The following is a 72,089-nucleotide window of genomic DNA, read 5'->3' as shown; positions in this document are numbered from 1 at the left end:
AGCTTAATCAGCTTTTGCCAAACTTAAGGCATCCAAACCCTTATAACTCAAAATGAAATAATGATACAGACAACAACCGTTTGGATTAAAGGTCATAGCATGTATTATTTCTGACCAAATAAGAATCTGAAAAAGGTGTTACAAAAGATGTTACAAAAGTAGTTCTAACCAAAATAAAGTATACACCAAATGATGGATGACTAAAATGCCCCTCCTGAAGATGCCAATTGTGTTATGAATGACTCACCTCTCCTTGCTTGGGCAACATACTTACTGCCTTTTTTAAAAAAGTGCCTAGGTCCCCTGGCATTACTTTGAAGGGATAAATGCCCCACAGCAATTTTTTGTGTCATATGTTACCAATGATTTGCAGTGCTATCATTCCACAGCTAGGTTCACTGAACTGCAGCCCACCACCCCAAAGCTAAAACAATCTCATCTATTCTAAAAACAAAAGGCCCAGACCCAAATTAGTCAAAATGACCCCATCCAGCCTGTATAATTAAGGAAGCTCCAACTTAATCATATGGTATCTAACCACTAAACACCTGGAACTTAAGATGAAACAGGACACTGGTATTTGATTTTTTTTCTGGCTTTATTCAGTGTGACATGAACCCTGGATCTATGCCAAACTAAGTGAGGTACTATATTTGACCATACAATGATACTTGGCTGGAGAACAGAAATATTTGCATTATTAATCTTCAAAATTAAGTTAACACCTTTTACCTGTCCTATGTCATTACCCCCAAGAAGAATAACTAGCCAATCAGGCTGACCCTAAGGAATTTCAGGAGAAATCAACAATTCCAGCAAAGCCACCTAATGGAGGTCCCTAATGTCCTTAAGACCCCCCAACAGCAAAACTATCCACTTGGCTAGAGCATGTTTTTCTGCCTAAAAAGTATAGAAGTGTCCAACAAACAACACCATTCTGGATGAAAAATATTGTGCTGTATACAAAAAATTAGTATCCTTATCCAAAACCAAACACAACAAGGTAAAAAGACCTAGAAAAATATAGTATAAGGGATAATATCCCTGTCTAGAAGAAAACTTAAAAAAACCTCCCATGGACCATGAGATATAAGCAAATTGTAACAATTGCCCCTCAGAGGAAAAAATAAAAAAATCAATCACACCCCCACTATTTGAATGCTTGTCATTAAAAAACTAGGATGTAAACAGTGTTTTGGAGTTACTGCTTGAAACAAAGGCAACATCTTACCATAACACTTATACGCTGATGACATCCATCTACAAACCGCCTGAATTGCAGAGAGAATAGAGAGAGCTCAGAAGATGCAGTTCAAGTCAATGTACTAATTTTACAGGAATAAGTGCTGTAGTCCTCAACCCCCAAGCCTATATTAACCAAACAATGCTTGAAAACTGCCACAAACTAAAATTTAGTAAGCAGGGAGGAATCTGCCTGAATCAGCCATTCACAGGCCAAAATACATGACCCTTTAAATTAACTCATCACACCTTGCCTAATAGATCCGTCTTTGATCTGTGAATTTTACAAAAAACCAGATCACCTTCAATTAAAATGTTTTGTGCCAGTAAACCTGATGTTGTCAAACCTTTACTAGCAACCACAAGCTCACTAACCAGAAAAACAATTCAGAAAAGGTGAGAGTCAAAATCTGATGATGCCACCTTCAAAACCACTGAAGACAGGTCTTTTAACAGCCACAAATCAAAGCTCTCCGCGAATCTTTGCTAGAATGTGACTCCATAGCCCAACCATTGAGAAACTTCGTAAAGTGAATGATTTGGTGGGATTGTAGAAAATTAAATCCCAGCCACATCAGACTTGGACCTCCCTCATTGGTAGGACCCACAAACAAAAGCTAACAAATTGGTCTAGAGATTCTCATTCATGCTAAACTGAAGTATAAACTCTCGGCATCGCCGGAGTCAACAAATTCTTTTCAAATTCTGTTCAAGACCTTCTTTGCCTGCCTGATAATCTGCCAGACATGAGACGGACAAATTAACCCCACTGGATTAGCATTATGAGCAGGGCATATAATATAGCAAAGTTGAAATGCGACAAGGCTTCTGCTAATGCATCATCAACCCCAGGCACATGCTTAACCATAAAACCAATGTTTGCATGCAAACATTTTAGCACTACAGTATGTGCCTTAAAAGCAGCAGAGCTTGAGGAGAAGATGAGTGCTGATTATTGATAGTGTGCACAATCTCCAAATTATAGCACCAGAATATAATATTTTTCTTAGACAACTTGTCAATCCATATTTCCACTACAACTATTAATGGAAAAATGCCAATAATAAGAGATTAGCTATGAAACCTGCTTGAGGTCATGCTATGAGCCATAGTGCAATGCACCAATCACCATCAAAATAAGTGCAAAAACAGTTAAACCTGCTGCATCCATAAACAGCTATAAAGATGCATTGGGTATAGGCTTGGGGGGTTAAATACTCTCTAAATTAAAATGAACTAAAAAAGGATGCACATACAGTATCTAAAGATCATTTGTGCTCTCCCTGGTCAAGCAGACATGGTGTTGGGGTTTAGTCACACCTGCAAGAACAACCAGCAAATTATCGCACCAGAATATAATATTCTGATTAGACAATTTGTCATTCCATAATTGCCCCGCCACCATTATTGGAAAAACTCCAATAACAAAAGATTGGCTGTGAAACCTGCTTTACACCATGCAATGGGCCATGATAAACAGCTATAAAGATGCATTGGATACTCGCTTGGGGGGCCAAATTCTCTCTAAATTTAAATGAACTAAAAATAAATAACACCCATATCTGAAGATCATTTTTGATATCGATGAACAAGCAGACATGGTGATGGGCTTTGGTCACCCCCGTTTTGGCTCGTTTCAATTTCCAGCAAAAAACAAAATGTAACCTTCTTCAAAACTTAGCATATCCAGGTTAAATCTAACAATTTCTGCACTTTATCCACTAGAAGACATCTTCACCCCTCTGCAGTGTTAATTTAAATACAGGAAATGAGACCTTCCAATTTGTCCTGCAGAATATGAACTCCTAAAATACTAAACAAGGATTGCACTGAAAATAGGATGTTCACATGAACATTACTATTCTATGGGCCTGTAAACAGAAAATTATCTAAATAATAATGCTATTCCACCATGAGTGTATGCCTGAGTACACCAATGTAAAAATGAACTAATTTTTTTCAAAATAATCACAACAAACAGCACAACCCATTGGCAAACATTTGCCAACATAAAACTTCCCATTTAATCCAAAACTCATGAATTTGAAAAGTTGATTCAATATCCAACTTTGCCAAAAATGCCTATACACTGAAGCTACGTATCAGAGGGAATCGGTATGATTTACCGCCGGAACCATGCCTGGCGGTTGCAATCCCTACAGCGGCATCCCGGCAGAGGAGGAAACCCCGATCGTCAAAGGTAAGTATATACTAACTTATTTCTACCCCCTGACCCTAACCCTCCCTTAGCGATGCCTAACCCTAACCTTCCCCCCAGTGCCTAACCCTAATCCCCCCTCTAAGTGCCTAAACCTAACCCTCCCTTCCCCGCAACCTAAACCTAAGTCCCCCAGGGGGAGTGCCTAACCCTAAGTCCCCCTGGGGAGCCTAAAGCTAACACCCCCTTCCCCTAGCCTAAACCTAATGTCCAAGGGGGGTGTCTAACCCTAAGTCCTCCCCTGGAACCCAAAACCTAACTCTTCGAATGGGATGCCAGGCATCGGGCTCCCAGCATATGTCTAATGACAGGCATCAGCATATCGACACCTGTCTTTAGACCCTTCCTGGGATATGACAGTCGGGAAGCCGGCTGTCGGGATTAGGTCCGCCGGCTTCCCGAATGCATACCGTATCAGAGCCAGGGCATCATCAAAAGACTGATAATGAACACTGCAAAACCAATCAGGAATGTCATCATTAACTGATGATCCATATGGGTAAGAATGATTTTGCATATTTCTATATTTACCAGATACTTTCTAAGGCACCACACCTAAAGGGAAAATGCACAAACCCAGAAGCAGAGCTGATGGAAAAAGGCCAAAACTAACTTCAGTTGCAACATTCTGTTTAATGATATCCGGAAACTCCTTTGCTGAACTAACATTCCTCCTGCTATAACATTTAAACCCTAATCGGTAAATGAAACCCTTCTGTCAAACCTTGTAACAAAAATTAGTCCCAACAACTTCTCTAATTCCTTCAAAACAATTAGTGAGAATTGGCTGAATCGGTGATCGTTCCTACATTACAATCCTTTGCTGGGAGTCTCCCCCACAGATATGACAGAAGTGTCAAAACAACACTCCGTGCCCTCAAACATCTGGAGTCATTATAAGCTAAATATTTACCTTTCGTAGGCAATCCCAAGATGGATCTAGCCAGGACATAGCACTTTGAATGTGTACCCTCCTGTAAAACCTTACCCTGCTAGGTGACCTCCAACCAAACTTCCCCACCCTTAAAACCAGTGGCATGATCATCTTACCAACCTGCTACATTGGAACTGATTGTCATACTCCCCCCAGTCCAAACCTTTGGATTTCATGAACATCTCATGCAGCAAATAAAAGTGAAATTACCATGATCCTCTGGGCGAGTATGTAAGTAGCATATTGAAAAAACTGACATGCCACTTATTCAATTATGATTGCTTTGAGAAGCACCCTCCACAATGCTGCCCGACTTCTTAGCTTATCCAACCCCTCCTTAGCCTCATCTGTGAGGACAAAAATTTAAACATATTTGCCCCTACTTATTTGCACAATAAACCATGTCTGCTTGCAAGCCAGGCACATCCGGCTCAGCCACCTCTGCCCTAACATTGCGCTTACTAGCCAATTACAAAAAACATAATTACTTTCTTAAGTTTAATCAGCTTTTTCTAATTTTAATAGTAATTCACTCTCTGTCAGTCCATTGTCTCATTCTTCTTTGAAAGCAGTACTATCATTTGCAGTATATAAAGGAGGTCACTTACTCTTCTGTACCCACTATCCTCTCTTACACAGTAATGTCTTACAGAGCACCTGCTTCCTCTGCAGCAGTTCTCTATTTCATGCTATGTCTAGGGTTTTTACCTCATCCCTTCAATAAAGGACAGATATATCACACAGATTCTGATGTTGGTTGACTTCACATCTCCATTTCACTTGGTTTTAAGCCACAGAATATATTTAGTTTACATGTGTCCCTTTATTAAAGGGATAATATGACACCCATACTCATGTCCTATGATTTGGCCACCTTTTCTCAGCTACTCTCTCTCTAATGGCTACACCTTTTTCCTATGCTGCACTCCTGCTCTTCTCTTTCCTTATTGATGACACACACATCTAGGATGGAATGCTCTGATGTCATTTCCTACTTTTTGATTCTGGAAAAGCATAGGACTACTCAGTCATTGGCTCCTCCCATCTCTCCCTCCATTCCCACTGCTTGGCAAGCCCATATGTGTAAGTGCTGTGGGCCTGATTCAGAGCTGAGCGCTCTGACCAGAGCGCTCGCTCTGAATCAGGGCCCTCCTACCTTTTTTTGGAGCGTACTCATGGACGCTCGCATAGCTGTGGGTTACCACCCACAGCTATAGCGAGCGTCCATGATGATGGTCGCGATGGTCAAGACCATCGCGATCATCGGGCTTGCGATGGAGACCCTGCGGTAGGGTCTCGCTGCCGCAAGCCCTGGAGTGATTTTGGCTCTATCAGAGCCAAAATCACTCCCACTGACATCACTAGTGATGTCAGTGGGGCTGGCTTGAGACGATAGGCGTTCCCATGGGAACGCCTCCATCTGGCAGGCACGCCCCCGGCACGCCCACCAAAGGGGGCGTGCTGTCAATCAACATCGACAGCACGCCCCCTTTGGTGCAAGACCCGGAGCGATGGTGAGCCCGTCGCTCGCCGGGTCTCGCGCATGCGCACGTCGGAGCTCCCTCCATCGTGCGCATGCGCAGTGGGGAACATCGACCCACTTGCGAGCGTCCTGCCGCTCGTGAGCAAGTCTGAATGACCCCCTGTGTCTGGGTATTACATGTATGTTTGAACTTTGTAATCTAATTTAGTTCATAAAATCAATATTTAATTATTTGGCACCTACTTATTTACTCTCCATCTAAAATTAATAAACAGATGAAAAGGACTTTTACATTAAATATGAGGAAATCAACATTTGCTCAGAAATTAATTTAGTCAATTTCAGATTTTGTTGAATGTTTTCTTTCTGTATAGCAATTGTCTCTTTGTGATTGTTTTTCCATATGCATACTTACTGTAATTGCTTAAATTGGATCCTGTTACTAATCTGCTATACATTTTCTATGTACATCTAAAATGTTTGTAGTTTTACAGTTACAATTTTCAAATTAAAGATTAGCAAATGCCTGCAGGTTTGATTGTTCCCCCGTCAGCTTTGATTATATGTCTTAATACTGTACTTACATTTGCTTCTCATGAAATGTCCCTGGGTGTAAATCTGAGAAAAGCATTGTTATTAGTCCGTTTAGACTGCAAGGCTCTAACAGTGCTGTTCAATAGCATTATATGTGTGCATAGAAAAAAAGTCCTCAAACTCCTGGATCACATCACAGCAGAACTGTTTCTTCCTTACTGAAATGCTATGTCATCTTGATAATGCCTTTCAATGCATTACAGTATAGCAATACTGCTCTGTATATAGCTATTTATTAAGCTGCAAAGTCAAATTATTGTATTAGTAGTGCTGCAACAACTGATGAGGCAAGAAAATGATTTTAAAAATTGCCCACCTCTTTGCTGGAACATGTTATGCATGGCAAAATAGAATAAAATTGCTCCTGCTTTTACAGCTACTTTTCATCTTCTTTTGATATGTCTAAATTATAATTAATATTGTTGACTGTGTTCTCTGCATAAAAGAGAAAACAGAGCATACATAAATCAGGGGCAAACACTTTTTTTGACACTGTTCTTTTTTAAATGTCAATCTCAGGGGTGCAGGCTATTTTTATTTAATACCCCCTAAAAAAAGAGTATAGAGAGCAATGATTATTATATGACTATCAGAACAAAACCCCAGGTCCAACCAAAGTTATTTAACATGGTTTCAACCAGTGTCATAGCCTCTCAGACCCCTTTCATACTGCACCTTGGTTCCAGGTTACTCCCGGGTCATCCCCATTCACACTGCACCTGTGTTTGCCCTGCATGCCACTTCCTTGAGGTGGGCCTCTGTATTCCAAAGCCAATCAGAAGCTTTTAAACTTTACCCGGATTGAATAACCCAGGTCTCTACTTTCAGACAGCATTGTATCTGGGTCGGTCCTGGGTTTGATACACAACCCGGGCTGACCCTTTCACACTAATACCCCTTTTCCACCTAAATTCCGGGTCTGACCCGGAGTTGGAACAAAGTTCCTATCTGGGTCAGACCCGGAATTTTGCTTGCGCCGACTCTGGATATTCCCGAGTCAGCGCCGCTCACACCGCAGTCGGGTCTGCATAGACCTGGCTTTAGCGGAGTGAAAGTGGTTGCTTGGAGATGACGTCATCTCCAAGCGCCACTGAAGCCGGACCAATCGGACAGCTAGCAGCGCACTCCAGGTCATCGTGACTCGGAGTGCGCTGTTCTCACAGCAGGGTTTCACACGCTACACCCTTGTTAAACCATGCTAGTTACCTGGGTTGGATTGCCGGGTCACTCGACCCGGCGATCCAACTCTCTCCCCTTTTACACCAGGGAGCTGCCCGGGTTAACCCTTCAAAAACCCGGGTTTTAGCTCCGGTGTAAAAGGTTTATAAGCCAGCACCTGAGTTGTCCCTGCAACATCCCGGGTTAGAAGTTTGCTGTCTAAGAGGTTTAAGTCAGTTTATGATCCACTATAGTAAGACAACCTGAGTTACTGTGGCTCAGAGTGGAAATTGTGAAGTGGTGAAGGAGTGCTAGTGTGATTAGTACAGGTGGGAATATAATGGGCTTTATTAAGGGAGTTTTTAAAGGCTGCTGGAGTGTTAACAAGCATGGTAGGGAATGTCATAGGTGGATGACAACATGGTTTTTTTTGTAAGGGTAAGAGGTGGTTATCAGAGAGGAGGTGAGGTGCAGGTTGGAGGCATGAGGGAAGTATATTTTGGTATTCTTTAGGGGCCTCCAGTGTGCTCATCAAAGATGTACTGTAGTAGATATTTAATGATATACTTAATTGAAAAGAGATGTGATAAAAACAAGGGAAATAGAAGTTATTTTTTTTTGGCATTCTATTTGCTTTTCTTACAATGCATTTTTTTATTAGTTATGTTAAATACAAGATCATAGCTACACAAATACATTAACAAAATGTTCACATTCTTTATAACATTGTAGAGACTGAATGGAAGAAAAGTACAAAGTGAAAGAGAAAAAGTAAGTAAATAACTAAGAAATGCATATATCAATGTTTTCCAGCATTATACATATGTTAAAACAGCTATGGAAAAATAACAAAAAACAATTACTAATCATGTTCTAAAAGATGGATATCAGAATTTAGTATAATGAAATATGATGGCCACTCGAGGGTTAAAACCTCAAAAATATTCAGAGAGTTTCTACATGTACAAACAATAATCTCATGTTTGATATTGCTATTGGTCAGTTTAATTTAATCCCCTACAGTTGGCCATCTGTTAGCCATTCATGATCTAGCAATTGATACCTTAGCTAGCATAAGAAAACTAGTAATGTCTATTGTGTTGATCTGTTAACCTTATAATCAAGTGAATCCCAAATATACATACATACATGAGCTAATATTTGTACCAGATATCAAGTTCTGTTAACAAAGTCAAAAAGTGGAGAATAAATATTTGTTCTGTATCTGCTGGTATTGCAACAAGATAGTAAACTTGCAGGAGCTACATTGCATCATATCCTAATTATCATCCTGAACAAAAGAAACTTCAACCACAGACATAAAGTGTGGCCATGCGCCTCCTAAAATATCAATAAAAAATACTTTGCCCTCCACCAATTCACCGGGACAATTGTCTTAATCAACAGTCAGCCTGAGTCCCTGCTAGGCCCCTTAAACAAGTACTAGCATGGGTAATTACCACCCACTCACCACTTTCTGCACCCCTGATTTTACCCTCATATGTTTCATAACACTAATGCCAGAGTTATTTAGCAATGAAAAGAATAAAACATAAATAAATGTATTTATCTCAGGGATTCCAACAATTTCTTCATGGGTGAGTACTGCAAGATTGCTAGCCCTTCTTCAAACTATGCAGTCACCAAGTGTTGTATCTGCAACTTTGCAGAAACATATACCTGGGAGTTACAAATTCTTCCTGAATCTGTTTAAAATACTTAAGTATACTGTCCTTGTATAATTGTCTTATCCTAGATACTTCAAATTGTAACCAAATTGCTTCCCCTCAACTAACAGCAAATCAATCAACTCATTGTGTTTTCATATTAGGTGTGTTTGCTTTCGATAGCCTCCTCTCACACCAATTTGTGCATTTGGTACCTGTAAAAAGAGAGGATCAGAATGTTGACTCAACATAATAGTACAGGTATAGACAAAAATGAGAAAGCGCTAAAGCTCCCACATCATATACACTTGATAAATCATTAGAATGCATTAGTGCAGTGGTGAATATATTAATCAGATTGCAAGTAACTCATTCATAACATAATAACATAATATGAAATCATCTAACACAACCTTTATATCATCATTCTTTGAATGATAACTGATAAACTTACTTTTCATATTTTGGGGTCTATTTACTAAGCAGTGTTAGGAGACCGAGTAAAAAGCAATAAGAAAGTGATAAGGTGCCAGCCAATAAGCTCCCAACTGTAATTTTTCAAACACAGTCTGTGAGATGACAGTTGGGAGCTGATTGGCTGGCACCTTATCACTTCCTTATCACTTTTCACTCTGTCTCCTAACAGTGCTTAGTAAATAGACCCCTTTATTTTCTAACAGCTAAGTTTCAGTTTATTATAACTAACAAAGATAATTTAGAAACCATAGTAAATACTTCAATCATACCAGTTTTTTAAGTAAACATGTTAACTACAGTAAGGGAAGATTTAACACAGTGGAATTTCCTTTGGGTTTCTTGGGCAAGTAGACAAAATCTAACAGCAATTAATATTTTATGTTAAATTTTATTATCATTTGAAATGTGTCTTATTTGCTAATTTTTTAAACTTGTTTGAAAAATGTATATAATCATCAAATGTTCCCTCAGTCAGTAATGCCATGTTTTCTATGTTGACAATCACGTACTATACCTCCCAACATTTTGAAGAAGGAAGGAGGACTATTGTGCATGCACCATGTATCATGGCCCTGTCATGTATCATTTTTAGGGCATGGCCATGTAATGCTCAGGGGTTCTCAGCACTTCCCCAAGGTGCTGTACTGCCCCCAGCCTCAGTTGGCATCCATTCACCACTGCTCTGTGGTTTCTAGCCAAACTTTTCTATCCCTGGGACACTGCAGCCCATGAGTGGGATTGAAGAACAGTGTCCAAAAAGCAGGGATAACCTGCCAAACTTGGGACAAGTGGTGGATCCTGGAAGGGGTCTTCAGGGTGATTGCCCCCTATAGCACAGATTATGTTATGCCTGGCAGAACTCATGATTGTCCCCCCAGATCCACAACTGATATGCAATCATAAGGGAATTAACCATGCCTATTGTATCTGTTCAGGCGATTGGTAGCATATCAAAATTAAGTTAGAATTTGCCTTGGATAGTTAAAAAACCCAGGTCTCAGATATTTACATCCCATTAGTCCAGTGTAATAAAAAAGTTATAAAAGTAAATGAAAGGAGCCATACATGAGTGGAGGAATCCAAAATGATCCCTCTTCACAACCCAGGGATCCTATATAATGGGGGAACAAACACCATCTGAAGACTGTGAATGTTCACACAGTCAAGCTACAAATATATTGTATTTTCAGAGCTTGATTAATATAGGTCCCCATACTAATGTATGGGGGCAGTGGGCAAGATCACGCCTGGATTAATGGCCACAATACATAATTTATATAAAAATGAAGGTGAAAATGTTAATTTTCACATGCTTTCCTACAAATTTAGTGATTATAAATAGACCCTTTAACACCAAAAATGTTTGCTCTAAGGTTGGTTAGGTATAATATTGCTTATAGGACTGAATATCTGGAAAATCTTGATGCCAGTTTAAAAGTTCAGGAGCTAGTCCAGCATCCCTGAACAAATAATTTGAAAACAGGTATAGACCACCACATACAGTATGTCCCTGAAATGCCTCTAAGATCTCCCCACATGCCCTCAGGCCATCACATATGCCCTTTCATTGTTCATCATACTCCACCACATGCCTGTCCCCTGATTAGCAGAGCTGTAACTAGACTTTATGGTGCCCTGGGTATCACACATTCATGGAAGGATAGTGGATGCTTGCCTGTACTTAGGATTGGCTAAGACCCAGTGCAGAGGCATGGAGTCTAATGTGTCAGTGGTATTCACTAGGGACACCTGAAAGGAAGTTTGGAGTTAGCTGCGCCCAAAAAGCAGGTTGCCACCCTCTGACTAGGTTTCCTAGTAAAGATGCTGTTGTGCTCTGGAGTGTAACTGGAAGTAGGAATGAGGTTCACAAACATAGTTGACAGCCGGGTCAGAACCAAACAGATGATACTGTACCAGGGATCAGATGGAATAGGTCATTAAAAATAGCCAATGCCAATATGGAATTACCAAATGCAGTGCCAGTGAAGAAACAGAATCAGGTCAGAAGCAAAGCCAAGGTCAGGAATGAGCAGTAGAGATCACAAGTGATAAGGAATGCTGGAGTATTGTTTGGGAACCTATTATCTGTCACTTTCTAGTGCCCAGAGACTCCCTCTTATAGAGGGAAGTTAAAATCTTCAGCCAAATATGATGTAACATTTAGCGCACATGCCCCTTTAAATTTCACACAGATCTGCATTCGCACCCCCAGGGGAGCTATGGCTGCCTGTAAACTGCTGCTGGATGCTGAGGAGGAAGATGGAGGACACAGCAGCAGGCACCACGAACTCTCCACCCGCTGCCCGGCTGCTGGCCAGCACTGCCACCCCCAGTAGGTATGTGCTGGTGTCTGATGTCCTGTGAAAATTACCACCTCCTCTAGGGATGGGCATCGAATACCCCACAAATGGTTTTCCAGGGAATTTCTGGTGGAATTTCCAAAGAAGATGAGGTGCATAAATATCCAAGGCCTTGACCCAACAGCATTCTTCAGGACCATATAATTTCCAGTCCACAAGGAATTTTACCATACCTCAAGAAATTCTACAGTCCAGAGTTTATTTCACCTAATACTCCTCTTGATGGTCCACTGGAAAAGCCAATAAAGGGTCACAATATGTTGAAAACCAATTGAGAACCAGCTGTTTCAGGAGGGATATATGAAAAACATTTGGTATTTTAAGCATGCCAGGCAGTTTCAGATGGTACACCAGATTGATCACTTGGAGGATCTGAAAGGGCCCAATGAACCTGGGAGCAACTTCATCATGGGCCCCTTAAGTTGCAGATATTTGGTTGACAACCAGACTGTCACCAAGACTTAGTAAAGGACCATTCTTCTTCTTCTTGTCTGCAACCAGTTTGTACCTAAAAGAGACCTTGCACAGATTCCTTTTTAATCTCAAAATATATTGAGGAAATGGTTCACTCTACCCCTGAGGACTGTAAGTGAATCTGACCAAAGAGCTGGTAACACAGGATGCAGGCCATACTGGATGAAGAATGGAGAGTGACCTGATGCCTCATGGAACAGCTTATTGTAGGAAAATTCAGTGCATGGAAACAAGGATACCCAAATATCTTGATTGGCTAAAACATACAATCAAATAACCTTCTCCAGATCCTGGTTTACATGCTCCATCTGACCAATGCTTTGAGGGTGATAAGCAGATGAGAAACTCATGTTAACTCCAAAGCTCTTACATAGTGACCTTCAAAATTTAAATGTAAATTGTACCCTGTGGTCCGAGACGATGTCTTTGGGGAACTCGTGCACATTGAAGATTTATCTTATGAATGCTTCATCCAGCTTCGGGACTGAGAGTAGACCATTTAAAGGAACAAATTGAGCACCATTGAAAAATCTGTCCAATACCAACCAAGTGGTATTGGAGCCTTGGCAGGATACTAATCTGTAACAAAGTCCATGGAGATAAATGACCAAAGACAATCAAGTACTAATAATGGACATAGACAACATGAAGGCAGGTGAGGTGTGACCTTGTCTTGAGCACAGTTAGTACAGGCTGCCACAAAGTCCTTGATATCTTGATGGTCAGTAGACCACCAATTTTCCCTGAGAATTAGCTCCAGGGTTCTTAGCAAATCCACATGACCGGTGAAGCATGAACAATGTGCCCAATGGAGTAACTTTGCATAGAGATTAGGTGCTACAAATGTCTTCCCAGGAGGAAGCTTGACTTTATTAGTTACCGCAATAAAACAATTAGATCCAGTATAGGCTTATCCTCCCAAACTTAATCCTCCTTGGTGGAACAGAATACCCTCAAGGTCTCAGTTTTGATATTTTACTACCTGGGTGGTAGGTGATTACCAGGAAGAAGTGATTGAAAAATAATGACCATTTGAACTGATGGTAATTCAAGCAGTGAGCTGTCTTAAGGTACCCCAACTCCAATTGTAGAGGAATCTATTTCCAAAGAGAAAGGCTGATCACAGTTAGGCTGTCTTAGAATGAGTCCTGAGATAAAACACTGCTGTAAGTGAGCAAATGCTTGTTCTGCCCCTGATGCCATACAGTACCTTGGTATATTGACCCTTTTTGGGGAGAGCAGTGATGGGAACTGCAACAGATGAATAGTTCCTGATGAGCTGCCAGTAGAAATTACAGAAGCCCAGGAAATGTTGTATTGCCTTTAAACCCCACTGGACAAGCCCAATTGGCAATGGAAAGTTTTTCCGGGTCCATCTGGAGGCTAGAACCCAAAATGATGTATCCCAGGAATGCCAGCATTTCTCTAACTTGCAAAAGAGCTGGATAGTCTGAAGTCGAGACAGTACCTCACATATGTGCTGGCAATGGCTCACTATATCTTTGGAGAACATCAGAATGTCATCCAGAAACACTACCATGTACTTGTATAACAGGTCTCGGAAGATGTTAGTCATGTACTTTTGGAAAACAGCAGGAGTATTCCTTAATCCAAAAGGCATGACCAAGTACATCACAAGTGTTGAAGGCCGCCTTCCTCTCATCCCTATCTTGGATCCTGATTATGTTGTAGGCCCTGCATAGGTCCAACCTGGAAAAAATATTTTCCCTTTTATGCGGTCAAAGAGTTCTGAGATCAGGGGAAGTGGGTAATGTTCCTTGATAGTGATGGCATTCAGGCCCTAGTAATCAATAGCAGTCTTAAAACTCCATCCTTCTTTTTAACAAAGAAGAGACCAGGTCCTGTGGGTGACTTGGATTCTCTACTTAACCCCTGATCAAGGTTCTTACTGATGTATTCAGACACAGCCAGGGTCTCAGGAAGTGAGAGAGGGAACACTCTTCTACGAGGCAGCATTTTCCCAGGTAGAAGGTCAATAGAGCAGTCCCACTCCCAATGCACGGGTAATGTCTCAGCAGCTTTCTTACTGAAAATGTCCCTAAAAGATCGATATGGAGCTAGCAGAGGGTCGTCTGGTGAAACAACCAAACTCTGATTGACTCAATAAAGAGGTCTGTTTGTGGACAAGCACCTCTGATGGCACTGTAACCCCCATTACAGGATTTGGGGTTTACTCCAATCTAGCATGGGAGGATGTTTGCATAACCATGGAAGACCAAGGATGATTGAACTTTTAGTTGATGGGAGTATATAAAAGGAATTTAATGCCTTATGAAGAATGCCCACTTGCATTGTGACTTATTCAATCCAAGAATGGATGGCAGCTGTAGGAAGTATATTTCAATATACTCCAATACTAAAAAGTGAAGATTGAAAAGGCACTCTAGGAATCCCTAACTCTTGTATCTTCTCAGCTTTAATGAATTTTCCATCAATGCCAGAATCCTAGAAGGCCTTAAGGGTTTCTCATGACTTCTCAAATTGCAGAGTCACTTCAATTGAGAACTGGTTAGAAACATTTTCTTTGGAGGTGTGCTGAAATGCACCTAATCTGACCCTTGATTAGTTAGACCCTCTCATTTCACAGGCCTTTTGGACAGCCAGTAAGGATGTGACCAGATTCACAACAGTACAGACACAACTTGATCTTGAAACTCCTTTCCATGGCAGGACGTGATTTCCCAATCTACATGGGCTGTTCAGGTGGATCAACTGGTGCCATGAATCGAAGAGTGAGCTTGAAGCTGAAACAATGAGATTGTTCCCTCTCTCATGCTTTGTATCTTTGGCAAAGGTCTACCTGGATGCCCAAAGATAATAGATCCTCCAGAAATGTTGGCAGCTCTCTGGATGACAGTACATCTTTAATTTGCTCTGAAAGTCCTTGTATAAATGCAGTAACGAGGGCATCATTATTCCACCACAACTTGGAGGCAAGAGTTCAGAACTGCACCAGTATTGTCCATAAGTCAGACTGCCTTGCTTCAGTTGCAGAATACATTATGCTGCGGAGGATATGCTTCCTGGTTTGTCAAAGATTTTAAAGAAAGCGGCTATGAAATCTGTACTGTTATTGACCAAAGGATAATATCTCTTCCGTAATAGGAAAGTCCATGCTATTGCCTTTCTGGACAGCAGTGAGATGACGTAAACTACCTACATCCTCTCAGAGGGGATATTTTCAGCCTGGACCTTGAAATTAATTGAGCCTGGTTCAGAAAGCCCCGACAGCCTTGGGATCCTCAACAAATTTTGCAGGGTTTGGGATTTGTAATGGTGCGAAAACACTTGGAGCTTGAATTGCCACCACAGGAGGTGGCTGGGTGACTGCACCAGGTAACAGGCATAATCCAAAGTAAGTCCTATTTATATTTACATAGTGTCACTTTATTTGGGGTGAGCATTTGGGTGTGGGGCCCCCTGAGCTGTTCTGGCTGGGCCTCTACAGGGCATCACCACTTAATACACAGTCACTTTTATATCACTTTTTAGGTTTGTTATTCATGTATTTTTCACATATATTTTTTACCATTACTACCTTTTCCAACACTTATTAGCTACCTTCACACACCTTTATACTTTATAACACTTTACTGGCACTCTTTTTATTGTTTGATGGCCTGGGGAGGTCTTTGGCTGAGCTGTCTTTTGGGGTGCCCTGCACCCCAGATGTGAACCCAAGAGTGTTAGGGACCTGCTCAATGAGGTGACCTGAATGCTGGAGGGCAGGCCCGTATCATTGGCCACTGATATGCTAACTACCTCTGAAATTATATATAATAACATAATACATTTAAATAGTGCATCTGCAATTTCTCTTCCTGTGTATATTACTTTAAAATATCAGCTTTATAGCAACTTTCATTACTATTAGGTTGTGCAGACTGCAGAGCCCCTCTCCATACTATACACGGGTACAGTCTAGTGCCCAGAGAATCCCTCTTATAGTGGGAATTTAAAATCTCACACCAAACATGACATCATATTTGGGGCACCTGCATCTTTAAATTTCACACAGTTTGGTATGTGCACCCTCAGGGAGATGTGGCCACCTGCACACTGCCACTGAATGCTGAGGAGTAAGATAAAGGACATAATAGTGGGCATAGGGGACTACCCGCCCACTGCCCTGCTGCTGACCAGTGCTGCGGGACCCTGTAGGTGTCTGCCAATACTGAGCCAGACAGAGCATTGGCGTCCTCCTTTTTTCAAATAGGGACATAAAACATGCTCCTGACAAATCTGATTTGTCCTGTATGATTATGAAGGGGTATTGATCCAGTTGTACCAATGTTATGCCAGTGTCACTACCAAAATACAGTGTGAATCCAATGGCTGCAGTGATGATACAAAAGAATTATTCAGTATAACTCATCAGCTCTAGAGGTAGGAGAGTGCTGGTGAAGCTGCACCTGCAGCAGGATTTGTCCATCAGAACAGCTGTGCACAAGTCTGGAGCTGGCAGCGTAGATCACTGAAAAAGGTATACAAAGAGTGCTGCTTGTAGTGTATATGTAGAAAATATCAGCATTGGGGCGATCTGTGTATATACCCTGTGCTGACAGCTGTACTCACCAACAGGGCTGCTCGAGGTGTGCTGGTAACACCTTGGTTGTATTCAGTGCTGCCATCATGAATTATGGGGCAGATAGCTGTGTTTGTTAAATAAAAGCGGTGTGACTAAAGATGACTAAAGATGGAGGGGGAGTTGGCCAGGGAAGAGATAGGAGTGACCAGGAGATGCCAGGGATAAAATAATAAAAAGCTGCAAGTGAGAATAAATACAAACAAAAAATTGACAGGCCCGAAAGACGCCCCCTGCCCTGCGGTGCCCTGTGATGGGATACATGTGGCACCACCCCAATTACAGCCCTGATAATTAGGGTTAACTTTAAGATTTTTGGGCTATGGGCAACATTTCCATTTCTAAAACCTCTCACTTTAGTAAATTTACCCCTGAGTATGCACTTGGGGCCTGAATCAGATGTGGACACTAATGCAATCACAACTGAGATCTATCATGGATTGCAATTCCTAAAACATGCTAATGACTCACCATCCAGTACTTAGAGATACCCACTGGAAATATCTCACATCCACTGATCACTCACAAAACTGGAAAAATCAGAAACAATAAACGCAGATCAGGCAGCCATCAGCCATCTGAGTAAGTCTAACATGCTAAAGACACTGTGTGTCACCAGACATGCAGAGAGCTCTCCTGCTGCAAGCAAGGGCACAGAGGCTAATTTATGCATACCCTAAAAATGGAATTAAAATGGTCCAACACACATTTTTCTATCCACACCCCCTCATTAACTACCCCAAATTCTGACTGCCTTTCACTCACTTTTCAAATGAATCCTCTGTGTGAGCATAATCACAAATCAGTCACTTTGTGTGTGCATTGTAAATTACATGCATTCGCAATGGCTAACAATAACTCAATCAGTTTACATATTGGCAAATATTGCCTCATCCCCCCAGGCGTTCCCCAAGGTTCCATTCTTGGACATTTCCTATTCTCCCTCTATACATCTTCTTTAGATGAACTCATCTGCTCTTTTGGCCTTCAATATCATCTCTATGCTGATGATATTCAGATCTACCTATCCTCCCCTGACCTCTCCCTCTTTCTTTTAACTTGTATCTCCAACTGTCTTTTTCTACCTGGATATCCCACTGATTTCTTAAACTTAACATGTCTAAGTCTGAGCTAATTATTTTCCCACCTCCCGCATAACCTCACTACCCACAATTTCATTATCTATTAATTGTATTCTATATCCTATCTATAACTATCCTCTAGACCCATTCAATGTCTTAGAGTTATCCTTAACTTCTCCCTCTCCTTCAAACCACACATTCAGTACCTCTCACGGTCCTGCTATTTCCATCTTAAAATTATTTCCAGGATCAGACCCTTTCTCACCTTGGATACTACTAAGAGTCTCATCCAGTTGTTGGTGATCTCCAGATTGGACTACTGTAACCTCTTCCTATCTAACCTCTCTGACTCCCACCTCTCTCCACTCCAATCTGTCCTCAATGCTGCTGATCTTCCTCTCCAAATGTTCTTCATCTGCCTCTTCTCTCCAACAAGCTCTACACTGGCTCCCCTTTCCAATTCAGAACCCAATTCAAGGTTCTAACACTCACTCTCAAGATCCACTACTTCATCAAAGTTTTCCAGCTCTCAGCCTAACCCACTGCTCCATGCTCTTTCCTCACTGTCTACCCCATCTGTGTCCACCCCTGTCTGTCTGCCCCTACCCTTTAGAATGTAAGCTCTCATGAGCAGGGCCTTCTCCCCTCATGTGCTTCTCCTTCCCTTACTCATACTATAGTCTACTCCTAACTCCCCACAAGGGCACTTAAAATTAGGTTGCTTATGCCCTGCTGCTTATTTGAATGTTATGATCACTAATGCAGCAATGACTATAAACCATGTCATTGTCCTGCATTGTTTTGTTCTGTAAGTCGCTGTTTTCTTGTGCGCTGTTTTATTTATGAACTTTGAAAGGTGCCGAGGAACCCTTGTGGCGCCATCTAAATAAACTATAGTAATAATAATAATTGTATCCATTTATGAGTCAGGACCTTGGTGTGCTATAAATGCATGCCCTTTTGGGTTTTCCATCTGTTTTGCAATCACACATAATCAGCTCAATTACCATTATAAATAGACATTTTTGATGCATGTTTAGTTTAAAAAAATTGTATTTTTAGATAAAAACCAACCGATTAACATAATGCCAACTTGAATGCAACAATTGTGTAAGTTATAAACATCTTAAGTAGTTTAAATATTAGATTAATAGACTTCAATAAGAAAAATATACAAAAACATATGTCAAACGTGTGTTTCTCAACATATCACCTTTTTATTATTGTTGCTTTTTGGCAAGGAAGTCAAGGAATTAAATGTCTAAATCAGCTCTGGCCATACCACCATGGTTCCTTCTACCATACCTGGGTGGAGTTGATTGGTCTGAGATATATGACGGACTACTGCTTGAACTGATGTGGAACTGGTATTAATGTGATCACTTATTTGCCCCTACAGCTAATACTGTAACATATAAAGTTGAAAGCATATTTGCTTGTGCTTCCTGGGCAGCCAAGATTCTACTATGAAAAGCTAATTGAACCTCTATTGCAGTGGCTAATCACTTAAGGCTTTTATTGGTAGTTCTATGTATTGTATATATTGCCATATAAACATTTATATGGAATAGGTGTATGTAATAAACTTGTACTGTATACGGTGTGTGTGTTCTGTCTTTAGTTAACTATTTATTTTACAGTGGGGGTACGGGTGCCGGCTGCCTGCTGGCAATTGTAGTCCACAAGTGCCAATGGGCAGGCATGCTGGCACCTGTAGTTGCACTTTACAGTACAATTGTTTAATACTTTTTAACACTTTATTACCCCCGTACCCAACACTACAGGGGTGTGGGGAAGAGCCTCGGACTTCAGACCAAGCCTGGGGTTTGGGAGAGGGGGACCTCTTTTTTTGGGGGGACTCTTTTGACTCCCCCTTCTATATGTAAAACCAGCACTGGCCCTGCAGCCATGTGCTGATTCTTAAATTATGGTGGAACCCTACTCGTTTTGTTCCCCATCATTTTAGGGACCAGGACTGGCTGACCAGTCCGGGGCTGGTTAGCCTTTTGGGGTGGGACCCCATGTCAATTTTTCCAGAAAAATTTACCCTAAAAACACATGTATCATTAGTAAACATACACAAATCACACTGATTTGTGTATGTTGGATGGCAACTCGCAGATCAGGAGGTGGTGCATTTAAAACTTCTATCGAGTCCCTGACTTACTGTAGCTGTAAAATGGCTGAATATAGCATAACGAATAATGGTAAATTCCCGATTTAGACAGAAATTAATGAAAAGTACTTCTGATATGAGCTGATGGTGAATTCATTTCTATTGAAAAAAATGGCTGAATTTACATATTAAATCACCCAATTTCAACCCCAAAAGGTGAACAAATCATCCGACTTTAATTATAGTAAATTCCCGAATTGCAAAAAAGTATTGTTTTTTTTTACCCGAGATAATCTCGGATCAACATGAATCTTAGTAAATTTACCCACATTACTTTTTGTGGATCACATGGTAAGACACATGTAATTAATTAAGAAAACCGAACTTTAGACTCACCATTCTGTGATATTTTATTGCCTCTATTACTCTGTGTGCCGGGAGTGCTTTTACTGGCTGCTCATATTGAAGATACTCTATGACTAAGTATCAGCATCAGTTCTAGAGGCAGCCTCACATTCTTCTAATATCACCATCTCTTCCTACAGATATGCCCAGCTATATCCTTGCCACTGGTGTGGAAAATCGAGGCACTCATAGTGCGAGATAAGCGCCTGCAAGCGAATATGTATACTTCATATGCGACCGAGCCTTCATAGGAATGCATGGTGCGATCACAGTGTGCGCCATAGCATACCGTAGCATATGCATGTGCAGGGAATCGCCTGGTGCAATGTGTGTGCACATTTGTGGCATGATCAGCCACAATGTAACTGGGCGCATTGTACTATGGGCCTCTAAACATTGTAATGGGCCAACACTATTCACAGCACCACTGAGGGTCAGAGCTGGTGTTTTCATCTTAAAATGCTAATCACAAAGGCAACATTTTCACTAAGGAAAATCTAATGATGATTTTCATATTTAGTCAGAAATTGCCAAGAACTGACAAATCACCTACTGTGTCTCCAAACTGCCAACTAGTGACTCACTCCATCCTTTGACAATAATGTGGTGCATTGGTGTATATAAGGAGTTTGTGCAGTAAAATAGCATGTTTTTGGTCGATTTCTGTTGGATTAACATCTTCATTTGACAGTGGCTACTATTGTTAGCAAGCAAATCAATGGAGCTTCTAGCCTTCAAAAATTGATGGACAGTAAATAGTGTTTTCTAACACTAAACCACAGACGATTTTCATAAATTTACAATTGTCGCAAATTGAAGTAGATTTATCACCAGGTCTTTTTAAAGATGTGGGGAAAGATCTGCCTACATTATTATTACATCCTGGGTAATATAAGGTTTTTAGGTACATGTCAGCCCTTCCAAATGCTGTGCACCATCATGGTGCTGGAGAGGTTTCATCCTTAGAAACAAACTCTGGGCTGTAGAGGATTCCCATGTCCTAGCACTGGCAAGGGAGCATATAGTCACCATGTGACACTCACTCATGTAAGCTGGTGTTATCTGGCAAATGTGGAGCACCTGTCATCTGGTACAAGGGGGGAATCCATCGCAGTCTGAAACTTAGATAGCAGGGGGATGTTAGAGCAGAAAGAGCTTATCTGTTATTGCAGGGCAGGAGAGTCTAAATGATGAAATAGCTGATAGTCTACGGTCAACCCCATCTGCTGTCAGTGGTGGAGATATGGTCAGGGTGGATAGGTATAAATCAATGTGTTCCCCATTATCCCATTAAGTGTGTTCCTTCATCTATGAAATATACAGGTTTTCTAGCTGAAACAATATTTTCACTCTGCAGCCACAGAGAGAATGATCACAGTTCAGACACCTGGCAGTATTTTGCAGGCAGAAGGGAAGAGCCAGAATTATTGAAAGTGGCAGACATGCTTTCATCCTCATGTACAAGAACTCCAGTAAACAGAATGGTCATATCCAGAGGAGGGCTTTGTTACTGGAATTTTTTTTTTTTGAAGATCACTTTTATTTTGCTGAGTATCTGGCTTGTTAAAATCTTCAGTAGTTTCCAGGTCTAAAATCTTTGTCGCCATGGTGACCTGGTAACTGGCATTTGATGAGCCCTGAATAATAATAATAATAATAATAATAATAATAGTAATAATAATTGGAAATAAATTCTAAAACATATTTTGATTAGGCAATTGAAAAAGCTACAGTACCATAATATGCCATAATATTATATGCCATAATACGCCATAATAATATAATATATGTTGTTATGTGTATATAAGGTGCAGAACAATAAGGGGCAAAAAGAACGTGAGAGATGAACGCAGCAGTGGCATTGATACAGTTATTAGGCAGAAACAGAGTGATACAATGCTATTGACGAGAGTGACCGTGGTTAGCGGCACCAGTATAATGATACTTTGTATATAGAAAAACGGTGTGGCATAACACTGGTCATTAAAGTAAGCACAATTTATGCTGTATGATATTGATGCTTATATATGAATTAACCATAGAAAAGACTGAATTCATGTAGGAGCAATGTAAAAAGGCTCCTTATTAAGATCCATATGTAATTAAATGCATTATGCTGACTATACAAGACAATGACTAGATGTTGCATGAACAGGTGGACAGATCTGAACTATTAACTAGCCTGGCATATACTGTACAGGCAGAGGATCTGAATTAGTACTATTTGCTGTGAATATTGAACACACAGACAACATGCATAATACATTGTGAATGTTTAAATCCTCAATGTGAATTTCTAATACATTTCTGTATATGGGATAAGTGATCTGAACCATTAAGAATTGCTGGAAGGACAGATGTTTTTCAGATCTTGTCTTCAGTTTACATGGTAAAATTCAGTAGGATACAATTGTAACAATTGTATTACAACATTCTAAGATAAGATAAAATGAAATAAGATAAGTATGAACTGTTGTAATATCCTGCCTCTGTAGTTTAAGCTGATTCTGTGGTAACAGTTGGATGCACATATTGATGTTTTGTAATCCTTGAACAATTAAAGGGAATTTGTGTGCTTCAATTACAGGGTATAAAGTTATATATCTATTTTATTGTTTTAACTAATACTAATAACTGTTATCTACTGAAAGCTCTCTTGTGCACGCATAAAATATTAATTTAAACAACATTCATCATAGTAATATAACAATAATAAGTGGGACACAGAGACTGATTACAACCTTGAATTGTCATTACTATTCTATAATTTTATTTAGCTGATTTTAACTAATGTCATTATAAATTGGGTAATAATAATAATTAATAAAAGCTAAAATTATTGAATATTCTGTATCTATGCAACATGCACGTACATTCCATTTTAAGTACTACTTTTCTATGGTTTTGGATTTGTTGCTTTATCAGGCCTGGGGGAACACTCCAATAAATTTCATATATATATATATATATATATATATACATATATATATATATATATAAAATATACATTGAAAGTGATAGGTACTGTAAACTTGAAGATACCAGGGTTTGTTGCATAAATAAATACTAGAATTTTAATTTAGTGTGACCTTCCCTATTTTGTTTTGTGACTTTTATAACCATATCAAGTTAAAGGCATTGAAGGAAATAGTCTCTCAAATCTGTAATTCAGACAAAATTTTAATATCCCATTTATTGAGTGGACTTTAAGATCATCTGAAGCTAATATCTCTTCACTCCAACACAGCAAGAACACTTTAAGGGTTATGGGTACCATGGATTGCATCGACTCTACATAAGGTCTCTATGGAATAGATTTTCAAAAAGCAAGGGATGGGACACCAAGCTGAGAGGTGAAAAAATTATGTTGAACATTAATTATTTTGTACAGTATTTTACCGAAATACTGGTTCAGATCAAACATACAGTACTGTATGGTAAGGCTTCATAGTCTACTTCAGGATACACTAGATGCCAATTCTAAAAATAAAAAAGATCATCTTAATTGTGCTTCTAGCATAGTTTCCATTGCTGATTGGAATGAGGTAATAAATAATGTACATTTTGATCATTAAAAGGCTGATGCTGGCTGCACTATAAGTCCTCAGTCAGTTAATGTTTATAAATATTGTACTGGAGCATGACAAACTGCAAGGATAGTGGGTTTGCATGCCCTTTGTCTACCATTTGGCTGGACCTACCTTGACAAAGGCATACTCCATATTTATACCTGTTTAGGGTCATGAATCTTAAAGAAAAGAACAAAAGCAATGGTACAACAATCTTTATATTACATAGAACATATGTAAAACTTTAAACAGTAACCCATCTATACACAGAGTTAAACAATAATACCAGATACAGTATTACACAACAATTGTAATCTCCACTTACTAACCATTATTGTGTAACCTTAGCAGTGCAGGTTTTCTGTGATGCAACTCCCATTGTGTCTTGCCAGAGTGATCTGGTATTAAGCTGTCTTCACAGTACGAGATGGGTGTGAGATGTATTGCAGATGATGTTTTGCAGATGCAAGCAACTTGATGTTGCTTGTCTACACCTATGCCTTAGTTCTTACAGGCCTTAAAATAAGTGGACAGAAATACAGTGTTACAACCTACAACAACCCAACAGTTGATATAATTATTTATACCTATTGTCAATCAGCATTTCAATTTTCTTTTAAAACATAAGGACTCTGGGGAGCTTAAAAGGTTTATAAAAGTACAGTGTTTAGTATTACTACAGTGCAATAGGTGAGGTGTATGAATAAATAATTTAACACCAGCCATGACTATTGCTATTGCGGCCAGTCATCACTGCTAGAACCATTAGAAATTGGGAAAAGGTACAGTAGGATGCATCTTAAAGCACATACTTATCAGAATAATTAGCTTTAGAATTGATCCCTTTTAAGTTTCTGCACAATTTCTGAAGTTGACTGTTTTGCAGAACGATGACATCTAATCACTCAATTTTCAAACAAAGCTGTACCTGCTATATGCACCACACAAAAAACCCTATAACGCTACATTTAATTATCTGCTGCTGTGGAGACTGTAGATGACTTATTTAAACTAAGCTGGGATCATCAGAATTAGTATTTCCAAAATCTGAGTTAATCACAAATTTTGAGCTGAAATCTGAATATCTTCTATTTTTATGTATAGCTAAGATCAATTTCTAATTCTGAATAAGAATAGAGTCTGCCAGACTGGGGGCTGTGCTTTAGGTAATTGGTAGAAAACAGGCCACATCTTTTTTATGCAAAACAACTAATTTTTTGAATACAAGAGATGTTAAACAAGTGGGCCTTTAAATAGCAGCAAAAGCCATATAAGGAACATTCAAGCCAGTTGAGCAAGAGTAGGGCTGTCATCTTTTAAAATATTATAATAGACTTTGAAACTGATAAAACCACCAATGAAAACCAAGATGGTAAAATGGTGATAATCAGTGACGGCTCCAGAAGTAGGGCTGCAGTATAGTTCAAAATTCAAATAGGGGAGCCAAACCAACTGCCAGTGAGTCTCGGCCTATATTTGGAAGGGCAGTTGGTGTGTTTCCCCTATTAGAATTTTGGACTGTGATGCAGCCCCACCTCTGGAGCCGCCACTGGCGATAACAGTATTGAATATAAAGCCTTAATAATGATTAGCATAACTATATCCTTCCTCACGATCAGAAATAGATTTGCAAGACCATGATTTATCATAGGTTCACATCATTAAAAATGAGCTTTTATTAATAATAAATATAAAAATTCAAATGAAAAAAGGGAGCAAACAAATGTCATGAAAAAATTATATATATATATATATATATATATATATATATATATATATATATATATATATTAGGGGTGTGCACCCGCCACTTTTCGTGTTTTGTGTTTTGGTTTTGGATCTGGATCTTTCTTCGTGTTTTGGATCTGGATTGGTTTTGCCAAAACCACCCTTCCGTGTTTTGGGTTCTGGGTTTTGTGTTTTGGATCTGTATTATTTTAAAAAAAAGCATAATAACAGCTAAAATCACAGAATTTGTGGGTTTTTCTGCTCCTATGCTATTATTAACCTCAATAACCTTCATTTCCACTCATTTCCAGTCTATTCTGAACACTTCACACCTCACAATATTGTTTTTATGGCCAAAAGGTTGCACCGAGGTAGCTGGATGACTATGCTAAGCAACACGAGTGGGCAGCACAAACACGTGGCCTATCTAGGAGTGACACTGCAGTGGCAGACAGGATGGCTGTTTGAAAAACTAGGCCCCAAACAGTACATAATGCAAAGAAAAAAAAGAGGTGCAAGATGGAATTTTCCTTGGGCCCTCCCACCCACCCTTATGTTGTATAAATTAGACATGCACACTTAACAAACCAATCATTTCAGCACCAGGGTCTGCCACACGACTGTGGCTGAAATGATTGGTTCGTTTGGGCCCCCACAAAACAAGCTGGCAATTAATGTGTCCCTGCACAACCTGGTTCTACGGAGGCAAGATGTCGTCCTCATCCTCCTCATCCACTGATTCCTTGGATAAAACAGGAAAAAGGGATTTAGGTGTCCCTGGACTGCTTATGGTCTTAGCCAAAGTTTCTGAACTTGACAGTAACTTGTTATGAACGCGTTGCAGCTGCCGTATAAGGGAGGATGTTCCAAGGTGGTTAACATCCACTATCACTACTTATTTCACCTTTACATATGGGACATATGGCAATACAGTTGTTGTCTGGATTTGGATAGAAATATTGCCAGACCAAAGAGGTGGAATGTTTGGTCTTCTGCCCAGGCATGACCGTGATGGGCGTTTTCATCCCACGGACAACAACTGTCTCCCCCGAAGCCTGATTTAAACAAACCACATCACCTTGAGAATCCTCCTCACCAACTTCCTCCTCAGCGCCAGCTACACCAGTATCCTCATACTGTTGTACTTCAACAGTGACATCTTCAATTTGCATATCAGTAAGTGGACTGTGGGTGATCCTTTCAGCAATTGCAGGGGGCGTGCAAATGGTGGAAAGAGCCACCTCTTCCCGTCCAGTGCTGGGAAGGTCAGGCATCGCAACCGCCACCACACTTGGACTCTCCTAGGGGATTTGTGATATCTTCTTAGAACACACAGTTCTTTGCTGTGCTTTTGCCAGCTTAACTTGTTTGATTTTTTTAGAGGGAGGAGGGCTTCATCATTATGTGAAGCTGAACCACTAGTCAGGAACATAGGGAAAGACCTTAGACATTCCTTGCCACTCCGTGTCGTAAATGGCATATTGGCAAGTTTACGTTTCTCTTCAGATGATTTAAATGTTTTTTTTCAAGGTCATTTTCCTGAACTTTGTCATTTGGGATTGTATATGCCCTCTAGTATGACATTGGGCATCGGCCTTGGCAGACGACGTTGATGGCATGTTATCGTCTATGTCATGACTAGTGACAGCAGCTTCAGCACTAGGAGGAAGTGGTTCTTGATCTTTCCCTATTTTATTTTTATCGGAGAAAGTTTGGTCCTCCATTTATGTTATATATATATATATATATATATATATATATATATATACGTGCAGCTAAGGCGCACACAAACACAGAAAATATTTTTTTATTTTTGTTGGAGACTAGTGCACATTGTGAGTTACACCACCCTTTAAGAAATGAGCCAGCCGGCCCTTTACTTATGGGACACAGGCGCACGCTTGGCGCTGCTCCTTTGTTGATGCACGTGCAGCTACAGCCCACACAATTCACAAACACAGAAAATATTTTTTTATTTTGCTTGGAGTGCCCTTTGGGGGTTACAGCACCATTTAACAGACAAGCCAGCTGGCCTTTTACTTATGGGACACAGGCGCATGCTTGGCGCTTTTCCTTTGTTGATGCACGTGCAGCCACAGTGCACACAATTCACAAACACAGAAAAAAATTTTTTATTTTGTTTGGAGTGCCCTTTGGGGGTAACAGTACCCTTTAGCGGTCAATCCAGTCGGCCCTTTATTTATGGGACACAGGCGCATGCTTGGCGCTGCTCCTTTGTTGATGCACGTGCAGCTACAGCCTATACAATTCACAAACACAGAAAATATTTTTTTATTTTGTTTGGAGTGCCCTTTGGGGGTTACAGCACCCTTTAATGGACAAATCAGCCAGCCTTTTACGTATGGGACACAGGCGCACGCTTGGCGCTGCTCGTTTGTTGATGCACGTGCTGCCACAGTGCACACAATTCACAAGCACAGAAAAAATATATATTTTTTTGCACTTGGGGGGAGCACCCCTGATGGACAGAGCACCCCCTGGACAACACTACAGCACCCCTTTAGGACTGGGACACTGCACAGGACTTTGGAGTGGACACAGCCCCTATGGACAACTGACTGCACAACACAGTCCAGCCAGCCCCTATGGACTTTAAAAGAGTGGACACAACCCCTATGGACAACAGCAACACAGTGCAGCACAGCACAGCACAACAGTACACTGCACTACACTACACTACACTACACAGCCCAGCCAGCCCTATCTCCCACCCTCCCTCTTCACTGTCCACAGCCGAGTGAGAAAATGGCGCAGACGCGGGTACCTTATATAGGATCCAAAACCCGCAAGACCCGGAAGGCGGGATGATGACGTTTTGCCTCGATTTCAGATCTGAGTCAGGCTGGAAAAGTCGAGCCTGACTCGGATCGGTCTCGGATCGAGGAGGCTCGTGGGGGTTCGGATTGCAGAAATCCGAACCCGCTCACTCCTAATATATATATATATATATATATATATATATATATATATATATATGTACATATATATATAATATTCAAAAATATGTAGAACTACAATTTTGTAGTATAAATCTCCTAATAGAACTTACCTATGTATTTAAGCCACTTGTTTTTCCAAATATATTAATAGATAACAATAACAATTACATATAGCTGTACAATTGCCGCATGTGATATTTACACAAATGGATGATTTAACAGAAAACCACCAAGGTGCTACATGCAAAGAAATTCCTCAATTTGACAAAATTGACATTAGTGGTGAGTATTTATACAAACCTTAATGTGATGCCAATACTGTGTCAGAATATGAATTAAGACATACTTTAGATGTCCTACCAGTATATATGGCAGTTGCAGCATCCACATGGGCCATTCAGAAGTTGCAGTACATAGTACCACTCTGATGCAACAAAAACTGTTTCACGATTCTTTATAACACACATAAAAGGTGTCCGTGCGATTAAATGTAAAGAGAATCATCAAAATTGATTTCTCAAAACAAAATAATTCAGAATGCTAAACACTAAAGAAATATATGAAAATAAATATAAAATAAATAATGTATCCAAACATATGTTTGTAGTGAAATCAAGAATAACAATAAACAATTGGGATAAATATTCCAGGTAAATCTTATAATTCGATCTCCTATATTGATGTAAGACACAAATATAGATCAATGTCGAAAATATTACATGTATTGACAGAATTTGTCATTGATTCATATATAAGTCACTGCATAAATGTTCTGTAATTAAATGCAGCAACACCACAGACTTGATAAATCTATCTCTTAATTGAAAAAAAAAGTTTGAGGCATCCCTAATTATGCAGACATTTCAGTTTTTATGTCCCTTATAAGTATAGCTGAAGATGAAAAAGATAGTGGCTGTGTACTTAACAGTACAGGGATCTACTGTTGTCAGTCTTACTATTATATAGGACTGGGAATGAGATTCCCTGTCCTGTGGCACAGTGAAAGAACAAAATATTCTTTCTCTGCTGTCAGTGTGGGCAGTGTAGTCACCCTGATACCTCAGCATTGCAGGGTGAAACTACATAGGCGGCAACTGATGAGAATCTAGTGAAGAGAGAAAGTCATATATACCTGTCAGCAGAGAGCGGGGAGAAGTTCTGCTGTTTGGATTAAGTCTGTGGTGAATGTAATCCCTGTGCACACAGAGACTCCAGTGGAGACGTGGCCTGACATGTGTTTCGCCTGGAGGCTTTTTTAAGGAGGCTCGATAAGCACACTATAAACACTAAGAATTCTAGTGATCAAAAGTCTATAATAAACTGCTATAATTAACATGGTTTTAAAAGTAAGGTTTCTTAGTACATGTTTGGCCAAAGATGTTTGCCCACCTACCACGTCATGGTGGACCTTATACAGGTGGGTCCCTAACATTCCTAATACTGACACACTGATTAATTTATCTAGGACTTACCTTTTGTAGGACCCATTAGATGTGTGTACTGCAATGCAAGGACCTATACCAACTAAAATCACCTGGGGCAGGTAGGAGGAGTGGTAGCCCAAGAGAAGGGGTCTCAACTTCAATTGTAACTTAAATACACACACATGAAAAAGGAGGGGCTGGGCTGCACATCCTAATGTTAAACATGATAATAGGTGCTACCATGCTGAGACCTGTAGTTCTACAGCAGAAAAGAAAGGGGGGAGAAGCAGGTGCACAATATAAGCACTAATAATTGTAGTGATCAAAAAGTCTATATTAAACTGCAAATATTAACATGGTTTTAAAAGTAAGGTTTCTTAGTACATGTTTAGCCAAAGATGTTTGCCCACCTACCACATCACGGTGAACCTTATACAGGTGGGTCCCTAACATTCCTAATACTGACACACTAATTAATTTATCTAGGACTTACCTTTCATAGGGCCCATTAGATGGGTGTACTGCAATGCAAGGACCCATACTGTACCAATTACAATCATCTGGGGCAGGTAGGAGTGCTAGCCCAAAAGCATACACACATCTAATGGGACCTATGAAAGTTAAGTCCTAAATAAAATAATTAGTGTGTCAGTGTTAGGAATGTTAGGAACCACCTGTGTAAGGTTCACTCTGATGTGGTAGGTGGGCAAACATCTTTGGCCAAACATGTACTAGGAAAGCTTACTTCTAAAACCATGTTAATTGTTGCAGTTTATTATAGACTTTTTGATCACTAGAATTCTTAGTGCTTATAGTGTGCACCTGCTTCTCCCCCCTTTCTTTCTGCTGTAGAACTATAGGTCTCAGTATGGTAGCACCTATTATCATTTAATATTAGGATGTGCAGCCAAGCCCCTCCTTTTTCTTATCATAGGTTGAAAATATTACTTCCAATCACTGTTTAACATTTGCAAATTAGCATTAACAAATACTAAACCCTCATTTGCTTTGATAAATGTAGGGCTATATACTTTACATCTGTCAATGTTTTAATAAAAATTCTTTAAAGCATCTCTGCTTAAAATAAATGTCACATTTTGACAGTCCCTTTTAAACTCCATCAATACTGCATTCAGCATCTCAATTGATTAATTCACTCGGTATAATAGCTGACATTTTCACACAATTACGTATTGGCTAATGCCATCTGACATTTGCCAGATGTACAATACTAAGGTATTTAGTCTGATAATCATTTCACAGACTAGACCTTAAAGTCATTCAATTTATCAAAAAATAAATATATTCATTAGACCTCAGTAATGGTATGAATCAACATCTAATTCTAAATGTACGTGTGTGCATATATAGCAATTATTTATTAGCCTATTAATTTGTTTTCACATTAGAACACTATTAATTAGCAAAAGTCTGAACTGTAAAGTTAATTTAATTAACTATATATGATGCCTTATTATAAATACAATTAAATGTTCATGCATTTTGCAAAACTGGAAAACATAATTGAAGGAGGGGTAAGTGAGCAAATTTATAAGGAGATTTTATGTTGTGCATTATTGTATATTTTTTTGTGTATACTCCCATTCAGCAGAAGCACCTACACTTTTATGTGAGGGGATTACCCATAAACTGCCATCTGAACAGCAGTCCGGCCCTTGTTCTCTTCAGCACTTGCCAGCCAGGTGCATTGCACATGTCATGTATCTGTCATGGCCCACAACCTGCGCCTGTGCAGAAATGGGGGGGGGGTTTGGATTTTACTGGGGAGGCTGCAGCTCCTAGATAAAATCTGCCACTGCTGCCATTGCCTCTTACTTTCATACAGGAAACTTCCAGAGTACTTAGCAAAAGGACACACCTTAGGTCTCTGAACTTTTGCCAATATGCCTCAATGGTGAGATTAATACACCAAAACAGTGTGTTATTAATAGCCTTAAAATAATGATCCTGTTTAGGGAGAAGATCAAAATTATTTTAAAGATTTTACTTTAAATCAAGTGGATAAATACCACACCCATTGGCTGCTAGGCAGCTGGTGCTCTCGACTGAGTCTGGTGATATTAACATTTATGACTTCTAGAGAGTTAAGCTGGGTACAGACCTAAAGATTTTCTGTCCAACTATCCAACTAGTTGATTGGTTGGAATTAAAATCGGGTAAGGTATGAAAGCTAATGACAATCAGCAATTTGCTCCCAAACGCCGGAAAATGGACAAAAACTGTTGTTTGAACAAATTGTTTAGATCAAACATTTAACAAACTTGTCTGAACGACCATTTTCATCTGTTTTCTGGCATTTAGGAGCAAATTGCTGATCATCAGTTACTCCCATACGTTACCAGATTTTCATTCCAACCAATCAACTACTTGGATGGTTGGACAGAAAATCTTTAGGTGTGCACCTAACTTTAGGCAAGCACTAACTGTTAACTTCTTTCAGCCTCATGATCTGCTGTTTTTATTTCTTCCTGTCGTTCTGCTTGGATTGTTGTAAACTGTAGCTCTGCTTGGTGATAGTGCTGTGACAGCTGTACTTTTGCAAATGGAATGGAAATATATTAAAGCAGTTTGCAAACACATGTTCATAGCAGTATCCATAGTTGTGCTTTTAAAATCCACAGAAAACACCAGTCCTGCAACTTTTACAATTTCCACTGCTCCATTGCAATCTTTGCTCTTGCCAGTGGATGAAGGGTTTTTTGTATTCTCATTGCATAGCAAGTTCATCCTTTATTTGGTGCTTATATGCAGAAGCTGCCATCTTCATACATGTTTGCAAACCTTGTACAAAATAGAGAGATAGAGAAAAAAACATTGGATGGGGAATAAATATATGTTTGCATTGTTTGTCTTAGAATATATAACGGTTTGAGGTCTCTCTTTGGTGAAATATTCAGTATTCCCTTTAGAATCACACAAACTTCTCCACTTAGAAAATAAAAATTTCCCTGATGCTGCCTCCAGTTTGTCACAATTTCACCCACTTGAGAATGAGTGATGGTCAGCTGTGAAAGATTTAACCAAAATAAAAACAATTGGTTTGTCTAAAGATTATACCTTCCCCACACTCATTACAATATTTTTTTCCCTAGAATACCACATAAAGCCACACAAATATACTGGCAGTAGAATAGTTATGAGTATACATTTGTATTTCAGTTCTGCCCCAACTAAGATTCAGTTCTAGAGCTGACACTCTGGAGAAGTCTTTTAATTACTCTCTGACATCAGTTACACTCAGACAAACAAGCCCAACTTAATTGAATTAAAGTTGTTGCCATTCCAACAACCTGGATTGAATATAGAGTTGCAATAACAAAATGATGTGACTTGTGAATACTTTAAGAACAAAATGACAGAGAGGTATATTTATAAAGCACTGGATTTTTAAAACTATCAATTGTCAATGTTTCTGGTTGGGAAATTTAAAATAGCAATAGTATTATTGCTGTTTTAAATTCTGTGGCAAGTACTGTCAACAATTAGTGGTTCTGTAAAGCAGCAGCTTAATAATAAACCCCATAATGTTATTAAATTGAATTTAAAATTACTTAGAAAATGCTTTTTATGTAAAAAAAATAAGATTACAAAAACAGGAATAAAAGCAGAAATGGACATACTTTAGCAGAATCACTATTATCTGCTGGCTAAGGAAGGCTTCTAAGATCTAGACCACAGGTTCTCAAACTCGGTCCTCAGGACCCCAAACAGTGCATGTTTTGCAGGTCTCCTCACAGAATCAAAAATGAAATAATTAGCTTCACCTGTGGATCTTTTAAAATGTGTCATTGAGTAATGACTACACCTGTACTCAGCTAGGTGACCTGGAAAACGTGAACAGTTTGGGGTCCTGAGGTCCGAGTTTGAGAGCCACTGATCTAGACAATTTTTCCTTAAAAAAAGATTTAGCCCCCACAATTTTCATTACTTTTTCAAGTAGTATCTCTGTAGTATTTCCTGTTCACTCATCTCACTTTTCTCTCTCCCTCACTAATAGAATTGATTGTGACATAAAGGGTGACATAATGTTAAATATTACTAATTGTTATTGGTTATTTAGTGATCATTTGGGTTTTGTACCATGATACAGCCCATAAACTTAAACTTGCCCTCTAATTTCAAGTTCGGCATTGGGGTACATATGCATTCTCTGATAGAAGCACTGGTAAAGTGCTGGTTGGCATATGTGTGTGTCCCAGATTCTGGACATATATGTTTTGAAACCCCGAGGAAATGTCTATGCTTGTTGTTGGAATATTGAGCTTTTAGTAAAAGCAGGATAAAGGGTCCTGGTTAGTGTGGATGTGAGAAGAGAAGGGAGGGCTCCATCCAAAGGGCCATTTCAGGTGTTTGGGCCTTTCAGGCCGATAGCAGGTTGATTAGAAATTGCACCTGGAAGAGGCTCATATTAGCTGTGTCATGGCACACCAGGGCTGGGGAGGGCAAGCAGGCAGACATGTTCAGAAACACTGTTATACTTATCATAAGTACTGTTCATATGTCTATGTTTGTGGTGAGGGCGAAAGACCTGCCATTTTGGATAGAGGGAATCTGTTGCCTAGTTAGTGCCCAGATATTTAATTTTATTATTTGTTTTTATAATGCACAATAAAAACTAACTATGGCTAGCTTGCATGAAAACTTGGACTGGTGTGCTAATTCCCAGCTGATGTGTGCTAGGAGGGGTCCATCTTCCCCAGGAGAGGGACCTCCTACCCCAATCCTATTACAATACCTAGACTAATTTTCAATCATTGTCTTAAAAATATGTTACTAACAAATTACAAATTAACTTTTAATGTATGCCTACAAAATATCAACATATTGAGGTACCTTTTTATCATGTACTCTATAGGATGTCCAGTTACATAGAGGTTCCCTTAACTAGGACCTCCAACTATAATCTATAGATCCACCACAAAAATTGTCAGTAGAAGTCCACACATGTTATTAAATTACTATTGATGTTTTCAGGTGTTTTATTTGATTTGACGGATGACCATTGTCATTGCTTTGGTTGTCTTCTTGTATTATGCACAATAACATGGATGATCTGTAAGTCTAGTTAATAAAGGTCCAGCATGGAATATTTGCTGGGAAGTAATGAGTTTGAAGGGAGAAGGAGAATCTGCATCTGTGGAGACTTTCAAAGGGAAAATAAGAGATGTTAACACAAGACCTTTAAATGTTTTTAGGAATATATATATATATATATAAACCAGTGTATCAATATATTCCACTATGTATAAAGTTGTGCTGAATACTGGTGGTGCTCCCCTGAATTATTATATCAACTCAATGATTTTTGGGGAAGAGAAAAGAAAGATTATTTTTGGGGGCACTCTTATTGGATTATTAATAATATTAAAAATAATAATAATTAATCCAATAAAAATGCCCCCCAAAAAGAGGCATTATTTTCTCTTCCCCAAAAATCATTGAGACTTTCAAAGGGGACATTATTTTTAAAATGATATACATTCTTCGTTAACGGAAAAAAAAAATAATAATGTTATATATTTTTAATTTAAAAATAACATAACTGAACATTTTTCATGAGTGGCAACAATCACTCTATTAAATATGAATTTACAGCCTGTACACAAACATAATATCTCCTGAATTTTAATTTACAGTAGGAGAGCTGTAAAAATGTTTTGTCATTTCCACTACTTTTATTTAACGCCTAATGTAGCCTGACAGGAGAATACATTGTACAAAGTCACAGAGACCTGTATTAAGTGCATGATAATACCTTAGGTGCCTCTAAAAATTAAGTTTTAAATGTCAATATTTTTAATTGAGTCTTGATGTACCATTAAAGTTGTACTAGGTCATACATTTTTAAGTTAAGTTCTCATAAATTGCAGAGTGTATAAGATGCATTATATATATATATATATATACATATATATCAATCCACTGTTCAATGCTCCAATAGGGGCTCAAGCAGATATGAGGCCAGCACTCTTTCTCCAAAACATGTTTTGGAGAAAGAGTGCTGGCCTCATCTCTGCTTGTGCCCATATTGGAGCATTGAACAGTGGATTGATATGGATATTAATGGATTGGCCTTGCACCTACATTTGGATATTGTAGTGTAGTGCGATTTTCTCTCATATATATATATATATATATATATATATTTGCCATATATATATATATATATATATATATATACAAGTCCAGATCACCGGCACTCACGGGTTCCACAATGTCCTGGGCCGGGTGCCCTCCACAGTCAGTCGCTGCCAAACAGGATGAGCTGAACATAATCTCCACAAGGCGGCACTCCGTGTAAAAAATGACCAAATGTGACAAGATGCTGTCTGCAACGTTTCAGTGCCTTTTATGAGCGCTTTTTTCAAGCATAAAATACATACAAACATGTTACACTTACCAAACATATATAGAGCAGTTAGATACCATGCTGCACTGCGACATCACTTCCTGGCTCCAACCCGGAAGTCCACAGAGCCAGTAGTGATGTCACATCCTCCCATTCAACGGTTACCATGGTAATCACCATGGTTACCAAATAACACAAATACAATGTGACCAAAAACACATGACATATAGTGTGAGAGAGTGTGAACTCTCATTATTAAGTAAAGGGCTTTCCTTTGTACCCACAGTCCTATTTGATAAAATCCAGTGGAAAAAGGAACTATACATGTTAAACAGGAGTATTAAAATCAAAGAACATTTTGTTAACAGTTCTATTCAGGAATCAGATATACCTCCACAGCTTGCAAAACTACAGGAAAGATCTGCATTTGATCCCATTAATACCAATGCGTCTTTAAAGACATTTTCTTGACTTTTAGACCAATCAGTATGCGATAATCCTAAGGTTTCACAACCTAAGTTTAGTAATTTAAATAAAGTTGAGCAATTAGCTCTAAAACAGTTATCGAAGTATGATGATGTTGTGTTCTACCAAGCGGATAAAGGAGGTGCGATTGTGGTCCTAAATTTGTGTGATTATAAAAAAGAGGCATTTAGACAACTAAGTGATGTTAGTACCTATAGGAAGCTACCGCAAGATCCTGCATGCGATTTTAAGAAAGAAATTGATAGCTTACTGGCATTATCTTGTACGCAAGGCTTTATTTCTTCATCCATTAAGAAAGCCTTAGAGGTGAAGTTTCCGATTAGGCCCCTTTTTTATTTGATCCCCAAATTACATAAGGACCCGGTAAAGCCACCGGGCCATCCTATCATAGCTGCCCGTGGCTCATTATATCAGACCATTTCAACCTATTTAGACGCCCTCCTTCAACCATGTGTACAGGCTAGACCGACCTATCTAAAAGATACCAACCATTTATTGTCATCTTTGAAGTCCTTGCCTAATTTGCTGATCGATTGTGTTTTATGTTCAGTGGATGTTTGTAATCTATATACGTGTATTCCCCATGCACTGGGCTTAAGAGCTACTGAAATGTTGATTACTAACAATCCATTGTACAAAGGACCCCCTGTAGATTTGTTTTTACAGATGCTGGAGTTAGTTTTGACCCGCAACTATTTTATGTTCGATGGGCAGTATTTTGTACAGGTCTCTGGCTGTGCGATGGGGTCCAATGTGGCCCCATCGTATGCGATCGCCTTTATGTTTACTGTCAAACAGGATATATTCTTCACAAATCCTTATGTTGCTAACAATATCATAGCTTATTTTCGCTATATCGATGATTTATTCATTGTGTGGCGAGGGTCCCAACAGGCGTTTGTGGCTTTAATTGAACAACACAACAGTTCAACCAGTCCGGTTAAATTCACATATTCTACTGATTTGTACAAGGTCAATTTTTTGGACGTCACCATAACTAAAAGAGATGGACGTTTAGTGCCCTCATTGTTTTCTAAGCCCACCGACAGGAATAATATTTTGTTGGCGAGTAGTGCTCATCCTGTCCCACTGAAAAACGCGTTGCCTTTTTCACAATTCTTGAGAGCTTTAAGAATATCATCTGACAGGGCTGAAGCACTGCAACAGTTAGATACCATGTATGATAAATTCATTCAAAGAGGATACCATAAAAGTAATTTAGATCATGCAAAAGAAAAGGCATTAGCTGTTCCTATGGATAAATTGCTGATTCGAGACAATAGTAAGAAGGATCGCAGTGTCGATAGACACCTGTGGATCAATAAATACAATCATGCCAGTACTGTTATTAACAAACAAGCAAAATCTTTATGGCCTATATTAACATCAGATAACGATCTTAAAACGTTATACAACAAAAAATTAATGTCTTGTTATCGGAGAGGTAAGAATCTGAGGGACCATTTGGTGCGAAACGATGTGTCTTTATTGGGTAAATCTCAGCTATATAGATCCTTTATGGGTGTCCCGAAAGTAGGCTGTTATAGATGTCCCAATTGTATTACGTGTCGCTCCCTTCAAACAGGATCGTTTTTTTTCCATCCATATTTGGGCACTAAGTATAATATAAGACATCATTTGACATGTTCAACTAAATTTATAGTTTATGTCATAACGTGCCCTTGCTCTAAGATGTATGTGGGCAAGACCGAGTGTACTATAAAGGAGAGAATGGCCCAACATCGATCTGCTATTCGGGCAGCTCTTGCTTCAGGTTCCAGTGAGCAGCCAGTGGCAAGACACTTCGCCATGGCGTCACATAATCTTTCAACACTTCGCTATAAAATCATTGACCACGTTCCCCCTCTCGTTAGAGGTGGGGACCGTGGGCACAAATTACTTCAGTGTGAGTCTCAATGGATTATGAGGTTAGACACACTTTCCCCCCGAGGCTTAAATGAAACTCTGGGGCTCCAGTGTTTTGTTTGATTATTACATTTTTTATTTTGCAGGTTGGTTGTTATGCATATGTTTATATTCTGATTACGCTTGGTTATTTGTAAGTAATGTAGGTGTCAACTCCTTGCGATTTATGTAATATTCATGTATCTGTCTGATATGTTATGACCATTATAGCGTTTAGCACGTTGTAGTGTGTGCAGTATAGTGATTGAGACATTTTATGGTCGTGCATAATAGATTTGTGCTTATTTGAGTTGAAATTTGTATGTTCAGTTATTTATCTGTTCACGATGTTCGTAATAGCTAATACTCATATTATATTGTCCACAGCCGTATTATTACATTCTATCTGTTCGCTACACATTGTGTTTATTACGCTGATTAGTTTGATCTAGAGGCCAGTGAGCACGATAGACTGTTTTTAATTATATGTCATGTGTTTTTGGTCACATTGTATTTGTGTTATTTGGTAACCATGGTGATTACCATGGTAACCGTTGAATGGGAGGATGTGACATCACTACTGGCTCTGTGGACTTCCGGGTTGGAGCCAGGAAGTGATGTCGCGGTGCAGCATGGTATCTAACTGCTCTATATATGTTTGGTAAGTGTAACATGTTTGTATGTATTTTATGCTTGAAAAAAGCGCTCATAAAAGGTGCTGAAACGTTGCAGACAGCATCTTGTCACATTTGGTCATTTTTTACATGGAGTGCCGCCTTGTGGAGATTTTATATATATATATATATATATATATATATGGCAAATTAATAGTTACATCTTCACTAGTAGCATATATTTAATTAAGTCTTATGATAGCTGCATTGTGTGGGGCTTAATGGGGGACAATTAAATCCTACACCCAGTGCATCTATTATGCTATTGTAATACTGGTTGAGTCTCCCATATCCAAAATGTTTGGGACCAGGGGTATTTTGGATATCGGAATATTCCGTACTTTGGAATATTTACATACCATAATGAAATTTCATGGGAATGGAACCCAAGTCTAAACACATAATACATGAATGGTTTATATAAACCTTATACACACAGCCTGCAGGTAATTTTATACAATATTTTCAATAATTTTGGTGCTAAAACAAAGTTTGTGTACATACAGTACATGAAATTAATTTAGGTTTCATATATACCTTATACACACAGCCTGCAGGTCATTTAATACAATATTTTTAATAATTTTGTGCCTTAAACAAAGTTTGTGTACATTGAACCATCAAAAAGCAAAGGTTTCACTATCTCAGTCATGCTAAAAAAATTCTGTATATCGGAATATTCCATATTTTGGAATATTTCTATATGGAAGAATCAACCTGTAACTGCAATAAGAACCCAGCAAAATTGTGATTTTTTTTTTCTGCTTACAAATTAGGATTCACTTTGAGTCAACATAAACAAAACTAATCTTGTTAACTTTCCACTATATGATATCCCAACCTCCCATTGTTCTCACAGTTGATGATGTCACTCTCTCCCCTTTTTCCCATGCATTCTGAATAGTGATAATAATTTATTCCACCATTAACTTCTCCCCCCACATCTAGCACCTTGTTCAATCCTATCACCATCATCTTTGTAGAATTGTCAAGGTTTACCTTTTACTCTCTCTTGAATTTACCCTCAACTATTCTCTTATCATCCCCTTCAATCACTTACTGCAATCTCTTCCTTTTTCAAGCATCCTTGTCAATTGTCTGTCCCATACCCTTCCCCCTTCCTGAAGTCTGTCATGACTGTGTCACCGTGACTAACTATCCTTTACCACAGTCCTATTCTGTGGATATAAAGCTCTCCACTCTCCATTTAATCCATAATACAATTCAAACATCTTACCATCAACTATAAAGCTTCCTACAATACCTCCCCTTCCTAAATCTCTGACCTTGTCATGAAATGCTCCTGTATTCACCCAATTATTTCTTTTGTTGACTTTTCCTCAACATCTCATCTATCACCACTCACACTGTTACTGCCAGGTCTTTAACTGGATTGCTCCTAGCATTTGGAACTCCATACCATATGTCACCAGACTCTCCCCTACCCTTAAATATTTCACTATAAACACTGTATACTCTGTTATATATGTGCTACAACCTTATGTAACAAGGCTATATTCAATTGGGATCCATACTTTTCTAACCAGTTCCAGCAGTGCATAGTTGATAAAGAAGTTGTACAATGTGGTGAAAATTGGATTAATTTTCCCTCACATTTCTATAAAAGTTCAGCTTCTTTGCTGTTATGGATCCTAGGGCAATGTCTCACTTTCTGCATTCTTTGCATTCTGTAGAAATGTCAGAGTCTAGAAAATTGCTTATGTAACTGGGGAGCTTTCCTGAGAGTTCCTCTTTGCTGGTGTTGCTGTTGATATTTATGTTATAGTACATATATTAATGGTGTTAAAGGAGTGCTTGCTGTTATCTAATAATTTAAGATATCTTTATATGTATGCCCCAAGATGCCATGACATCTGTGAAGATTTTTCTGAAAGGGAATTTTGGTCCAAATTACATAAATAATATATATATTAAAAATAGGGACAAAAACTCTCTTAACCAGATTTAGAAAATTAAAGATCAACATGTTCATTAGTCAAATGAATTTGTTGCCAATACTGACTAATTTCAGGAGCTGTCATGTCAGCAGCTTTATTATATGCGATATGATTTGTTGCTAGAACCCCTTATAATCGTTGTCTAGTTTAATGTTCATGTATATACATGTAATTGTAATGACTTCCTTGTGAAAACCAGTTTTTCAATTCAATCTGAATTTCAACAAGTTTAAGGGACAAAGATTCCCTATGGCTATCCATTACCCCATAGAATTCAGAAATATCCTTCAATGTAAGGGAGTTATCTTAATAACCCCAGTCCCATACAATGGGCCTGATTAAGATTTGGGAATAGAGTAAGATAGAGCAAGTACAGTAACTATGTACCAGGACAAACCATGTTGCACTGCAAGGGGTGCAAATACATAAATGTTTTGTATGTGGGGTAAATTGTGGCTGCTTTTGCATGTAGCCCACAATTGCTAGACAGCTTTATGTTTACACTGTAATTTTGAATTAAGTTTGGACACAACCCTCCCAAATCTAAATATCTCTGCAGTTCAACATGGTATTACCATGATGCACAGTTACTTGCTCTTTCTTTATATAGTTCCAAATCTAAATCAGGCCCAATGATCTTTCAATATCTGTAATTAACTTATTAGTTTGAAATGTATCGAGGGATCTAAGAATGTGAAAAAGATACAGGGGGAGCTGTATCAAACCCTGTAGAGAGATAAAATGCAGAGAGATAAAGTGCAAATCAATCAGATCCAAACTGTCATTTTACAGGCTGTGTTTAAAAAATTACAGTTTGGCACTCATTGGTTGGCATTTTATCTCCCTCTACTTTATCTCCAAATGTTGATACATCGACAGTACCATATGTTGTTTTTATCCATAGTTAAACTTAGTTTTGAGATGTCTTGGTTGCATGGTGTATTTTCGATTAGTTACAATCAAGGCTTAGGGACAGTATTAGAGGTGCCAGTAGTCGCTGCTGCAGCTGAATCTTTTTGTAGTTCTCCAGTGGCAATAACATGCACATTTTAGTTTCTGTCTTCCCCTTGTGCACTAGTGTGCACCTGACTGTTCAAGCACTGAAATCTTCACTTTCAGTGGCACCATATGGTGCAACACCACTAGTGATTCAAGACACTCCACCATCAGCACATCATCATGTGCACCATCAACACTTGCACCTGCCTATGGCAGGTGCAGGGTCTCCATCTAAACCCCTTCTAATAATGGACTCTATGTTTGTGGCTCTGCGTCTGAGAACTCTGCTTCTTTCACTGCGCTGCACTCCCACAACACACCACCTCCCAGTCACCAGCCAGGAACACCCATGGTTTCCCCTTGCCTATGTTGTTACCAGTGGTAATGGCTGCAACAGTGCATTTTTGCATATGCACAGGCATCACAGGGATTTTCTGGACTTTTTGCACATGCGCAGTAGCAAATAATTGCTGAAATATGTGAATATCGTTATTATGTGCAATTAGTGTCCACCTCTAAATCAGGACCTTAGTCTTGTGTTTAGCTTGATTTACAGACAACTATTTACACCAATTTGGCAAGACCAATTATCTTATAATGTGTTTGCATTTTGTTTCTTTCAATACACAACAGAAGGTTTGGTGCTTTTGGTAGGGCATTTGGTATAATCATGTGCTCATTGAAGTTACAGTAGCTCACTGCTATTTAAGCACTAAATTCTCAAGGCTTTCTTCCTCTAGTACACTAAAAATGAAAGTGCATATGTTTGGGTGCTTTTTATAATGTATCCAGTTAACTGAACTCCCTATACTAAACATTTTAGACAACCAAAACAAAAAATACATTTTACTACATGAAATACCCACAATGAAATTGTTATCCGTTCTTGCCCATGTATATGCATTTGTAGGTCTGCTATAGTCATTCTGAAACAAAAAATCATAAAAAGCATTCCAAAAATGTTTCTATTACATGCAAGTAATGTATGAACTTTCATGATGATAAATGTGTATATTCAACCTACTTTTTAATTTTTATATCCAAAGAAAAAAATTACTAGTGATTCCATATTTTAATGTTGCATATGTGGAAGAAATTAGTGGTAGTGATATTAGTGGCATAGTAGTACCAAAATAATAAATAGAAACATTGGACATTGAGTGGACATTGGTTTGCAATTTATCTAACTGTAACATTGTATTTTAGTTGTATGATTATTATCTGACCATTAAAAGTGGAAGAGTTTTCCCAAAACAAAACTAAAAATGTAATTTACTAGGTAGGAAAATAGGAAATGATCTGTGGCTGTAAATTTCTTAATGCTCTTTTTTCTGTAATACTGTATATATTGTTGTAACCTCTGAAGTAGATAGCGATGCTCATGATAGGTTTATAGAAGCTGTTATAATTTCATGCATACTCAAATCAGCCTCACTAACAATGGGTATGTACTGTATTATACTGTGCATTCTCAACATAGCACTACAAAGATTTAAACTTGTCATCACATAACATGGTGCTAAGTTTGACTGTTCCATTATTTAACGTGACCAAACAAGGAGAAAGCTGGTAATTCTGGTATAGATAATAATGCCCATCAAATCAACATTACTACATTAGCACACATATCAAGGACATTTATCAATGTAGGAAAAAAGAAAACTGAATACTGTCTTAAAAGAAAAAAATTGAGCAGCAACATTATTAAATATTGACAGCCATCATCTATTAAAGCCACAATAAATTAATATAAAGCTTTACTAACAAATATATTTGGGATAGTTATCAATATTATATTAACGATAAATGCCCAGGCATTCCATAATACCGTACTATACAGTAATCCTTCACAATACAAATATTTTATATGAGTGTTACCAATAACATTCTGTCTGCCCATAACTTTTAATTTATATTATTAATTTGTATATTATTCTAATTTTAAATATTATTATTATAAGCAGTAGCTATAGTAGTAGTTGTATTATTATTATTATTATTATTATTATTATTATTATTATTAATAATTATTATAATACAAAATATAATTGTGTATTGTTATCTTTTTTATATTCTGCTGCAAGGTGTTTGCACTAGCATACATAGATTAAACTATACAATTATACTGTACAAAATAAATATAAAATTATAAAAAAGTGTAATATTACTGTACTTCATCTTTAAAAATGTATTTACTTCTTTCTGATAGTTTAACGTGATTGCAATGGGATGTCACATCTTCTGCAGGCACTGTTGTCACAACTACAGCCTGCCTCTACTGTACTGCAGTTCTGAGAACAATATTATCAAGAGACTGTACCTATCATGCTTCCAGCACTCCATTCAGTATTTCCTAAAGACTGTATCCATACGTGTTTCTTAATACTCAACCATACATATACTGCAATTATTGGTCAGGATGAGAAAAAACTTAATCAAGGCCTCAAGTTTCAACTATATTCCTACTTACAAAGCTAACAGCAATGGTCCTGATCCAAATCTACAAAACCAAAGTGATGTGACACTTTTTATTGGGCGACTATCAGAAATTTGAGTGCTCATCTTCATCAGGAAACCCCATGGTTTGGAGAGACAGTATGTCTATTGGAGTAGGGTGACTGGTATCCATTCCCTACTTTGCTGGTAGAGTGCACATTGGTGGAGTTGGTGGAATCATAAAGGATACATAATCTCTCCTAACCACTAACATATCCTCTTGACAACCCAGAAAGAAAGCTTGTGGTGAGCATTTATTATTTGCTGATTTTGTACATAGTTTTATTTACTATTTTACATTGTTTTGCTTGATGGGTAATAAATATATTGTTTTGTATTTTATGTTGTACTATATGTACCTGTATTGTCTGTGAAGCTAAAGGGCAGGGTATTTAAGTATGAGATACAGTTCTAGAACCCATTATTTAACAGTTCCTTGGTACCTGGTTAGGAACCCAGCAGTTGGTGTTCCACAGAGGCCACCATACAGTATACCGAATGTGTGTATATCTCTGTAATAGCAGTGTTTGCTCTGGTCTTCACAGAAAGGTGGTTTTACTTGTCAAATGTAATCATACCAAATCAGATTATGCGTTTCATCTGCTGATTGCAGGCATTCTTAAATAGGAGAAACATAAAGTGTAGTAATGAGCATACAAAAAGCATAATACAAGGATAAACAGTTGGCTAAAGATTCTATCAGAAGTTGGAGCCTCCAACTAGAAAAGACTGGGTTTCAAAGACTTTTGTAAACAGAATACAGTATTGAGATTCATTCATATTTCAGCAACTATTTCCTGATACACCTGATTGTGAATCTGGCTTGTTCTGCTTACAAAATTTGCCACTCTCTCTCTGCTATTATTTGAGAAATCTTAATTTGTTTTGCTGACTCAGTGACTCAATGTTTTATCAAGAGTGCCAGGATATAGTATATGCAGTGTAAGATATGGTCAAAGGTACTCCAAGTTGTGATTCAATCACCAAAGTGTTTTTTCGGTAGCATATGAACTATACAGCAACATTTTTTGTAGCCACGTGCCTTTCTCAAGCTATGAGAATAAGTAGTCACAATGGGTATAAATAGGATTCAATTAATTATGATGTAATTCATTTAACAAATTAATCGTCAATTCTGAAAAAAATAAAGAAATAAATAAGACAGACAGTACAGTATAGCAGACACAATATATTGTAAATGCATAAAGGAAGACAACATTTTAAGTATAATATTAAAATTGCAGGTATTAAGCAACAAAAGCATGGCATAGACATAGACTAAAAGCCCATAAATAGTTAACTGAGTGACCATCCAGAAAAGTAATGCAGTGTGTAAGAGAGTAAATGTGAGTAGACAGTGTACTGTAAGTAAAGTATCCTTAGGTATTGAGGGATCAAGACATCACCAGCCAAACATTAAAGATCCAGATATAAAAGTAAAAAAATATTTCACATCATGAATAAAAAAAAAATAGAATAAGTGCTTACCTACAGTAAATGGAGGGTAAGCACTCTGGGATGCCTCTGCACCTGATGCTGTGTGCTGATGAAAGGAAAAGTCCTAGCTGTTTGTCTACTGGGTCCTATTGTAAATAAAGACACTGGCATCTCTATAGTGTCAGAGTGGTGTTTATGTAACATAAATCTCTAGCAAAAAAGCTGAGGCAGTTCAGGTAATGTTTTATCTTGTAGGATGGTTTAAGTTTAGGGTGTCCAATATATTCTCCGGTGATTATGAAATTGCAGGTGGTGCACTTCATAAACTTATAACAGCCACATTTTTAATGGTTGGTATCTTCAAAGGAAATGTTCCTTCCACTGTATCCCATATTGGGTGGACAAACACATATTTAATGTTTGTACCCGTCTTGTAGCTGAGGAGCAGTTTTGTAGTGAAGTGATTTGTCAGTACTAGTAGGTGGCCACAGACTTTTTACAGATTTATTGAAAACTCCTGACTTGTGGTTAAATTTTGTAATGTTGTGAAAAAATGACTCATGCTAAGTACCCTGGCTTGCTTTTTGTAATAAATGTTCATGGATGTTGAAATGAAGCTTTTACTGTAGCCTCTAGCAATGATATCTCGCCCATTGATGTTAGGTCATGTTTGACTTGATCTTTATCAGAAGTAATATGCTGGATCCAGAGAAATTGGGATTTTAGTAATCCTTGTTTTAATCATTGTGAATGAAAGCTTGATACATGAAGGCAACTGTTGTTGTCGGTATTTTTTTGTGTATTGTGAAGCACTGTTCTTTGAGTCTCTGATGGATATGTTGATGTTGAGATAATGGATGATGTGATGGTTGTAGTTTAAAGTCAATTTAACTTGGCACTGGTTGTAATTAATGGAACTGACTAGATTTTCAAGTTTTAGAGCCATCTTTGTCCAAATCTGGAAAATATAATTGATATATCTTTTATAGAATATATTGCTGGAACCATAATGGTAAGAGAACAGATGTTAATTTTTAAGATATCCATGTAAGCCAGTGCCTTGGCTGCTGCCATCGCAGTACCAGTCTGCTGCAGGTTACTCTCCTTCAAACACAAAACAGTTTTTACTTTTACCAACTCCAACTATGTTAGTAAAAAGATGTCATTTCGGAATCCATCCCTTTTTTGATGGTGGATTCAATTAGGGTTTTGTGTTCAGATACTGAATTGTGGTCAAATTTGGTATACAGTATGTTGTAGTACAGCTCAATTAGGCCAGGATTTTGGTACAATAATTAAAGTAGTATTAAAGGATGATTGCTCCTCCTTTATCTGTCTCATGAAAAAAAACCTTTAATCTTGAAAAGATGTAGTAGAGACAGTATTCATTGTGGGGTAAGATGTTTTGAAACTTGGTGGAGGCATTAGTGACCTCTTCATTAAGCCTGTGCAGGAATGTCTTTATTGATGCTTTGTTGTAGTAAGATGTTAGTTTGGAAGGTAAGACTTCCTCACAGGTGGATTGTGTTTTTATAGAAAAGTAGCTTAAATGTAAACTACAGACCATTCACAGAGTGGGGTCAACAACTGTTAAGGCACATGATGGATAAAACTCACCAACGCTCTGCTGATTCCATAGCTGAAGAGTTCCAAACTTCCACTGGCATTAATGTAAGCACAAAAAATGTGCAGCTGGAGCTTAATGGAATGAGTTTTCATGGCCGATCAGCTGTATGCAAGCCTCACATCAGCAATTCCAATGTCAAGTGTCAGATGGAGAGGTGTAAAGCACACTGACACTGGACTGTGGGGCAGTGGAAATGTGTTCTATGGAGTGACAAATCATGTCTATCTGTTTGGCAGTCAGATGGGCGAGTCTGGGTTTGGAAGATGCCAGGAGAACATTACCTACCTGACTGTATTGTGCCAACTGTGAAGTTTGTGGAGGAGGGATAATGGTATGGGGCTGTTTTTCAGGGTTTGGGCTAGGCACCTTATCTCCAGTGAAGGGCAATCTTAATACTTTAGCATGCCAAGACATTTTGGACAATGCTGTGCTTCCAAATGTGTGGCAACATCTTGGGGAAAGCCTTATTCTATTCCAACATGACTGTGCCCCAGTGCACAAAGCAAGGACTAAAGATTCCAAATACTTAAATTAAGTTTGAGGAAAAATAAGCATCCCTGTTTTGTTATGGGTTTTGCTGGATTCCGTAAATGGGGGTTAAGGGTTTAGAGGGCGTAGCTAGGATCTGTCAGTTAGAAATATAGGCCTATGATAGCACAGCAGTGGGCAAGGCCTCCCCCATTTCATATAAAAAGCCAAGTTTGAGAAGCCATTTTCCTCTTGGCAGTTTGATTTCAAGCCTGGCTTAGTACCACATCATTTGAATACACTCCTTCCTGTATACATTCCTCTTTTGTAAATGTTTTCTTTATCTCTGTTTTCCAATTACCCCTTTTCTTTTCAGTGTTTCTCTCCCTCCCTATCCTTTCTCCTAGCAGCATTTTTTCCCTCCCTATCCCTTCTCCTAGCAGCATTTCTTTCCCTCCCTATCCCATCTCATACCAGTGTCCTTCTCCATCCCCTATCCCTTCTCCATCCCTATCCTTTCTCCTAGCAGCATTTCTCTCCCTCCCTATCCCCTCTCATACCAGTGTTTCTCTCCCTCCCTATCCTTTCTCCTAGCAGCATTTTTTCCCTCCCTATCCCTTCTCCTAGCAGCATTTCTTTCCCTCCCTATCCCTTCTAATACCAGTGTTTCTCTCCATCCCTATCCTTTCTCCTAGCAGAATTTTTTCCCTCCCTATTCCTTCTCCTACCAGCATTTATTTCCCTCCCTATCCCTTCTAATACCAGTGTTTCTCTCCATCCCTATCCTTTCTCCTAGCAGCATTTCTCTCCCTCCCTAACCTTTTATTCACCAGTATTCCCCCCTCCCGCTGCCCAATTCCACCACTTTTCATTATTCCTGCTCTTCCACTGTTGCTTCCGGCCCAGTTATGCCCCATCCTCGCCGATCAGCTCCCCCCCCACTGCTTGTTTGAGGCATCTAGACCTCTCTCAACTTCAGCCCCAACTTTAACCAGGCATGGCTCGCGGCACCGCAATGAAATGCCTGGGGCATTTAGTGCATGCGCCGGTGGTTCCAGCACTAGCGCTCCATCCACCACACCCTCTGCACTTACTGGCTGGGGGTGCCACAGGCAGCTCTGGCACCTCCCACCTGGCCACTGCACAGGTCCCGGCAGCAGTGCTGTTGCTGGCTGGCCCCACCCACCTGGCCCCGGTGGTAATCTTACAGGCTGCACAGCATACCAGTGCCTCTCTTCCCCCCACAGCTGCCCATCCGCCACAACCCATGTAATAGGAGCAAGGGGGCTCAGTTCCCCCCTCCTTTTTAGCAACAGGGGGGCACCCAGCACCCCCATGGCAGTGTATTCTACCCATCCCTCTCCAGCCATTTCTCATGTGGGTTCTTTATACCCAGGCAGCCTAAATGCACAGTGGCTCCAGAACCCCCCCCTTTACTACAGACCGGATGGTCTCCTTATTTTACTGCCACTGGTCAGCAATACAACTTGCCCATAATGGCCCCTCCTTATGCCCCTGCTCCCTTGATGTTGCCACAGGCTCTCTGCATTATGTTTTAAACACCAGTTGGCCTGCCCATGACCCCCTACCACTGGGGGCTGCAGGATTTTTTTCAGCCTTACCAGCAGTTCCCCCACAACCCCGTGGGTTTTCCTGCCATGGTCCCACCTATGCCACCTGGCCCAGTGCACCCTCCAACCCCCCACCACCGCTGCCCATGGCACAGGTGTCCCAACCCCCCCCTGTAAAGTGACTGCTGACGTACAGTTGGGTCACATGTGCAGGCACTATTCCTCTCCACCCACGCAGAAGCTATGCATCTCACCATTGGGGGTGGTTCCACAGAAAGAGCAAGGAAAATTTTGTTTAATCCAGCATCTTTCTTACCCAGAAGGTAGGTTGGTCAACTAAGCTTTAGATGCAGAGGATTGCAGTGTGAGGTATCAGTCATTTGAACAAGCCCTTGAGATAGTGCAAGGTTTTGGCAAGCGGGCACTTCTGGCCAAGGTGGATATTGAATCTGCCTTTAGGCTGCTGCCCCTTCACACCGATTAATTTCAATATATTGGTTTTAAACTGGAAGGGCAATATTACATCAACAAATATCTCCCAATGGGCTGTTCTATCTCCTGTGCTTTTTTCGAACAATTTAGTTCTTTTTTGCAATGGTGCATTCAGGTGGGTATGGGTCAAAGAGGTGTCACCCACTACCTGGATGATTTTTTTGTTGGTAGACCCGGAGCGAAGTTCGTTTTGCCGGGAATTATTATTTTCATTGCAGGCATTATTTACCATACTTGGGCTTCCCATAGCTAGGGATAAAATGGAGTGCCCGACCAATCGCTTATTCTACCTTGGGATTGAGATCCATACAGTACTAGGTCTCTGCTGGTTACCATTAGAGAAGGTTAGGAAGTTAGGGGAACTTTTGGAAGTTTTTGTGCTGGTGAAAAAGGTTTCACTCAAACAAATGCAATCTCTTCTAGGCCTTTTGAATTTCACTTGCTGGGTAATACCTACAGGCAGGGTTTTTTGTTGTCGTTTAGAGCGTTCCACAGCGGGGTGGCAAAATCTCACCACTTAGTTCGTATATCCCAAGACATGCGGGAGGATCTTTGAGTATGGCTTATTTTCCTGTGGGAATTTAATGGGGTAAGAATATGGCTTCCAGCAACGGTGGATAATTACGAGCTTCAGTTATTTACTGATGCGTCAGGTACGTTGGAAGTTGAATGGTGCACAGAGCCTTGTCCCGATTTGTGGATAAAACATGGTTTAACTGCGAGCATGCTGCTATTGGAACTCTTTCCAATCGTGGTCTCTGTTGAACTTTGGTCCGGAAAGCTTGTGAATAGGAGTATTGTTTTTTGGTGCGACAATTTAGGAGTGATGCATGCCATCAATAATCAGAGGTCAGAATTACCTTTGGTGTTGCACTTGTTGAGACATTTGACCCTTTTGTGTTTGTGCAAGAATATCGATTGTACCAGGCGTGGAAACAACATTGCAGACGCTCTGTCTCGTTTTCAGTGAGATAGATTTAAGTCTCTCGCCCCAGGCTCTAGTACGTTTGGCTTATCTTGCCCTTTGCATGTCTGGCAGATTGTTGAGCTGGCATCGAAGGACTTGCATTGATGTCGCTGGTCCCAAGTACGCTGAGGACTTATTCAGCATTGTAGAAAGATTGGCAGGATTTTCTGGCATCTGAAGGACAGGGAGGTAAGCCAATTCTAGATTATATGTTGCAATTCATTTGGAATTGGCATGAACAGGAGCATTCTAAAGCTGCCATGTCAGCTGCTCTGTCCGGCATTGCATATTTCTCTAAGTTGCACAGTGAAGTGGATCCCACAAAATCAATTTTGTTAGCAAAAGCAATGAGGGGTTGGGCAAAGTAACAAATGGTGTCGGGCGATGTTAGAAGGCCTATCGATCCATCTCTTTTACGGGAGCTTATAACAGCGGTTTTAGGAGTCGCGTCAGGCCACTATGAGGCCATTCTTTTTAGTTTAGCTTTAGAATTGGGGAGTTAGTGGCGATGAATAAGACCTCTATATCATCAGGTCTGCTTCTTAGCAATGTTGTGGTTAAAAAGGACCTGATTTTAGTCCGCATACACAAATCCAAGAGGGACCAGTTAGCTAAAGGAAAATGGGTTTCTATTCCAGCACATGAGGATCCCACCCTGAATCCAGTTAGTTGGGCTGAGTGCTTTGGCAGCGTGCACCCCTTCGGGGGCGTGCAATGGCTAGTTCACGCTGACTGCACCCCACTGTCTAAATTTCAATTTGCAAAAGTTTCTCAAAATTGTTTAATTGCATTAGACTTGCCTTTAGATCAGTTTGGAATGCACTTATTTCGAATTGGAGCAGCGACATGTGCAGCAGCTGCAGAGGTTTCCGTAGATTCTTTGAAACAATTGGGTAGATGGAAATCCTTATGCCTGCTACTGCTATGGAGCTTGGGGGGGGTTTAAGATTTATCCTCACAGAGGTTTGCTGTTTTTCCCCCTCAAGATGGGTCACCCAACTAGTTATTCCTTTCCTTGGCTAGGTCGTTTCATATTGTTTACTGATTCTGACAGGTTTAAACCTTCTTGCAGGTACTCCTGGAATGTTTAATTGTCGGGTGTGGTTCATAGGTCACTCATACATTTATTGGGCTAGCAAGGATCCTTTAGCATTTCAGGCCTGTAAATCATTGGATATAGGAAAGGTGCAGTAGTTAAGATTTAGGGGTATGAGATGGTCCGGCATCTTAAATGAGTTATGGTTAGTGGAAGCTAGATTTGGGACCCCAGATTGGGTGGTCATTCATTTGTGAGGTAATGATCTGGGTACTTGCAAGGGCATTGAGCTCATTCATGCAATTAGGAATGATTGGCAGACATTCATGGAGAGGTGGCCAAGTGTGCTTTTAGTGTGGTCAGAGATGGTGCCAAGACTGTTTTGGAGAGGGTCTCAAGGGGGTGTAGTCTTAGATAGGTTGAGAAGAAAGGTCAATGCAGCAGTATCCAAGTTTGTTGCCAAGACTAGGTTCCATGTGATTAAGCATCCACGTTTACGTTTTGAAGAGGAGAGTTTTTACAGGCCAGATGGAGTGCACCTCATGGGTATGGGGATGGAATGGTTCATTAAGAATCTTTTCGGTGTCCTTGAAGCTTGAGCTAATTTCTATTGATGGGTGGGAGGGCTTGGCTGATTTTGGCCGAGCTTTTGGTGGTAAGCAGTGCTCCTGGGCATTAAGAGTGCCTGAATGGCATTTTCCTCTTGGTAGCGGCAAGTTAGTCATTCTCCAAAAGGGAAGACTAGGCCATCATCTTAAGGAGGGATCAAGGCTGTGCCAATTAGAGGGAAGTGGTACCATTTCAGGCCAATTTACGCTAGGGCAGGGATCTGCCCACTTTATTTATGTTAGTCAGTTTTCATATCGGGCTTTGCTGCCACCGAGCTTTCAATTACAATTCTAATTCAATTCGATAAATTTCGGCTGTAACCTCTTTAAATCCATATATGTCTCTGAGTGTTTATTTCTAGTTATTGTTAAGAGTAGAGCAAAATGTATTGCTAAAATAATGGGTGACTAATAAAGACATGGTGTGGAAGAACTTGACTAGCCCACACAGAGCCCTTACCTAAACCCCATAAATCACTTTTAGGATGAACTGGAACAGAGATTATGAGCCATGTCTTCTCGTCTAACATCAGTGCCTGACCTCATACATGCTCTACAGAATGAATGGGCACAAATTCCCACAGAAACACTCCAAAATCTTGTGAAAAGCCTTACAAGAAGAGTGGAAGGTGTTACAGCTGCAAAAGTGGGACCAACTCTATATTAATTTATATGTATTTTAATACAATGTCATTACAGTCCCTGTTGGTGTAATGGTCAGGTGTACGAATACTTTTGTCCATATAGTGTATCTTATGGACTGGCTAATCCATCTGTCTGCCTACTGGTGCTTAAAGTATTCCTTACTTTGTAGATGAGAATCTAGCCATTTATACTTTAGAAAACACTTGAATTTTTAAAACAGGGCAAGGCGAATCATGACTCAGAAATTCACACCAATGAATCAAAGCAAAGGTAATTCTTACTTAAAGAAACAGTTATTTGTAAAATTTGGTTACATTTTTTAATCTAGTTCCTGAATTCAGTTAAATAAGTACAAAAAAAAAATCCTGAGGTTCCATACAGCTCTGTTTTTAATACACTGAATAATTGTAGAATCTACTAATTAGGTATCCATTAATGGCTGTATAACCATAAAGGATGTGCTATAATTAATAATATCTAGTTTTGGTGTAAGTTTCAAGCCTAATTCTTCAAAATATATCAGTAGTTTGGACAAGTAGTATGCAAACAAAAACTTACTATTGTATAGGTCCCACAAGCCTTCCTCTATTAGAAAAGATATACCATTTTTCTACTATATTTTGTTTTGCCATTATCCTAAATTATGAAACAACGTTTTGCAGATGTTCTATTCTTCTTCTGTTTAGATGCCAGGCTGATTTACCATTTATTGCTGTTGCTGCTTTAAATCCATTGGTCAAAGCTGGTGATAATCATTGGCTTTGAAAAACAGATGGATAAAAAATCTAGCCCTTGGAGTCACTAAAAAATTCACTCTTTTCCATAATTTAGATAACTATTGCTAAAATCTTCTAAAACAAATTTAAAATGACCTTATTTTTTTCCATTATTCCTCCTGCAGTTCCATTGTTTATATTGTTCTTTTTTCTGAATTTTGCAGATATCAATTCTTTGGCTAAAGGAAATAAATTATTTCTCAGCAGCAAATACATGTAAAGCATATATAAGTGAATCAGTAGCATTTATAATTACATATTTGCATGGCAATTGCCAAGACTGTTTACAAATAATCTATTTGAGACCTCTTTAAGGTTCTTTTTTAAGATAACCAATCACAATTAATCTGCTGAAATGTGACTGTTTTTGATCTGGCACTAGACATGACTGTAAAAATAATTAACTTTAAAAAGGTCAAATATATTTTAAATAAGGATAACACACTTAAAGAGTATGCAATTAACAACTCACAAAATCACATATCTAATGAAAGCAATCAAACATTCTGAATTTTAATTAGTATTTGATGGTGTCTATTAATGCTTAGAAAATATTATTTAACAAAAGGAAAATGTCTTCAAGCCTTCTGACTAACTTCAAAATTATTGTATTGTATTGTATTTTGTACTGTAACAGTCTCATTTGCGAAAACACAGTGTTTGTACAGTTAGAAAAATGTCCTTTTAAAAGGTTTCCTTTTTTAAAATATATCACAATGTAATTAATGATACCACTACCTTGTTTTATGAACTAATAATACAGATGCCTTCTCAGGATAAACGATTTTGTCCTTGGCTTTCTTTATGCACCTTGAAATGTGTAATTGCTAATAAAACCATGCTGTTATTGCTTTAATAAAATATTGTTAGTGTCCACTGATGTAAAGCATGAATGTTGTATTTTGTCCCCATCCCACATGGTTCTAAAGTATATATAAAATTACAAAAACAAGTGAGAAATTGTAAGTCTGGTATCATATGCTGCTAAAGTTATATCTTATAAACAGCTCAGTAGTATAATTCTGGCATTATGGTGTTTCCATATATGGATATTTCCATATAGTAAATACAAGTTGTATCTCTGGTCTTAGCAAAATGTTGCTAGTCCTGAATTGTCTATCTACTAGAAAGGAATGGCAACGAGTGAACACTGTGAAGTATAATTGCATAAATAAATCTGTCCTTGGAAGTGTATGTTTAGTTATTTTTGCTATGGAAGTTTTCACAGAGACAAAATTCCATTAACATATTTATAAACAGAAGCAGAGATTTCCTTTCTAGCTGAAGAAATAAAATAGATGCAGTTAAATTTCCAAAATTTAAAAGGTGATTTATGAAATCAAAATAAAGATTAAAATTAGAAAAAGGGTCATTTTACAGGCTATTTCATGTCTCCACAGTGCTTCCTAAAGACAAAATGAGTTGGAAATGATCTAGTTTGGACTTATAAAGTAGTGGACAGACAATGTCCCACCTGCACAATTTTAAGCTCATTACCATAGATCACCATCACATTGTACTTACAGTGTACCTTAATTTGACACTTGAAATCCAATATGAAGTGGAAAATCAAGTTTTTAGAAACATGCAAGTAAATACAACAGGACATTAAACAAAATTATTATTTATATCCTTCATTTATATGGCACCACAAGGGATCTGCAGTGTCTAACAAAGTACATAAACAGTTGAGCAGAAGAGAACAGTGACAGTACAATACATTGCAGGAAAAGTACAAGGTATATAAACACTGCTGCCACAAAAGAAACAAACTAGATCTTTCTAAAAAATAATAATGAGTATAAGTAAACAGAAGTAGTCTGAAATTAAAGAGGTATAAATATATTGTTAAATGTCCATTTTAAAATATACACTATTAGATTATTTTTCTGATTTGGTATTATAAAATTATTGAAAATGCAACACTTTATGTTTCCCTTTATCCATATGTTTAGTGAACCAATACTAATTCAATATAGTTGGGCAATGGTGGCAGAATAGCATTATTAGGTTGTGGACACTTGAGTCATAGAAACAGAGAAAGTAAAGTAATACAGTCATGTGAATCCTGATCACTCACAAATTAAGATTACCTACTATACCCATCAAAAATCCAGTGATAGAAATCATTTTATGATTGCGCTTGTCTGTAGCAGAGTATATATTGAAGACAAGAGAATGAAGGAATTTGCATGTTTTAAAGACTGAACAGATCATGTTCCAACTTGACAATACCATTGTACAGTAGATCTTGATCCAATAACATTAGTCAACAGGCAAAATGTTTTGGTAGAGAAATCTGTGAATTTCCACTAATTTAATAAATTAAATAAGGATATGACAGTTAAAATGGATACTTTTCTCATCACCACACAATAAAATATTGGGCTTCAAGGCAATGACAGAATGTAGGAGTAAAAATTTATTTATTACAGTTCACTAACAGTGCTAAGCAATATTCTGTTACCAATGCTGCTTACTAAACGGGGAGTTATGAATAATATACTCCATGAAACTAGATAAACTAGCTTTCAGCTACCTCAAGTACATATTTCCTGGATGTAGTGAGGCCATTGGCATATGGATTTGAGAGATTCTCAAGAATGAACACTTTGACCAGAAAATCTGTGAGATGAAAAAAAAAGCTTATGGTGTATTCAAATTTATAGCAAACAAACATTTGCATAATAGCACCCTACTGATATCTTAAAATTAATATATACTATGTATTTAAAAATACACTTCCTTTACTTTCATTTGGACTTTTTTTCCAGAAAAAAAGAATCGCAGTAAAGGGATGGGCATGATGATAATTGCAATCAGGATATATAAACAATTTAGAAAAGATACATTATCAAGACAAATGTAGTTGTAGACTGCATGCAGATTATTGCTGGACTGTCAAGGAGAAGCTGAAGATATTGAATACTGATAGCAGGTGAAGAAGCAGTGTAGACTGTGAGCCAAATGGAACAATATGACATTTCTTGAAAATTGTGATCCAAATACTGTAGTATTTGCATTTTATAAAAACTAACAATATTTTAATAATATAATATTTTGTTTCACTATTTAACTGAATTTAATCAAAATAGTATTATGAAAAATATGCTTGTATACTTTATTTCCCATTTTTAGGATAATATATATTAATCTATTGTATACTATACAAGATATAGTAGATTTTGTATTTTAGTACTTTAGCAAATCAATTTATTTAATGGTTACTTTTGATCTTACCTGATGCAAATCTATCTATCTATGGATCTATAAATATAGTCATTAAGTAAGAAACATTTTTCTTGAAAGTTTTACAGTTTGATAACTTAATTGTCATAGATATTGACCTTTCTACTTAGGGTAATGTTAACAACATCCATGTCATAAAATCACCAGGAGTGTAAAGGTTAAAATCATCCATGTCATAAAATCACCAGGAGTGATTTCATGACATGGATCAGGGAAATGACCTCTTCGATCTAGAGGGGAAAAGTTTGAGATAGGCCTCAGATATCTCTTAATGGCCATTTATCTTCTGTATTACAGTAGTATTTAATACTACTAGCATTTATATTGCATATACAGTTTTAGACCCTTAAGTTCTTTTTAGTTTCTCTCTAGAGGAATTTTCTCAATACAAATATCTTGCTACAAAAAACTATGCCACTCTTTACACTGCTTGACACACCTTAGTCACATTTGAGGTACAGTATCTTGCAAGGTTTATATATGATATAGATCAGTGAAGCTGTCTATCCAAAGTTTAAGTTTGTACAATTTTCTAAAATTAATACATTCTCTTATCAACCATAACTTGAATGAGAAATTGAAAAACAACTCAACCTCCTCCTCTACCTCCTCTGCTAAATGTCCTGCAAAATGTTCAAGTTCATCACACTTAAACCCTAATCTACATAGCTATTAGTATATTCTAAGCACAACTAAAGAAACAATTCCAGACACCTTCAAATTATAAAAGCACAAAAAATGTGAAAACAAATAGATTAAAACTGCCAAATAGCATATTAGCAGTCATTAAAAGCAAATGAACAAATTTGATTAATCATTGACTGTAAAATATCTATGTGAGAAAATGTGTATAAGTGAGAAAATGCATTGTAATGCATATGTAATAAGGGTACTCATAGTGCCAAGTTGGAGTTAATTATTGCTGCAGTGGGGGTGATGATGATGCAATGTTTGTGGTAATTAGAGGAAAAAACCCTACCTTTTGCATTTGAATGATATCGATCAATGTTGGAGCTTGTTGGGTGCCCTAGATTGTTTTGTCTTACCAAGAGGTAAAGTATCTATCTTTTTCCAAGGAAAGCACCTACATATTAGGACACAGCCAAGAAAGAACTGAACTTGAGAAATCAGTAGATAGTGAAAGTAGAAAATAGACTGTCTATTGATTGTAGCTAAACTCTCCTGAACTCATAACTTTGTCTTGACTATGGGAAAAGTCAAGAGGAATGTTACCTTTCATGCTAGTCTACTTAAAGGGGGGTTCAAAAAGTACCAGTACACTGATGCATGCAGCTTTGCCAGTGTATTTTAATTGGTAATGCTTGAAGATTAGACTAAAACAGAATACAAATATATCTATACACCATTCATGTTAGTTACCCCAAAGTGTGACTGCATGGCTGCACCCACTTTGGTTGATCACAACATGTTGATTAGTCCTTGCCTACTTACAATTTGGCCACACCTACCACATGAGACCACTTTCAAAGTATTTTCCAGGGCCACTTTAAATTACCATTCCCATTCCATTACATAGTACAGTTTACTGTCTGTAGCAGCAATAGGCAGATGTGTGCTAGAGAATATTTGTACATTGTAATGTATCAGTATTAATTATGTAAGTGAATTTACACTGTTGGTTCTTGTGGTATCATGGCAGCTCCCATTTGAGTGTTAATCTTATATACTGTAAGTTCCAATTTATCTTATTCAATTGTAAAATATGTTTTATGATATGCTTTGTTAACATATAGGTATTTGATACCTGCTGTACCTATTATTTTTAAAATTTTATTTTTTTGCATATACTATATTGTGTCTATTTTATGCATTGTGAATTATTGTTTACTAGTGCATTCTCTTTGCATCTCTATATAGTATTTTCTGGCAAGCACTTTGTATTTTGCTTTGGTTTGTTTGCTGTTTTCACATTTTTATATGAAATGAACCTCATATGAACTGAAACAGATGATACTTAAAAAAATAAAACCATAACAATCCTAATTCAAAAGTTTAAATGCAGCTATAGCTCCATCTCCTTTATTTCACAAAGATGTTTTAAAAATATAAATTTAAATTCAATTACACTGTAGCAGTTATTTAAAATAATATATTTATTTGACAATAATCTTGAAAGTTTTCTGCTCTCAATAAGTAACTTCATCTTAGTATTTACATTTTTTGACTACCATTGACAACAAATCTAAATCAGTACAATAGTGGTATGTGGTTAGCAGTTAGAGATAGCTGTACATTAGTTTAGATCTCTGCCTACTTTCCACATAATCTTATAGTCACTAATATAAAGTACAGATGTGTCCTGATACATGTAGTGCGCCCTCCTAGTCACACTGTGTTGTGGCATATTGAGTCGCATCATAACAAACTGAAGCACAGGAAAAGCCGGAGAGTGTAAAACAACTTTGTGTCCACTAGATGTCTCTTTTTCTAAACTGCACTGTGCATGCATAAAAAAAAGACAATGCAATGTCTGTAGTACCGCCACTGATAGGCTGACTGAACCTGTCATTAGGTATGATAATGGATCGAGAGCTGTAATTGAGTGTGTAATAATGGATCAAATCATTCAGTATACAAGTCCTGAGTACACTTTTAAAAAACAATTTCTAAATATATTGTGCCATCATTATTATAGCATATTATGCTATACACATGTATCAGCAAGATTACACCTCATTTTAGAAAAGTCAGTGGCAGTCCATGCAACATTGCTCTGCAGTGATGTGCAGTACTCACACAATGATAACATGCCTTAGAAATGTACAGTTGGGTTTAAAGTTCACTGTATAAACCTATCACTGAACTACAAGTCTCAGCCCAGAAAGTTATGTCTCTGGATTACACAATGACTGTGCATTTTATGACGCATACTTGCGGCAATGTCAGCACTCCTGTTCCACTTGGAGTTTGAACAACATAATGCTAAATGCTACACATAAGTGGCACTGCAGAAAGTACTGTGTGGTGCTTACACAGTACAGAATGTCTTAGAAACTAGTAGTGAGGACTGAACAGTGGTACATAAAACTATCGCTAAATTACACATCCCAGAAAGAGGTGTCTCTGGATTACAAACTGACGGTGCACTTTAAGATGCACACTTGCGGCAATGTCGGCACTAATTTGCCACTAGGAGCTTGTACAACATGTCACTACTCAACACATGCCCGTAAGTGACTTCACTGCATCCCTGCAGAAAGTGATGTGCAGTGCTCATATTGTGATGGCATGTCTTAGAAACTAGTAGTGGGGTCTGAGAAACGGTGCAAAAAAACATTATTGAACTACTAGTCTCAGCCCAGAAAGAGTTGTCTTTGGATTGCAAACTGACTGTGCGTTTTATGGTGCACACTTGTGGCAATGTTGACACTACTGTGCCACTAGGAGCTTGTACAACATGTTGCTAATTGGTACACATTGCAGCTTTAATACACTGAAATCCACACACACACTGATTAAAATATGGCCTGTGCATGCATATGTTACTATGCATTAATATCCGATGTCATGCATCCTGCATGCTGCTATTAAAGTGTATGCTGTAGAAAATAGCTGTTAGGCAGCAGCCATACTCCAGGTAGGAGATGCAGATCCTCTTTCAGTGGAGAGATTAGCCACTGATCAGCAATTCTGATAAGCGCCAGGCATTTATAAATGCCCGGTGTGATATCCTGGCCCAAGTAGGCTGGGATAGATCCATCTGGTCCTTACAGCACCACTGGAGTGATCTGGTGAGGAGCGATGCTCCATGGCTGCAGAGGCTCGGGCAATGTCTTTCCCATAGTAAGTACAGTGTTACTCTACAGTTACAGTAGTTAAGTATAGCCCTCCATAGTTCCATTACTGTGTGACATAATGTGAATGAGCTTTGTGAGACATAAACTGTAGAGTCACATGATGGGTACACAGTGTTTAACCACTACCCTGCTGATGATGCGTGCTCCTGCACATCATCAGCAACATTGCCCATTGGACATGCATGCATGTTAACTAGTTTTGCTTGGCCTGCTGCACATCCAGTATTAAAACAGAGATGACCATTGGTGGATCAACCCATTGATGGGTAACCTACTGATGGTCATCCCTAAGGGACAGTACCAGGGGTGTAGCTAAGCATTTGAAGGCCCCATTGCAAACATTTGTAAGTGCCCCTATGTACCAACCAATGGTGATAAATGTATACAGTATATCACATATAACTTTGACAAGAACAAAGGTTCACCTAGGCTCTGGGCCCAATAGCAACTGCACCCCTTGCACCTACTGTATAGTAGTTTCAATAGCTGCAGCTGTCAGAACCAACGGTTCACAGAGCCAAACAATGTATTTTTTTTATTTCCTCTCCTTGTGCTGGGGCCATGTTGTACCTCTGCCCTGCCCTATTACAGATTGTGAATAATGGAAGGGTACTACCGATGGAGTAAATAATTGTAGTATAGTAGGGGTTTATTTTTTGCCAATTGTTTTCAGACCAACCTTAGTATACATTGCACTGGGTTTTTTTTTCAATACATTAGTGCCATAGAAGACAGCAGCAGGCAAAACAGGGGGAGCTGCACAGCCAAGAAAGTTTTGTACAGTACAGTAAATTGTGTTTACAAGCTGGACCAATGTTTCAGATTTTTTACATGTACTGTAGTGCAAATTTAGATTTTTTTTCTGTTTCTGGCAATGTGTTTGTTTCCATGAGTTTTATTTTGAATTGTGTTTAGGCAAAAATATTTTGTTTCATAGTTGTATGTTGAGGCGCATCCACCAGATATCATCTACCTCCTTCTCTGAGGAAGTGGGTGAGATGGTGGGGCTGAGAACCCTCCCCAGCCAAGTAAGTACTGCCTGTACTATACTGTACCTCTTTTCTCCACTATCTTCAGTTCTACTTGTGCCCACATTTCTCTGATTATTTCCTTACTTTCATGTCATATTGTGTCCTGAGAATTATGGTACTAAGGGGAAGATGTATTAAGATCTGGAAAGTGATAAATTGAGTTCTAAACTATTAACCAATCAAATGGAGCTGAGTGGCTGGTAGTTTATCACTTTCCAGAGTTAATTGTTGACGGTGCTCTTTTTTTCTATGTTTTGGTTACTGTAATGTACTGTACACATGTGATGACTTATACTGTAAATAAAGTGTAATAATAATAATAATAATAATAATAATAATAATAATAATAATAATAGTACAGTCTGGTATATTTACTGTTCTAATTTTTTTAAGACAAATTATAAATGTTTTGTTTACACAAGCCCAGAACCATGCCACTGCCATGAGGAAGAACAGGCGGCGGTTTACTTGGAGGAGGGGGAGAAAGAGGATGAGGCAGCTTAGCCAGAAAGCCCTCCACTGCCAAGTAAGTAATGTACAGTATAGTACATTGTGTTTTACTACTGTACTGTACTTGTATACCTTTCAAGAATGTCTCTGTTCTTCCTGCACTGTAGCACCTGTGCTCCAAAAACTACACTGCTCCTTACATCTCCTACCTTGTCTCCTAACATGCTGCCTCCCACCCTCTCCAGGTGGCCAATGACTGATGCTTTGCTTCTCCTTAAACATGTGCTGAAAACCTACTGGTGCATCAAAGCATACCCTTCCACCACATACTGTATCCTTGTCACCATGTTGGTCACCCCATCATGCTACTGTACCTCAGCCATCTATACCATGCTTACTTTCTGATATCAGGTCCCCTTCTACAAGCTCATGCCTCATGACATCTCTCTGCCTGACCTCTACCCTAGATTGTAATTCCCCAAGAGCAGGATCCTCCTCCCTCCTGTTCTTACAGCCCTCTTCTCTAGCACTTCATTTACAGCCTTCATCTACTCAGTGGCTATTTACAGTAGCCCAGAATTCTCCTCACTCATGGTCATTCCTCTCCCAGCAGCTCTACATCTGCTACTTGTACCATCACAATTGTAGACAGGTCCACACTTCTCTGATTACTTATTTGCTTACTGTACTGTACTTCAGTTCCCAACCATATAATGTCCTGAAAATCTAGGTACTAATTGTTATTTGTGCTCTTTTATGTTTTGGTTACATTTTTGGCTCCTTAAATTGTAAATAAAGTGTAACAATAATAATAGTACACTTGGGGTATATTTACAATATATACATACTGTACATGTTCCATTTTTACACAGGGCTAGAACTGTGCCACTGCCATGAGGAGGAGGAAATGGAGTTGGTGATGGAGGTGTTGGAAGAGGACAAGGCAACTGACCCTAAAACCCTTCCCCAGCCAAGAAAGTACTGTACAGTACATTGTGTTTTAATCATTTACTGTACTTCTTGTCCTTTTAAGAATGTCTCTCTCTCTCCTGTACTGTACCTCCTGTACTGTGCTCACCTTGTTTCCCAGCCATATTGTGTCATGAGAATTATGGTGCTAATTGTTACTTGTGCTCTTGTACAGTAATGTTCTGTTTACCCTGTACAATAATGTGTTTTTATTTTCTTTACACAAAACACCTCCATATCATTGTTGTGTAGGCAGACAGCAAGGAGAGCATTGATTCCAGTTAGCCTTAACCTTGCGTTAAGTAGTGTGCCATTTTATATCGGTGCCCCCACCCAAGTATTGGTACAGTACAGTGGGGGAGATGTATGAAGCAGTGATAGGGGGAAAAGTAACATAAGTGCCCATTATGGGGAAGATGTATTACAGCCTGCAAAGATTGTGACGTTTTAACTCTTCATGCTTTGCCTCTTTACCGAGGTGAAGCAGGAATCACTAACAATGAGATGTAAGAACATCTCATCTGCCGGAGTGAGGGGAACATAGCACTCCTTTCATTTACCACCCAGCCCCTCAATAATATATGGGGGAGAATCGGTATCAGAACACATAACATGCACTGATACCACTTGTTCCCTATAGTGCCATTTAATACATCTACCCCTATGTGTGATGATACTGCTTCTGCCCCATGATGTAATGTGGAGACAATAAAGGCACTTGATTTTACGTTAAAGCATTTTTTTTAACTCACAGACCAGCTAAGCATTGACAAGTCAGCTGTGGAGTTGGGGAGATCCACAGCCAATGAGATGGAGTGGTCATTTAGGTAATGTACTGTACTGTAGGTTCTTCTGCTGCTCCTCCAGACTCCCAGATTTGGTTGAATGCTCCACAAAGCATTCTAAAATGATGCCCTAAAATATTTTGTGCTCTGAAATTACATGTGATCTTACTCTCATCCTCCAAAATGTGGCATAATGTGAAGTAGTTGTGCTGCAATGTGGCATAATGTGAATTGTGGGAACTACAAATTGTCAATGTGAAGTGGCGAAATTACAATTCAACATAATGTTACATGGCATCTCTACAATGTTACATAATGTAATGGGTATTCTACATCATCATAAACAGCTAATTCCTCTTTGACAATACAGGAGCCAGGACCAAAGGGGCCCACGTGGGCCACAAACCAATTTTCAAGGGGGCTACACCCAAAGTAAAGTATATTCTTTATTTTTTTCCCACAGAGCAAGTTCTATGAATGTTAGTGCTCTTTCTGGTAATTGCCCATCTTTTAGTAGCTCGTTTTTTTTATTTTGTAATGCGTTTTGTTTCATTATTTTATCTATTTTATTAGATCTCTTTGTTGAACATCATGTTTTGTATTTTTCAATTTAACAGATTACAGTAGAGTTTGTTCAATTTGCCTTTAATGGTAAAGAGGTAAAGTGTAGTGCACAATGGGCCTGATTCAGAGATGTATCTTAATGCAATTGCATCTGTGATTTTGCAAAAAACACAGTTGCAAAAATATGCTAATGTTTCCAAAGCTTGCCCAAGCATAGAAATGCATAAAATAAGCCTCTGTCTACATTGTCAAAAGAAGAGCAGAAGCCTATTAGAACCAGTGTTGCTAACTCTGAAATAAAAAACAAGCAACTAATGAGTGAAAAACAAAACCAACAGCATAAAAGAAAAGCCGAACTTAAAGTGGTGGTATGGGGGTGGGGATAATTTGTCCATTATTAGGTTAATGAAAAGCTTATGCTTGCTTTGGGGGACACCAAGATTGTAATTTGCGTACACTGCCCATTCCAAAGATTGAAAACAGTATCCTTTCAGTATTTGCAGAAAGAACTGATAAATTAATTTAAATAAAACCTCTGATATTATATACTGCATGTGTCTCATTGCTAATATAATCACCCAATAATACACTATAGAGCAAACTGGGCTGAGACTAGTAGTTGAGAGATGATTTCATACACAGCAGTGCTGACATTGGTTGAAAAAAAATAACGTAGGGTTCCCCCCCAAAACACTTACTGATGTATACCAATTATCGACATGTTGTACAAGCTTCTAGTGGTACAGCAGTGCCGACATTGCCGCAAGTGTGTGGAATCAAATGCATAGTAAGTTTGAAATCTAAAGACACTTGTGGTTTATTGATGATTTCATACAGCACTGCTAAAACCCCACTACTAATTTCTACGGCATGCCATCACTTTGTGAGTGCCGCACATCACTACTGAAGATAGCCTGCCATGCAGAATTACTACAGTACTTTATACTGTATTAAAGACATTGTTAACACTTTACAATACTGTGCAGTATATGAATGGTCCACCAGTCAGGGCTTACTGTTCTATTGTATTCAGTAGTGCCATACTGTATCCATCCACTGCTGTATTATTCACCACTTACACTGTATTCACTTTTTCAGCGGTGCACTGACCACCCAGCAGTGAAGCTGTGTATTGCATGCCATGGATGTTGTGAAGTCTCGCTATGCCTTACCGCGCCATGCCCTGATATTCTCATGCCGCGACTTATAAGCCTGTATGGTGCGCTATGAGCAAAGATGTAGCCGTACACATCTGTATCTAAAATTGTGGAAAACTATAGTAAATGTCATCACACTACAAGGTTGTGCCAAAAAACTTCGAGACAACTAATTACCTTCCAACTTAGCTCAATTGTCATTGATTTTGCAATCTTGGTTGAACAAATGGACCCACTGAGCCCAACTGGACCAAGCATCTAAGCAGCTGATATTTCCTATACCATTATCCAAGCCATGGGGAAGCAAATTAGTCTATACTTTCACAGCCACCCTGCTCTACCTGGATTAATAATATCTTTATACTCTCCAAATACCAATAACCAGACTAAACCATATGAATCCACATTTCTCACATCACTCCACCATGCACCTACTAAATTTACCTTCTCTATTTCTCTTTCTCAGTTTTAACACATTTCTCTGAAAACAACTCCTCTTCTGTATACAGCAAATATTTTTATCATCATTATTTCTACCTCACTATGGGACCTATTCATGAACACTAAAATAAAATTTTTAAGGACGTATTCCATATTACCGTTATTTTAGTATTCATGAACACACTTTACACAGGATATATCACTAATATTTCCTGGTTAAGTCCGCCTGCATTAATTTCCACACTCCCCATACATTAGCATGGGGATATGGAAATTATGGTATTCATCAAATTCCGAAAATTAGATGGAGTTACTATCCGCCACTTTGAGGTGGCGTATAGCATGTGACACTTACTTGTGCCAGCATGGGCAGGTCTTCCTCAGTTTCCTCCGGCACTCCCTGGTCACTCCTCTGGCTGCTCTGACACTGTGTTTTGTTTTTTTTTGCTAAACTTTACTGTGTTCTGCCTGGAGAACACAGTGTCAGAACAGCAAATGAAGCTGGAGGCGGCTGCAGTGGGCAGGTAAGTCGGGGATGGGGGGAGGTGAGTGGAGGGGAGTTGGGGGGGTGAGGGGGACACACAGAATTACCACAGCTGTAGGCAGTGCTGCACATGTGCTGCTTTTATGGATGTAACAGCACATGCGCAGCACAGATTCCAGCTGCGGTAAGTTAGTGTAAAGAGGGAAAACTCTTTCCCGAAAAGCTGTCCTCGCAAAAATGACAGCTTTTCTAAATAGATAGTTATGGAGAGGAGGAAGGATGAATTCCTCCTGTGATTAGGTAGAACTCCATGTGAGTTCTAAACCTAATTACCTCCAGTGAAATTTTAGTTATGATGAATAAGCCCCTATGTCCATTCTTGCTTGTCTGCAGCTGTGATCTTTTCTGCTAGAGAACCCACAATACTTTTTGACATACTCAAACAGAAAATGACATACACAAACCCACAAAACACTCCTCTGTGTCTTTTTTTTCACCATGCTCCTTCTCATGCCTGCCAGTGACTACTCATCCAAACCTGAGCCTCCTTTCATATCCACTACTGTAACAGCTCATGCTACTCTTTTCACACCAAAGTTTCCCATCCATCTAATCAAGACCATTGTGACCATCGGGCTTGCGATGAGACCCTTGTGGTAGGATCTCGTCTGCCGCAAGCCCTGGAGTGATTTCGGCTCTATCAGCGCCGAGAGCACTCTCACTGACATCACTTGTGACGTCAGTGGGGCCGGCCCCAGACGTAGGTGTTCCCATGGGAATGCTTCCATCTGGCCAGCCACGCACCCGGCACGCCCACCTAAGAGGGCGTGCTGTCACTCACCATCGACACCACGCCCCGTTTGTAGCAAGACCCAGAGTGACGGCTTGGCCGTCGCTATCCAGGTCTCGCGCATGCGCATGATGGAGCCGGCTCCCTCGTGCGCATGCACACTGGGCCAACATCGACCCGCTTGCGAGCATCAGCGCTCGCGAGTGGGTCTGAATCAGGCCCTTAATTCCAATATCAACATCCTTCACAAAAAAACTATTTTAAATTCTAACACTGACCATTCACTTGATAAACATGCCTATATCACTTATTTAATATCCATATTGTCTGTCTTCTAGCCATTGATGTACAATATCTCAGCTTGATTCTCTGACCATCTGCTGCTCTTACCCCTCCTTCTCCTAAACAAAACAAAATAATTCCTAAGAATATCCTCTTTAACTGGAAATGAGGAGGTATATTTACTAAACCTGTGGGATTTTAGAAGTGGAGTTGTTGCCCATAGCAACCAATACAATTCTAGCTATTATCTTCTAGCAGGTGCTATATAAATGATAAGTACAATCTGATTGGTTGCTATGGACAACAATTCCAATACTTAAAACCTACACTTTAGTAAATATACCACAAAGTCTCTGCACCAATATTATCATCTAACTGCACACTGTCTCCTCACTTCCCAGCCCCCGGCCGCAGCACCTGGCAAGTTAAGGGCAGGCTGCCGCTGCCTCAGGTTGGATTAAGGAGGGGGAGGAACTAGGGATTAGTACCCCTGGGTCCCCCTCTTTAGAGGGCTCCCAGCCACAGATCAGATCTCTATTACAGATCCGATCTGCAGCATCACGCATCACACTGGCAGCAGTCAGTGACAGCTATCACAACTGTCAGCACCGCCGAACAGTGCTGAGCTGAGTTGCTGAGCAATGGTGGCTCTGCGACTGGCAGGCCTACAGGCTGCAGGGAAGGAGGATGGGCACAGCCGCATCCCGGCCCCACTATGCAGACTGTGTCACAACCTGTCAGCAGCAGAAGTGAAGTAATATAGGCAGTTTTTTTGTTACTGGGTCCTAGGTACAGTATTTGTGTATATATATTTATATATATATATATATATATATATATAAAAATCCAGAAAAAATCGGCACTCAGAGACTGTCATGAATGAGTATAAAATGTATTAAAGGCGCAACGTTTCGGGGTGCAACCCCCTTTATCAAGCCGCAACAGACAATAGAAACATAAAGATCATCCACTAACCCCTTAAATAGTGACAACCTGATCCGTCCGTGTCTCCATCTCCACGAGACCCATTGCCGGAAGCCGTCGGAGGAGTCACATCCGGTTCCTGCGTTCCAGCATCTCCTAGCAACTCCGTGTATGCGTCCCACCAGAACATCACCGCTGGCGCATGCGCAGTACCTCAGTATGCTATCTGCATACTCCTCGGTCAGCTCCTGTGGCGCATCCTAAGTTGTCTACAGTGTGGCAACTGCAGGAATCCTCAACTCCCGTCCATGGCCCTCCAGCTCTGGTCTGTTGGATCAAGGATAATGGAAGGATCAGAGAAAATGAACATCAAAACCCCCGATATACTGTATAAATGAAATACAAGAAAATACCTAAATAAAACTAAATAAAGATACATAAAAAGAAAAATAAATGAATGAAATAAAATACCTACAAATAAAAATGAAAACAATATATAGGCATAAATACCGAATAGACGGATATAAAGAATATACCGCAACGACACCAACAATAAGCAACAATTAGCAACAAATAACGACATCTAATCTCGCTAACATAGAGTCAATCAAACCATGTTCATTACTGGATCAAGATAGAACCTTCCAATTGATCTTATCATTCAGTCCATTAGGACTGATAGTGTTTAACTTAAAAATCCATTGGGTTTCCTTATTTAGCAGAATCTTGGCTCTATTGCCCCCTCTTCTTGGTTCGGGTAAAAGGTCATCACCGGAGTCCCTCTCTCATCTGGTGTCCTCTTAGTAATGACACTAGACAGCAGAGGGGACGGAGGTTGCATAGTACTGTACTATTTCTAAATAGTCAATAACATATATTTTTGTTTCATTTATGCCTTTTGAATATTCTATACGGAGCAATATTCACAGCAGTCTCCATTTGATATTGATGCATATCCTTCATCTCAGTGTTTTTTAAACACACGTATATATTTATGTAATCATTCATTATATGTTGTATTTCATACATCTAATTATACGAATGGCTGTTCCTGTATACCAGTAAAAACACGCTGAGAGTATTTAGGTATTATACCCTCATTGTGTCATAGTACTCTCAGTGTTATTGATTTGTTGTACGGAGTTTCCTTGAGCAGTGCAATAACATTGCGTTTAAGAATTTTCATACTTGAATTTCGCCATCCTACTAATCATTTCTGATTTATCGATTTGATATTTGTTTTATGTTTTATATTCCATATGTATGTTTTTCTCATTGAGGGGCAGACCAGCCCATCACTGTAAACTGGTCTGGTTTTCACAACCCCATTTTTTTAAACATAATCATTAAAGGTTATATTTTAATATTTAAAAATCTTTCATCAAGATATACTTATCTAAACGAGTGCCCCAAAAAAGGAAATTTTCTGCTTAGCATTCTTGCTAAAAAATTTTTTGCTGAGAAACGTAAACTTGCAAATATGCCATTTATGACACGGAGTGGCAATGAACGGCTAAGGTCTTTCCCTATGACTAGTGTGTGTCATACTAGTATGACTAGTATGTTCATGACTAGTGGTTCAGCTTCACATGACGATGGAAGCCCTCCTCCCGCTAAAACTATCAAACGAGTTAAGCTGGCAAAAGCACAGCAAAGAACTGTGCGTTCTAAGAAGATATCACAAATCCCCAAGGAGAGTCCAAGTGTGGTGGCGGTTGCAATGCCTGACCTTCCCAGCACTGGATGGGAAGAGGTGGCTCTTTCACCATTTGCACGCCCCCTGCAAGTGCTGAAAGGAACACCCACAGTCCACTTGCTGATATGCAAATTGAAGATGTCACTGTTGAAGTACAACAGGATGAGGATACTGGTGAAGCTGGCACTGAGGAGGAAGTTGGCGAGGAGGATTCTGATGGTGATGTGGTTTGTTTAAATCAGGCTCTGGGGAAGACAGTTGTTGTCTGTGGGATGAAAAAGCCCATCACGGTCCTGCCTGGGCAGAAGACCAAACATTCCACCTCTTTGGTCTGTCAATATTTCTATCCAAATCCAGACAACAACTGTCTTGCCATATGTACCATATGTAAAGGTGAAATAAGTAGGGGTCGGGACGTTAACCACCTAGGAACATCC

At 38.9% G+C, this 72,089-nt stretch overlaps 1 protein-coding gene across 1 annotated transcript; it reads left to right on the top strand.

The window, feature by feature from the left end:
* Positions 1-38,094: 38,094 nt before the first annotated feature.
* LOC148541856 (uncharacterized) lies at positions 38,095-39,342 on the top strand. Its single transcript, XM_088474186.1, has one exon. It carries the CDS (start codon positions 38,095-38,097, stop codon positions 39,340-39,342), a length of 1,248 nt encoding a protein of 415 aa, XP_088330312.1.
* Positions 39,343-72,089: the final 32,747 nt, after the last annotated feature.

Source organism: Taudactylus pleione, unplaced genomic scaffold (genome assembly GCF_031769625.1).
Source record: "Taudactylus pleione unplaced genomic scaffold, aTauple2 ptg000016l, whole genome shotgun sequence".
Lineage (NCBI taxonomy): Eukaryota > Metazoa > Chordata > Amphibia > Anura > Myobatrachidae > Taudactylus > Taudactylus pleione.
This window is presented reverse-complemented; position numbering and strand designations above follow the sequence as displayed.

Coding starts and splice junctions, on each gene's coding strand:
- LOC148541856 (XM_088474186.1), top strand. CDS start 38,095: ATGGGGTCCAATGTGGCCCCATCGTATGCGATCGCCTTTATGTTTACT.